We start from the raw sequence: 72,089 nt of genomic DNA on the forward strand, positions 1-72,089 counted from the left end.
AAAACGATTTGCATTCATTGAAAAGATAACGTTTTACAAAGATAACATGACATAAGACTTATTACAAAACCGTTGTTTCAAAATAACATGAGTTTACGAATACAAAACATAAGTTCCATAAATTGAGACATCTCTAGTAATGCAGCGGATAACTAAACAGCAGATCCATAACAGCAATTCAATAACAGCATGACAGCAGTCTAACAGCGGAAGCATTAAACCTCTAAGCACCTGAGAAATACACGCTTAAAAAGTCAACACGAATGTTGGTGAGCTATAGTTTAAGTTATAACAGTAATGTAAGATAGGCCACGAGATTTCAGTGCTTCAAACAAGCATTTCAAAACAGTAAATCAAATCAGTATGATAAAGTATATGTATAACCGTGGGCACGCGGTAACTAGACTTAACGTAAATATATAACCCCCTAAAAGTACACCTGGCGAGTGCATATGACCTCGAAGTATTAAACACCCGTTAAATGCTAGCGCGACTAGCCCGAGTGGGGATGTCAAACCCTATGGATCCATATCTAAGATTCGCGTCTACCGGTTCAAAAACCAATAGTTAAATGTTACCGTGCTAAGGGGAAAGTTTATGCCGTTATATAACCCACATACATACAAAGTTTAAGTACTCATGCCTATTATGTAAAACGCATAAAAAGCGCATGCATTCTCAGTCCCAAAAATAGTAAAAGTAGTAAAAAGGGATTCTATAACTCACAGTGAATAAGCAAGACAAGTTGTAACGAAAGTAGGCAAGTAGTAAGTCGGTCCGAATGGTCGTCAACCTAAGTAAAAGGTCACTAAGTCAGTAGGTTGTCTATACGAGTTCAAATAATTCATAATTAAGTTTAAGTGTCGTCGTCATCATCAATCATCATCTCATAATCTAAGTAAACTAGTCAAAGGTAGAGGTCGAAACAATAGGCTGAAATGGATCAGCTGCTACGGCCTCTACGTAAATCAAAAACACGCAAAATCAGTGGCCATAGCTCCGTATGGGAGTCCTATAGTTGCTGACCAATTCCTAGACTCAAACTCGACTTAGTTTGACCGTGGTGACGGTCGGAGTGCGAGTAGGTCCGAATTTTCAGCACGACGTTACAAAGGTGTTACCACACGGAAAAGGCCATAACTCACAAACCGTAACTCGGTTTGAGACGAGTCTGAAACGAAAATTCATCTACTCGAACTAGGCTATCTGAAAATCAAATTTTCCAGTAGCCCAGGAGCCTGATCAGACACGAAAAACAGAGGTTAAGGTGCTCCGGTGGGATTCTTAGTGCTTGATGTTCATCACGGTTCTCATCCTTGATGCTTGTAGCATCAAGTGTACAACTCGTTGATGACTTAGCATCACTTTGACTAAGGATTCACCATCAATACACAATATGTTAAGACCAAGTAAGAATACAACTCATTCATGAGTTTTAGATGAATGATGAACCAAGGTTACATCATATCCTTAGTCTTAACATCAAAACAAATCACAAAACAACTAAAGCTACAAACTTTACAACAAATAAGCAAGCATAAACATTTTCTAAATCAAATGAGGTGATAGAACCCTAAGCTAGAGAGCTTGGATCCATTTCACACAAGTAACAAGGTCACAAAGCTAGAAAGCTTGAACCTTTAAGTGTTCTTGAAGATCTTGAAGCATAAAGCTTGGATCTTGAAGATACATGAAGATTACAAACACAAGTTTGAATCTTTTCGACAAAACAACATGATCAAAGTAAAAAGAACTTAAATACAACAAAAGATATGAAGATTCAAGCTAGAAAGCTTGCATCTTAAGTGTTCTTGAAGATCTTGAAGCATAAAGCTTAGATCTTGAAGATACATGAAGATTACAAACATAAGTTTGAATCTTTTTAACAAAATAACAAGATTTAAGTAAAAGAAAGAAAGATCTAACATGTTGGTGAAGATTCAAAGCTAGGAAGCTTGAATCCTCATTGTTCTTGAAGGATTCATACTTGAACCAACAAGATATAAGTAAGATCAAAGCTATAAGGAAACTTGATCTTCCAATAATGATGATGATGACCACGAATTGGAAAGGAAAGAAAGAAAGAAAAGAAAACTTACAAGTATGGAAAAGAAAGAAAGAAAGTGTGTGAAAAACCAAAATGATCAAGTGTTGAAATGAAGGAAAGTGGCTAGTATTTATAGACTTTCAAGGATCACATGGATTGATGACATGGCAATGGTGGTGGTGCATGGTGGTGGAAGGCATAGTGGGGGGGGGGGGGGGGGAGGAAGGACAACCTTTTTTGCTTTTTGGCTAATGGTGTCTAAAGTGTGTCCTTATGCTAGAATCTAATGGGACATGTAGATAAACCTTATCCATAATGCTTCATGACTCACTAATTAATTTATTATTAATTTATTTAATTATTATGGGCCACTAGTAAATATGGTTGGGCTAATTAATTGGGTCACTAGCTAGAGTAGGGTGGGCTTGAGCCCAACAAGGCAAAAAGTCCAAAAAGGCTAACTATTGGGCTTAAGCAATTAAATAAATAAAATTAAGCACCCAAAGGCCCAAGTAATTATTATTATAAAATAATAATTAATATTTCGCTGCCCAAAAGTTCTGGTTCCGAAAAAAGTCAAACGTGCGCGCAATCCGCGGTTTAATCGTAACGGCAAATATCGCTAACGGTTATAAAGCATCCAAAGGACAAGTTAAGCATTCTAATCATACCAGGGCACGTTTTAAAGTATATATACATATATAACACGTATAAACAAGCTACCAGAGTAATAAAGTAACGCAGTACGCACAAAAACGCAGTTACGCAAAAACACAAGGCACAAAGGCAAGTCGAAAAAGCTGGGTCGTCACACTAACCACTGCCTAAGCCTAAGCCGATTAGAAAACGCACACCTAAATCAAGACTCTCTCTCTGACTATCACAGTCACTATATGTTATTCCGTAACAAGCTACTTAACTAACTAATTGATTTGAGATGTTCATCTGATTCCTTCTTAGGGTATGTTTGGTAAAACTAGCTGTTAGCTGTTAGCGATTAGCTGTTAGCGATTAGCTGAAAGATGTTAGCGATTAGCTGTTAGCGATTAGCTGTTAGATGTATATAATTGCTTGGTAAAGTAGCTGTAGCTGTTAAAAAATAAGTAAAATGACAAAAATAGACATTAGAAAAAATAGTTAAATTTCATCATTTTTAATATAAATTTTGATTTAACAAAACGTAGCCATTAACAAATAACCGAAAACATATATTGTAATACTAAATTATTTTCGACGAGCATTCCATATTAAAGTAGCAATATCGTTACGAACATGTTTCATCTCATTACTTCTTCCTTCAAATATTCCTTCGGCGGTTCTGTCACGGTTACTAACATCAATAAGCTCATCTCGTGGTATGTAATTTGGATGTTGATCGATTATTGCAAACAAAATATCTTCTTGGCTGTTAGTACGGATGTAGTTATGCAACGCAAATGTAGCCGTTATAACATCAATTTGTGTTTGCACACTAAACCTTGGCATTTCACGAAGTATGCGAAATCGTTTCTTCAAAATTCCGAATGACCTTTCAATATAGCTTCGTAGAGATGAATGTGAACGGTTGAATGCTTCTTGTACTTGAGTCCATTGAAGGCGCCACACAATTCGACCCACTAGCAACTACATCCCCAAATAACTGATCCCATTCGTCTTGTAGTTGTGCTGATGGTTGATTTCTTCTAATTGCTGCGTATTTAGAGTTTTCCTATACACAATATAATTGTGAATCATTAGTTAAATTAAATGAATTATATCAGCATAACTTTATTTGTTGTTCAAATATTAAATAACTTATATTAACTTACCGTAGTTTTAGTTTTCCACCATTCATCAGAACAATTAAGTTGCTTCGTACTTTCATTCCAACCAAGACCAGTCTCTCCGTTCTTCAGTGACTTCCAGAGGTTGTAATCCTTTCTCATACTATCATACTTGTTCTTTAAAGCAGATTTACTGTTGAATTTATGTTTTATAGCTCTTTCAAACTCTGGTTGAAGGGATACCCATTTAAATGGAGAAGTTCGACCATGCTTCGTGATATATTTATTTAAGAACTGACAAAATTCCAAAACCATCTCTTTTGTCCAGTTTTCTTTTTTTGCATTGTCAGGTTTTGAGGCCATCTAACAACATGATGAGATTCGAATGATACTTTAATACTTAATTTAAACCAAATGATTATCTTAACCTTATAAAAGCACTTTACACCTAATTCCATTACTTTTAAAGCCTACCACCATTATTCAACAATTTATCACTATTTGAAATAACAAGCAGAATTATACATAAACAAGATTAAGTAGACACTGGCGCTCATAAGAGCCCCCTAGACACCGCCGCACGGTAATGGCGGGGGTCAAGGGGGCTGCCCCCTTGCGGGGTCCAAGGGGCAGCTGAACCAAAGAGAAAGTAAGCCTCGTCGCTATTACTACAACCTTTCACTTTAAGCGGGCATAGGCCCTCTTTCTTGATTCATCTACGGGTCTTATCAGGGCAGGAGCAAGGAGTAGTTCAAATAGAACTCAACAGAACAGGGTTATTCCTTCTTGGGCTAAATGATGAGATTAACTGGTTGATCTCTATAAATGATACATACTATAAGAAGAAACACATCTTAATTATTAATTACTCCGTAGCCTTAACCGCTAAGTGCTATCCTTAGGATTTCAAGACATCCATTGAATCTTTGTATCATTCTTATAACCAACCCACTAACCTACAAATAACCAATTTACTAACTTTTTTGTACAAAATATTTTGTGCACAAGTTTTTATTTAAAGATGGCTATCATTAGAAAACTCTTTAAATTAATTAAATCATGTATATATTTACAAATTATAATTGGATTACTATTAAATCAAATTAAATGGGTTTGTTTTAGATAAGTATTGAATGAAAAATATAATATAATTGCTTCTTGAACAATTATGAGAAATTGAGAAATTGTCGGTTTTAGTTTTGTTGCCGTGTTATAGTGGTTGTTCGTGGTTGTTTGGTGTCGTTGTTTCTGCTAGCTTTAGGGGTTTTTTTATTAGTAATACAATTGCTTGCCTTTCAAAAAAAAAAAAAAAAAAAAATTGAGTTTCAAATAAATTGTACTCCGTATACCCCGTTTATTTTCTTTTCTTTTCGAAAACCGCTATAACCCACCGACTTTGGAGTCGGTTAACATAATATATATGTTTGCCTAAATCCTATTTTGGATACGCGCAAAAAATTAAAAACCCTAAAACTTTCTTTTTTTCCTGCCGCATACGAAATCAAACGTAACCCACGAATTTGGTTTTGTTGTTTAGACCGAGAATACATATATTATTTTGGATTTACTCCTTCAATAGTTATAGCCTTCGAATTCGGCTATAGTACATGGCAAATCTAGAAAATTCGTTTCTAGCAGATCTTGAGGATCTGTCCGACAATGGTAAGGAAAACTTGGACCCCATGGAAGATGATGATGATGATGTTAGTGGAGATTTGGCAAGTGATATAGAAGCTATGATCAATTACGATGATCTCGATAGTGTCTCAAAGTTACAAAAGACACAGAGATATACCGATATCATGAAGAAAATTGAGAATGCTCTTAATAAGGGGTCAGACGATACAGAGTACCAGCTGATTGCAGAATGTAATGAATTGTCGGTTTTAATAGAAAATGAGATTATTATTATCCATAATTTCATTCGTGATAAGTACCGCCCCAAGTTTCCTGAGCTTGAGTCTATTGTGCGCCACCCAATTGACTATGCGCGTGTGGTGAAGAAAATCGGTAATGAAGTCGACTTAACCCTTGTAGATCTTCAAGGGCTGTTACCTTCAGCTACTATTATGGTTATATCTGTTATAGCATCAACTACCATTGGCAAACCACTTCCTGAACATGTTCTTGAAAAGACCATTGAGGGATGTGATCGAGCTCTTACCCTCGATGAATCGAAGAAGAAGGTTTCTAATTTTTTTGAAAGTAGAATGGGGTGCATTGCACCCAATCTTTCTGCCATTGTTGGGAGTGCAGTTGTTGCAAAACTGATGGTGACAGCTGGCGGTTTATCATCTCTAGTAAACATGTCTCAGTTTCGTGTTGGTTACCTTGAGAAAACAGAGGTTATTCAGACTACGCCTCCTGGTCTAAAGAAGCGTGCCTGCCGGGTTTTGGCCGCAAAATCAACACTTGCAGCACGTGTAGATTTAGAAAGAGGTGATCCATCGGGACACACAGGAAGAAGATATCTTGAAGAAATTTGTAACAAGATTGAAAAGTGGCAAGCACCACATCCTGCAAAGCAACCCAAACCACTTCCCGTTCCTAATTCCGAACCTAAGAAGAAAAGAGGTGGTCGTCGGCTTAGGAAGATGAAGGAGAGATATGGTATGACGGACATGCGTAAACTGGTGAATAGAATGGCGTTTGGAGTACCTGAAGAAAGCTCATTGGGTGATGGAGTAGGAGTAGGATACGGTATGCTTTTTGGAAAGTTGCGTGTATCAGTTGCTCGGAACAAACTTGCTGCCAAAGTTGATAAAAAGTTCAAACGTAAGCAGAGTATAGTTAACCAAGTGATGAAATCGAATGCTTAATAAAGTTATTATTGACGATTTCTCTTTTTGTCAAGGGTCAGTTGCTCATGTTCTCATTAGCTTAATTAGCTACTGCAACTTGATAAAATATTGTTGAATTTTGAATTTACTTTTGACATGTATTAAAGATTCCAATATAGACCGAAATAACTTGTTTATGGAGTTTCTAATGCAGGACATGTTGCATGACAATATTTTGAAAAAAGCTGCCCATATTTGTCTTTCCATCCAATATGCAAAAGTCAGGTATAAACTGTATGCCAATCTGTTAATATTTGGTATGAAGTTTTAAATCCTTTTGAAATTAAGCATATTGAAACTCTTATGAGCTTGTGACAGAGTTTAGGATTGGAGCAAGCAGTTAGTGTTCTTAAACTTAGTTTATCTATCTATAATCTATACAAATATAATGAACTTCATATTTGATTACTATAATCCACTGTTGGGTAATTTTGATCATTTAGTGATTATAATAAATTGCATTGTCATAAGTCTAAGATTTAATTATTGGTTATTGCTAGTCTACTTTAATTAAATGTTTATTAGTTTTGATAACTTGAAGCAGTCTGAGTAGTTGGCCGAATATTGTGGTCAAATAGGAATAAGTCTAGAGATTATTGTGGTGCACGTTGGAGAGTGGAGGTGAATTAGTTCCTATTTTCATGTATGCAGATTTGTTCCTTTAAGGCTATAAATAGCCTAGTTACTTTGAATAACAATGACAGCAACCTTTTTGTTTTTATCTCAATTCTTTTCTAGTTTATTTATAGCATACTACTAAAATAAACACTGTATTCTCTTGTTTTGTTGTCTGGTCTGATAAGGACTTCTCCAATATCCACCGTCACTCTTCTTCCAGAATTATCACCACAAATCGCCACCAGTAGCAGCAGCGGGGCCACCGCCAACACCACCTGTCCCACAAACCCCACTGCTCGAACTGCCACCAACAACACCGCGCTTCCACTCAATTTCGTCGTTGAAAGAACGAACGAGACCACACGTACTCTATGAAGAATCAATTTTGAGCTTTCATCTGATTCATGCAGATTACTCTTTCTGCATCGCTCTTTTCTCTAACCTGTGATTAAAATCGTAATCAGGGGTTAGTTTTATAATCTTATTTTTTTTATAGTGGAAATGGTAACACGGAGGATAATATCAGTTAGGGCTTGAGAGTTGTATTTGGGGTTATTGCTTGTAATAGCAATTTTTGCATTTGTGATGAAATCTTATTTTGTTTATGGTACTTTTCTATGTTATGTTTTCCGTGGTTACTGATTTCAGGCATTGCAATGGTTTATGTCCACCGTGGCCCTTAATAACCAGTACCACCATACATTCAGGTACACTTTACTCTTTTACATAATCGAACTTTGTTAATAACCCTTTTTATTTATACATGCTGCACAGTGTGTTGCAAATGATTTAGGTGTTATATATCTGATTATATTTCTTTAGTTGGGTTTAGGTCTTTGATTTCGTCAGATATTTGTTGTTACGATTTTCAATCTGATTTTTGTTTTTACGTTGGTTCTAAATTAATTACATGAAGTTGGTTATGTTGCTGTAAGCTATGATTACTTTGTACAGTTATATGCCTCCTAAGAGAAAGTCGAGAAATTTTATAGAGGGTGCTTCACCATGTATGTCTGATGGTGGAGATATTGTTGGTTGCTCAACTAGACAACAAGTTTTATAAAAGAATCATGTTAGGAGGTCATCCGTCAGAGATGATGGTAGCGAATATGTGGGGTGTTCTGTTTCTGGTGCGCCTGTACTTTGCAAGGATAATGCTTTGCCGTTGGATGTATCTTTCAATGGTATAGGTATCTTTACATTGTTACATTGTGTTTGTTTTGTGTTTTTTTTGGAATTTATTGCTTCGTCTATTGATGATTGTAGTTGTGCGTATCTAATATGCAGATACTGTTTCGACTTTGTTCAATTTACGGGATTTGCCTCCTGCATTTACTCTACAAAGTATTTTTGTTGGTTAATTATTTAATGTGTGTAGATTTGATTATACAAGTAAATGGCTAGGGTTCCACCAATTTTCTCTTTTATCGTTTTGTTTTCTTCGATTAACAGTTTTTCATTTGGCCGGGAAGATGACGAGAGCAATGTTGTCATCACAAAGTATGGTTAGTTCTTCAACTTTCTTCACAAGCCCTATTCTTCTCTTTGAAAAGAAAAAGGTCACTTGCTTTGCTATTTTATTATCAATTTTCTTATCTTTATCTTTATAACTAGCCCCTTCGGTAGTTTCTTATGGTAGATCTAGAGTTATTTAGAGGAGCAATAAATAACTTATGGATTATATGCAGAAGAAATTATGAAGTTTTCAGTTTTTGCTATTTATCGATGAAAATATTTTGATATATGAAAGTTGTTTGTTGTGGATAATATTTTGTTTTATAAAATTATGCAATTGATGGAGACGAAAATAAAGCACATAAAGCTTCGGTGATTCTCATTTAGTAGAATACACAACATGTTTGATCTTTTTATATAACAAAAAAGTTTTGTTATTTGGTTCAATTCTGTTCTTGAATCTTGGATTCATAATTCATTGCACAAAGTATAATTGTGTAAGTGTGTTCATATGTTTTTTTTGGAGGGAAAGTAAATGAATGAGTCTTCAATAAACAAAGACATTGGGTGTTGTTTGAACATAAAATTTTGTGTGGTCAAGAGAAGTAAAGACGCCTAATTCTTATTTTCTCTTTTGGTTTTATTTGTGCTTCATATACATACATTGATTAGTTAGTATGTGACAAAACATTTGATCCCCCGGTCATCCCCTATATGTAAAAATCAAAACTCCTTATACCTTAATTAGAGAACTGATATGATTTCCCTAAGTTGCAGGGTTATGACGGATGATCCTGGCTGTCTAATTCGTACATATTTTTGTTTTTGAATGGAAGCTCCCTCAACACAAAGGCCATGTTTGTTTTTGACTTAATTGGCTTAATAGTATGAAACTTAATTTAATAAGTCATGGAGGGGTGTTTGTTTCAACTTATTAAATATCACCTGTCTTAATAAAAAAAAAAAAAAAACTGAATTAAGTGTGAATTTTCATTTAAGTTCTTAGTTTTTAATAACTGCTCTTATAACTGCTCACATATAGGGTTAATTTAGTAATTTTAATTATTCAGACAATTTTTCAACACATAAAAACAAACACTAATTATTTATTCATCACTTATTTCTCACAGACATCATATATCCGTTCAGATTCAAGACTTAATAAGAAAATAAAAAACAAACGGGCCTAAAGACGAAGACAAAGAAATCAAGCTATTTTAACGTTCTAAATATCTAGAAAACCCACCAGCTATGTCTATGTAAACAACACAACAATCGTAGCTATTTTGTGTATGTAAATATCGAACGCTACGTTACCCGCTTATGTTCAAATGGTGCAAAATCGACTATCCTCGCCGCAACGCGCGAGCCGAACTGGACCTCGTTATAGACCAAAAACCATTGCATTTCGATATTATTCATTAAAGTAGGAATTTTTAATGTAGATATTTAATTGTGACTCGTATATAATAATATAATATAGTTGAAAATGAATGACATTTAAAATTATTGTTAAATAGATAAGATAATATATAGCTAAAAATTAATGACATTTAAAATTAAGTTAAATAGTTAAGATAATAACTCAATGGAAACAACCAATAAACATTATCATTTCGGATCAAACTAACATCCAATTAACCATATTATTTAGAAAAAATAAAATAAAATTAAGTTCTATAGCATATAAGCTAGAATAACGTACATTATTGTAGAAGCACTTAGAACACCTCTATAAAGACGGTTACACACGAGATATGAACCTACAATACGGTTGGTTACACATGAGATTTGTATGAAAAAAGAGGAGAATCAAAGCTATTAGAAACTAAGGATTTTTATTCAAAAATGAACAAAATATGAACCTACAATACGGTTGGTTACACACGAGATTTGTATGAAGAAAGAGGAGAATCAAGCTATTAGAAACTAGGACCTTCATTCAAAAAATGAACAAAATATGAACATACAATACGGTTACACATGAGATTTGTATGAAAAAAGAGGAGAATCAAAGCTATATAAAGTCGATCTCCTTTGGTATTGAAACAACGATTCCCACAAAACCCTAACCACAATGGATAGTCGATCCAGCCGGAAACACAAAGATTCAGAAAGTCGATCTCCTTTGGTATTGAAACAACACCGCTCCAAATACCGAGACACCGACAGTGAATATCGCTGCCGTCGCCGTTCCCTAGATATTGATTATCTCGTGAAGCGTGAGAAGTCATACGACCGAGAAAGCAGCAAGGATCGAGAATTGAGAGAAAAGTAAGTGGAAAATAGACGACATCATCAACCCAAACTTGCCAAGGCACCTGTTCTCCGTTTAGATCATTTGGGCAGGGAGGTGGATGAACATTGGAATGTGGTGAATATACCAAAGTCAAACAATTTGAGCACCCTTAAGGTATGCTATTTCTGCATGGATTTATTTTCATTAGTGGTTGGAAATGGGAATTTCCCCCAATTTGCTTATGAAAGAGGCAATTTGTTTTTTTCATTATACTTTATTATTTTTATTACGAAAGGATTCAATTCAAAAAATTATAAGATATAAGCTAAAAGAGAATGAGTTGAAATCAGGCTGGCCTTCAGTCGAACAACCTTCTGCTTTCTTTCCACCACCGATGAAACTACTTTCCAAAATAAAAAAGTCATATAATATTCCTTCCGATCAAATATAATACATACGAAATCAGAAACTTAGTGTTCAAATATTTGCAATAATGCTCTAGTTATAAGATCAACTTGGGCTGATATTAGTTATATATATTACATTTTGGAACCTCAACAAAAATTATATACAAAACTGGTCCTGGATTTGAAACGAACTCAACTACGTGATTACGTCCCATCGGTAGGATTTTCTTTCCAAATTTAAATATATATATATATATATATATATATATATATATATATATATATATATATATATATATATATATATATATATAGGGGCAGGTTCAAACGAGAACCACTGAAAAGGTGAGAACTGCGAGAACTATTTAATTTAATAGTTTATATGCGTTTAAATGCAACAAATTACATGCAAATGTTAATTAATGCACATATCATTAACAAACATATGTTCATTAGCTCAAATTACATGTTAAATTGTTAATTATATGAATCTGTTCACATGTTCGGAAACAAATATGCACTTGTGAACGAGAAACTATATATTTAATTATATAGGTAAAATATAAGTGTTTTTCAACTATTTTATGTTCATTTATACTCTACATCAAGGTTTATATGTGATTCAATCTAGTTACATGTGAAAATCTTTATAAATCAAAAGTTCTCGCAGTTCTCGCTTTTTTTATGGTTCTCGTTTGAACTTTTGGCTATATATATATATATATATATATATATATATATATATATATATATATATATATATATATATATATATATATAGTTAATATTAAAAGTTCAAAAAGAAAATGCTTCCAAAGTCAATACATAACTACTAATATGGGACGGAGGTAGTACCCACTAAATATATTCATACGCAACATGTTCACAAAAGAAACTCATCAATGTATACTACTTCAACCCAACCCAGCACGAAACAATAATCACATCTCATCCGAAAAATTAAATGCCAAGTCCCAGTAATGAACACCACCAGCATCAGAAAATACCTTATGGGCATCAATTTCAGTCATCCACTCGTGTACCAAAAGCTATTAAAATTCGGTTTCACAACACACCCTTACCATACAAGCGTGCACTTATTCTTGGGTTTCTGATCATCATCTTAATTCAATAATACTAGTTTATATTTATATTAAAAAAAATTAACGGTAATTCTTATTAAGATGCATTAACTTAATGTATTGTACAAAACGATCAATGTTAACTATTATTCAAAATATATACAAGGTTGTTTGCCCCTTAACTCTTGTCAAGATCAAATGTAGTATGAAGCCTTTATTTTTGAGTGAAAACACGAAGATCGGACAAAATGACATTTTTCAAACACCTGATAGTTTTGCAACATCATTTTTTGATGTTTATTTTAAGTGAAAACGCGAAGATCGGACAAAAATCGTTTTATACAATACATTATAGAAGTTGTCTTTGGAATTTTTTTTAATATAAACATAAAATATGAATTACTATTATTAAATTATCATGATGATGAGAAACCCAAAGTACGTGTTCTTGTATGGTAATTGTGTGTTGGGAAAATGAGTTTTCATAGTTATTGGTGAACGGGTGCAAGTTTAAATTGCTACCTGTAAGGTGTTTTCTAATTCTGATGTTGGTCATTATTGGGTATTAGCGGTTAACTTCTTGGATGAGATATGATTGTCGTTTTAGGTTGGTTTGGGTTAGATTATCCATTTCTAATCTTCTTTTCCGTATCTCTTGCGTATGAATCTTTTTAGTGAGTACTACCTCCGTCCCATATTCGATAAAATTTATATCATTGGATTGTTTTTTGAATATATTTTGTATTGACTATTGTTTTTTCAACAACAAGGAGTTTTCATAGTGGTAATAAGTTGTCTTCTTATATGAGAGGTCAAGGGTACGACTCGTACTCGCTGCAAAATTTTCATTGTTGTTACCCGCCCACTTTCATGGGCCTCGGAGGTTGAAAAGAATTTAAGGGCAAAGTTGAAAAGAAAATGCTTCCAAAGTCAATACATAACTACTAATATGGGACGGTGGTAGTACTCACTAAATATATTCATACGCAAAATACCTTATGGGCATCAATTTCAGTCATCCACTCGTGTACCAAAAGCTATTAAAATTCGGTTTCACAACGCACCCTTGCCATACAAGCGTGCACTTATTCTTAGGTTTCTGATCATCATCTTAATTCAATAATACTAGTTTATATTTATATTAAAAAAAAATTAACGGTAATTCTTATTAAGATGCATTAACTTAATGTTTTGTACGAAACGATCAATGTTAACTATTATTCAAAATATATACAAGGTTGTTTGCCCCTTAACTCTTGGCAAGATCAAATGTAGTATGAAGCCTTTATTTTTGAGTGAAAACACGAAGATCGGACAAAATGACATTTTTCAAACACCTGATGGTTTTGCAACATCATTTTTTGATGTTTATTTTAAGTGAAAACGCGAAGATCGGACAAAAATCGTTTTATACAATACATTATAGAAGTTGTCTTTGGAAATTTTTTAATATAAACATAAAATATGAATTACTATTATTAAATTATCATGATGATGAGAAACCCAAAAGTACGTGTTCTTGTATGGCAATTGTGTGTTGGGAAAATGAGTTTTCATAGTTATTGGTGAACGAGTGCAAGTTTAAATTGCTACCTGTAAGGTGTTTTCTAATTCCAATGTTGGTCATTATTAAGTATTAGCGGTTAACTTCTTGGATGAGATATGATTGTCGTTTTAGGCTGGTTTGGGTTAGATTATCCATTTCTAATCTTCTTTTCCGTATCTCTTGCGTATGAATCTTTTTAGTGAGTACTACCTCCGTCCCATATTCGATAAAATTTATATCATTGGATTGTTTTTTGAATATTTTGTATTGACTATTGTTTTTTCAACAACAAGGAGTTTTCATTGTGGTAATAAGTTGTCTTCTTATATGAGAGGTCAAGGGTACGACTCGTACTCGCTGCAAAATTTCCATTGTTGTTACCCGCCCACTTTCATGGGCCTCGGAGGTTGAAAAGAATTTAAGGCAAAGTTGAAAAGAAAATGCTTCTAAAGTCAATACATAACTACTAATATGGGACGGTGGCAGTACTCACTAAATATATTCATACGCAACATGTTCACAAAAGAAACTCAGCAATGTATACTACTTCAACCCAACCCAGCCTGAAACAATAATCACATCTCGTCCAAAAAATTAAATGCTAAGTCCCAGTAATGAACAACATCAGCATCAGAAAATACCTTATGGGCATCAATTTCAGTCATCCACTCGTGTACCAAAAGCTATTAAAATTCGGTTTCACAACGCACCCTTGCCATACAAGCGTACACTTATTCTTGGGTTTCTGATCATCATCTTAATTCAATAATACTAGTTTATATTTATATTAAAAAAAATTAACGGTAATTCTTATTAAGATGCATTAACTTAATGTATTGTACAAAACGATTAATGTTAACTATTATTCAAAATATATACAAGGTTTTTTGCCCCTTAACTCTTGGCAAGATCAAATGTAGTATGAAGCCTTTATTTTTGAGTGAAAACACGAAGATCGGACAAAATGACATTTTTCAAACACCTGATAGTTTTGCAAAATCATTTTTTGATGTTTATTTTAAGTGAAAACGCGAAGATCGGACAAAAATCGTTTTACACAATACATTATAGAAGTTGTCTTTGGAAATTTTTTTAATATAAACATAAAATATGAATTACTATTATTAAATTATCATGATGATGAGAAACCCAAAAGTATGTGTTCTTGTATGGCAATTGTGTGTTGGGAAAATGAGTTTTCATAGTTATTGGTGAACGGGTGCAAGTTTAAATTGCTACCTGTAAGGTGTTTTCTAATTCTGATGTTGGTCATTATTAGGTATTAGCGGTTAACTTCTTGGATGAGATATGATTGTCATTTTAGGCTGGTTTGGGTTAGATTATCCATTTCTAATCTTCTTTTCTGTATCTCTTGCGTATGAATCTTTTTAGTGAGTACTACCTCCGTCCCATATTCGATAAAATTTATATCATTGGATTGTTTTTTGAATATATTTTTGTATTGAATATTGTTTTTTCAACAAGGAGTTTTCATAGTGGTAGTAAGTTGTCTTCTTATATGAGAGGTCAAGGGTACGACTCGTACTCGCTGCAAAATTTCCATTGTTGTTACCCGCCCACTTTCATGGGCCTCGGAGGTTGAAAAGAATTTAATGGCAAAGTTGAAAAGAAAATGCTTCCAAAGTCAATACATAACTACTAATATGGGACGGTAGTAGTACTCACTAAATATATTCATACGCAACATGTTCATAAAAGAAACTCAGCTATGTATACTACTTCAACCCATCCCAGCCTGAAACAATAATCACACCTCGTCCGAAAAATTAAATGCTAAGTCCCAGTAATGAACAACACCGGCATCAGAAAATACCTTATGGGCATCAATTTCTGTCATCCACTCGTGTACCAAAAGCTATTAAAATTCGGTTTCACAACAGACCCTTGCCATACAAGCGTGCACTTATTCTTGGGTTTCTGATCATCATCTTAATTCAATAATACTAGTTTATATTTATATTAAAAAAAATTAACGGTAATTCTTATTAAGATGCATTAACTTAATGTATTGTACAAAACGATCAATGTTAACTATTATTCAAAATATATACAAGGTTTTTTGCCCCTTAACTCTTGGCAAGATCAAATGTAGTATGAAGCCTTTATTTTTGAGTGAAAACACGAAGATCGGACAAAATGACATTTTTCAAACACCTGATAGTTTTGCAACATCTTTTTTTGATGTTTATTTTAAGTGAAAACGCGAAGATCGGACAAAAAGGCCTTGCCATACGGCTTGCCGTATGGGTACGGCTTACCAAAAACGTGCCACTAAGCGTGTTGCCACCCGGATACGGCTTGCCAGATACGGCTTGCCATACGGCTTGCCGTACGGCTTGCCAGCCGTATCCGGCATTTTTCCATGTCTATTTAAGGGGCTTTGGTCATTCATTTCAACACACACATCTCTTTACTCTCTCACTACAATACACTTTCTCCCACTAGAGCTTTCAAGGCCTTCTCACCTCCGAGCGGGAAATTAAGTACCCGGAGGCGAACGCCGAAGATTGTAATAGGAGCGGGCTAGAGGTTGTCAGCACTTGTAATGGTTCACATCTCGTCTGTAAACGGTGAACGCTTTCCTTAATTTAATAAAGTTATTATCTTGAGTTGCTTTCATCTTGCATGATTATCTATCTGTTACAATTGTTTATCATATGTTGAATATTTTATCTGAAACTTGTTATGTTGTTATGCTGAAACCTTGACGGTTTAGAAGTTTAATTTACGGATCACCCTTTCCGCTTATTCACGTGGCTATAACCTAGTATTAGGACCTGATCAACCCTAGGATACTTGGTAAGTAGTTATGTGTGCTTAACGTCACAATAGGGATATAGTACCTACGTACGAATAAGTATTTGTTCGTCATAGAAGAGCTGCCCATTTAGGTTGTGATTAGAGTTAGCAATAGAGAGTTCAGTGAACACTAGCTTACTCGGAAGCATGATTCGCGTCAGAAGCAGTGTTCTTGAGATGCTGTAAGATGATCCGGGGTTGAATAATTGATCGCAAAGGAGAGACTTCTATCCCAATTAGCAGTACCTTAGGATATCTAAGATTGCACATCTGTTAATGTTGAGGCATATCATAGTAATTAGTGGCAGGATATTGCTCTAGTTAGACCAACTAGGATTAAGAAAAGCTGAGACATTCCTTTATAGGGTAAACCACTTTGTTCATGTACCTAGGATTCTATCCATAAGGTCGTTAAACCTTTCAGGTTAGCGTTGGGAGTAGGGATTACCTGTCTTAGCCAGAATCTTCAAAGCCTAAACTCTTAGTGTCAAATCAGTTAGGTTCATAGCCCAGTTGATTGAGGTTTAGTGTTTATTCTAGGAAGTTGAACTCTTGCGATAATTCCCCTTCAGAATTCTATTCATCATACCTATCTTTACTTTTATTGTCTAGTTATTATTCTATCTTACTTAGTTTATCTTCATCTATCACCTTTTGTCACTAGGGTTAACTATATAGGCACTTTTGTCCCACGTTACTAAACAAACATACAAAAATACGTACCTGAGTTATATTTACCACTTACTCGTTAAAAGGAAGACAAGTAGGTGAGCTATAGCTTGGAACCCCAGCTAAATATAAATAAAAAACAACCACTACTCACCCCTGTGATAGCTGATTCTGACGCGCCGCGGCCTAACGACACCGCGAAAATAAAACCGTCCGTTTCGGCCATATCACGAGGGTAGGTAAGTTTTTGGCGCCGCTGCCGGGGACTTATTTTCTCTCTGTCAAGGTAATCGTTGATTCTATCAAGATATCTGAGATTCTTGGGTGGTGTCTAAGAAAGACAATTATACACGGACTTGGTTATTGGATTTTCCGAACAGTCTCCAATTATATTGGAACCAAAAGGATCCTGCCTCTCCGGTTGTCTGCCTGGCCACTTGTTTCAAAGATAGATTGACAAGAATCACACATGCTTAACAAGCAAAGAGTTTGTCGGTATAGGATTTAAAGTCGCCATTACAGTAAACCCTTTTAAAATTATAAAAACAAAAATATTAATTATGGTTTTTATTTCTGTAGTTTCCAGTTCAAACTTAACCGACTACGAAGAAAGTGTGAATGGCAGTTGCTCTCCCACGACTTCGGAAACCGGCGAAGTTTTTCTTTTTAAACCAAAAATAAATCTAAACCCTGATGAGTCTCATCAAGACTTAGTTCTTGATTCTTGTAGTCCAAGAAGCCGGATAATTTCATCCGACTTAGAGATTTCATTGCTTTTGGATAAGTTTTACTCAAATTCACCAGGATTCGACCCTCTCCACGATCCAAAAGGGAGGCTCAGTCTTAACGAACTCCTGATAATGGAAGATGAGATAAGGGAAGAATATCCAACTATTTTCAACTATCTAGACTTGTTCGAATTTAATCCTAAAGAGATACGAAACCCTGATAAAACAAAAGCTCGGTTTATTGGAAATCTGTTAAATCCTAGTAGAAGGTTAGACGTCTATAGAGATATCGTTAGGCACCTCTATTCCTCAGACTTCCCATTTTCAACATTTCAACTCAATTTGTTAAAAGAGCTGCGTTCTCAGACTCCTTCTCTTCACAAACTGTTAAAAGAAGGTGGGGATGACCTTTTCGTCAAGTATCGGGATGCAGAAATAGATTTCAAATTCGATTTAGAGTCATTCGTCGCTTTTCTCCCTCACTTCACCAATAAGGAGATTTCTCCAATTCACATCAACCGTTACGTCTCGGCAATGATCTCTGAATTAGAATTTTGGAGTGAAAGCAAGATACCTAACCCTGTTTCAACCTACGAAAACCGAGATTTCTTTTACTTTGATCCAACCTCATTTCTGATCAAACGATTAATTGAAGCTTTTCCGGATTTTACCGAGGAAAGAATACATCAGAATTTCTTCGCAAAAAAGAAAGGAAGTATATTCGGAACTCGTGCAAGTCCTCACTATGTCAAAATTTTCTATTTACAAACCCGCAAAGGAAGATCATTCGAGAAATATCTTCAAATTTTAAATTTACTATCGGTGATCCTGACTGCGCGGAAGATCTTTTATTCCAAGACACTGTGGCAAAACTTCCTTTTGAACTAAATTATAGAGATACTGGGCTACGGGACGGAATTTCGAATACTAAAAAAGTTAAAAGGGCTTTGGTAAAACTTATGGACGATATCGGAGATTTACATAAACGCGAGCGTAAAATGTTAAGTGATTTCGAAATATTTTCAATACACTCTGCGGATCTGCTCTGGATGGTCAAAGAAGCTTTAAACTTGTCTTTCTTTCCACGTCATTTCTGGAATTTAGTTGTAGAACCTGTGTAATTTGAAATTTTAATAATAAAATATTTTAATTTTCTTTTTACTTGTTTCAGAAAATATAAAAATGCAAAAAAAATAATATAAAAATAACCAGATTAAAATCCGATGTTTTATTTTATTTATCCTTTCTTAAAACCCTTTAAATTTTAAAATGATAAAAACTTAAAAATTGTGCAGGTCGGGTCGGGGAAATAAGTCCGCGGGTCACACGGGCCTTTTTCTTTCTCTTTTCCTTCTCCTTTCTTCTCCTTTCCCTTTCATTTTTGTGTTTTTGCTTCTTCCCCCTGCTCCCCAAACCGTCGCACACCCCATCACCACCAATCCTTCATTTCTTGGCCGTTTTTGACGAATCAAAGCTCGAATCCTACCCTCTCAGGCTTCCTAAACACGATTCTTGCATCAATTTCGAACGAAAGGTACTCTTTCTTGATGAAAATTCGAATTTTCTCTAAAAGTCAAATTTTTGACTTTTAGAAAAACTTGATTTTTGACCCAATTTTGGATTCCTTTATGCTTAGATAGATAATGTGATTGCTTTGTGTTAGTTTTTAGGCTTGATTGAGGTAATTTGGATAGTTTTTGGCTCACGACTCGTCACTTGAGGTTTTAGGGTGAAAATTGGGTGAAATTTTTGAAAATTTGATGCTTTGCTAGCTTTGTTAGGCTTAGTGATTCATTAGGATTGCTTAGAATCTGAATTTGGAACAAAATAGGCTAGTTTGCTTGATTTTGAATTTTTGGTCAAACTACACGTTATTAGGACTTCGGTTTTTCCTATAGTTAAAACGTTTTTAAAACTTAGGATTGCCTTAGAACTAGTTCAAATGATGGAATCAATGATTTGCTCGTGAAAATGTAGCCTAATCCTTGATTTTCCTTATTTTGTACGTTTTGAACAAAATGAATATTTTTCGGTCAAACGGCTCTAATCTTTGACTTTGACATGTTATAGCTCAACTTTGATGTTTGAAAATATTCAAGGTAATTAAAAATGGTCTTTAGGATCATTGTATGCTTAAATTTCATCATTTTTGGTTGAAAATTGCTTATTACGACTAAATGTCTATAATTATTATTTATTGCATTATTTATCGTAATCACGGGTACACTTTGAATTTTGCTCTAAATTAAGCCTGTAGTCCATTTCAATGTTGTTTGCGGTAATTTTGGCTATATTTGACTATAACAGGATTTTGGAAAACTCCATTTTTTAAAGTCCTCATTTCGAATTTTTTTTTTTTTTTGAAAAATATAGGCATTTTTGGAGTTTGAATCTTAATTTTTGGAACATAACCTACTTTACTTGATTGTGCAGATGACTCGTCGTCGAAACCACGTTGAATTGCCCAATTGTCTTCTTAACCAAGAAAACCCGGAGGAGCACGAACCCTTCATGCGGGTTTGGTATAATCGCGAGAAATCAGGGAATAAATACGTTAATTGGACAATACTCGAGGAGTGTGGTTGGGATCAGGATCTTAGACGAATGTTTCAATTCCAAGTCAAAGGTAGAACGCATAGGGCTTGGAAAGAGTTGTTTGAACTTAACGAAACAACTTATGATGAGCCATACGTGGAGTTTATGGCCACGTGGAGTTTTGATTCTGAGGTGAGTCCAACCGATTATCTCACTCAGGAGTGTATTCACTTTAGGCACCGGAACCGAATGTACCATCTAACTCTCGCGCGGTTTGCGAGATACCTCGAGTTATACAAAGAAAACCAACTCAACCGGCGGATATTCAGAAACGGTTTAACCTCCCCGAATCAGATTCAACATCACACTTTCTGGCGCCAACACACCACCGACGACGAAGATTGGCACTCGAGTAAAAAGGCATCTAAATTTACAAACCCTGAATTCCGAATACTCCACCACTTGATCACCAAAACCCTATATCCAAAAGCCCGATTCGGCGGCGCAGTCACCATCAGAGATATGCGCCTCATGAACGCCATCATCAACAACCAAAACATACAGGTGGCGCATCTCCTCGCTCAAGCCATTACTTCAGAGAAAGGTTCAGCGAGTACTGTTGTTCCAGTTTTGGGAGGTGTTGTTACCAAGCTGCTTAGACGGATGGGTGTTTTAGGGGATGTTGAGCGGCTTCATTATAGGATTGAGGCCGTGCCTGAGGAGATTGGGTACAAACTGTTGAGTAACTGGAAATATATTCGCGTGGAGGATGAGCGGTTGATAATCCAAGCGAATCCGGAGATACCTGATTCCGAGGAACGGATGGTACCTGGTGTGAGAGTTCAGGGATTTAGGCATGACAGCCGGACTAGGGATGGTAGTAGGAGGAGAGGTTCTCAGGAACCTATGGACGAGGATGATCCGACGGCCCATGGGCGGCCCACAGACACCCGCCGACATTCATCAGTCGGAAAGGGTGATCGTCCACGATCACGTTACCCGCCTTTCGGTTATCAGTACCATATGGGGGAAGTACCGGGACCGGAGAGTTGGTTCTCTCATCATGCGATCCTCGAGAATTTGGATCATTTGGCATATCACGCAGCGAGGTAGTTCGACATCCCGCCACCTCCTCATGAGTATCCGGTAATGCAGGCTTTTCGTGGTCCCATGGGTGCTGGCCCAAGCCATCAGTTTTCCGGACCTCCACAACCACCTACTCATCATTTTTCACAGTATACAGTGATCCCACCTCCACCTCCTCCTCCAGAGACTATAGGGGTCGAGAACTTCGTTGATCAGATATTTAGAACCGACCCCATTCTCACGTCTACTGTCGGACAGGACCCGGTGTGGGATCAGGCAGTAGAGCAGAGTACAGCTGCAGGGGTGACACAGGGTATACAGGGTATGGATGTGAACCGCCAATGGGGGCAGAACAGAGGTTCACAGGATAGTTTCAGTTGGAACTTGGGGCCGATGGTACACACGAGCACCTCATCATTGACCGGGTTGATAGCTAGATCAGGAGAGATTGAGTTTAGGATGTCCTCAGATGTTAACACGACAGAGTTGGCAGCTCAGCTTGCTACTGACGAGGAGATGACCAGTGAGGGTCAGTCTAGACTACGAAACCCGACCGGAGCTCGTACCAGAGTCATCTATTCCCCACCATACTCCGCACCCCAGCCATGACCTTGAGTACATTTTGGAACACTATATTTTCACTATCATTACATTTTATCATATTACATTATGTTGTGTACGCCCAGTTTTGGGCATTATTACTTTTATTATTAGTATGCTTGTTTCTAGAATAATGTTGCATTAATAAACGTCACAACGCAAACGACGATCGAGACCATACAAGGCGGATGTTGGAGCAGAGACGACGTGAACGAGGATGACGCCGGTACCAGAATTGAAGAATCCAGATAAAGCGCGCCATCCAATTGCACGTCCTAAAACCCTAGGGGAGTACTACGTTTTCAAACACCTTTTCAATTAGGATATACGCAATTACTATACCACTATAAAAACTAAGTGTGGGATTGGCAACCCCACCAACATAAACTTTTTAATAACACAAACGCCTCTTTTAAAAACTAAAGTGTGAGATACTCCGTATCCTTAACATTGAGGACAATGTTATTTTAAAGTGTGGGATAGCAAATGTTGCACATAACGATTCTTGTAAAATCCTCAAGTTCTTCACAAAAATTTAAAACTTTTTGAATTATAAAACGCTAAGGATGATTAAATTCTATAAAATATCAAAACGTTTTTATTACAAAATAGACAAAAAGGGTAAAACAAGGTTGAAAACTTTTTGCGAAAAATCAAAATCAATTTCCAATAAAGCATTGCATAACGAAAGGCGCAAATCGACCTGTTATAATTGTTGTGAGGCACCCCCAAATAAGGCTTTATAAGCAATCATTTTAAGTGCTTCACTATATTTCCGTTGAGCGCGCCGATGTTAACATCTCAGAATCAGAACTTGCTCTTGATCTACATTTCGAAATCACACATTTTGACGAGAATGACTAAGTTAAAACCTCAGCCGCCCATGAAGACGAAAACAACCTCCACCTTCATTTCCACTTTCACTTTCGCTCCACAAAAATCCATTTCACCTTTTCCTTATTTACTTTATCCCCTTCATAAACAAATAAATCCCGACAAATCATTATTTTTCGGGACAACCTCCAAATCACAACAGAAAATGCAAGTATCCAAGTCAAGTATCAAAGAAGATCGCCGAAAAGGAGACCTCGAAGAGAAAAGCAAAAGATGCTTTCAAAAAAAAAAAAAAAAAAACTAGAGCAAAGCCTCTATGAATAAAGGCTCTGAGAAAGGGAGCAGAACCAGCAAAGATTCGAGAACAGAACTCCTGGCGGTAAAAAGAAGGATGCTCATCAAAGAAATTCCCGACAAAAAACTGAAAGGATCGACGAAATCAGTCTTTCAAAACAAAACTCCTATCTATCAAAACCCTTCGAACTCTAGAAACTTCTAAAATTCCCCATCTCTTTAAAATTCAAGCTGGGTCAATAACCGAAAATTCTCGCAAATAAGTGATGGAGATTTGAGTCTTGATTAAGCCTATGACGAAGAATGTGAGCATGACTGGCTAAGAGTGACTTCATTTCTTAGAACTTTAGGACACCCTAAACACTTGAGTGAAATGAGTGACCCGAGTGAGATAGCCTCAGTTATGTAACCTCCTCTCATGCTTGCGGGAAAAGATTCGAGACCGGCAAAAAGGATAAAAACCGAGTTTCCGCTCTTCCGTCTTGCGGAACTAAACAGCATGATCTCTATGAATTAAAGTCCTCACTGTTTTAAGTTCAGAAGTTTGCTTGAGGACAAGCAAAGTCTAAGTGTGGGATATTTGATATCGGCTAAAAAGTCACGTTTTTACCCCCGATATTGAGTCCCAAAAGCATAAAGTTTAACGCTTTGTAAGCAAAATAATCGCTTTTTCGGTTAAACTTGTAGGCAAAGTAATTACGAAGACGATGCAAAAAGAATCAAGAGAATCGGAGCTAAAACGAAGATTCTAGAGCGAAAACGGTGAAAGTCAGGAAATCAAGTTACGATCCAAGGAATAAAGGCTGACCAGGCTTCCAATTCGCCTTGCCATACGGCTTGCCATACGGCTTGCCGTATGGGTACGGCTTACCAAAAACATGCCACCAAGCGTGTTGCCACCCGGACTCGGCTTGCCAGATACGGCTTGCCATACGGCTTGCCAGCCGTATCCGGCATTTTTCCATGTCTATTTAAGGGGCTTTGGTTATTCATTTCAACACACACATCTCTTCACTCTCTCACTACAATACACTTTCTCCCACTAGAGCTTTCAAGGCCTTGCCACCTCCGAGCGGGAAATTAAGTACCCGGAGGCGAACGCCGAAGATTGTAATAGGAGCGGGCTAGAGGTTGTCAGCACTTGTAATGGTTCAGATCTCGTCTGTAAACGGTGAGCGCTTTCCTTAATTTAATAAAGTTATTATCTTGAGTTGCTTTCATCTTGCATGATTATCTATCTGTTACAATTGTTTATCATATGTTGAATATTTTATCTGAAACTTGTTATGTTGTTATGCTGAAACCTTGACGGTTTAGAAGTTTAATTTACGGATCACCCTTTCCGCTTATTCACGTGGCTATAACCTAGTATTAGGACCTGATCAACCCTAGGATACTTGGTAAGTAGTTATGTGTGCTTAACGTCACAATAGGGATATAGTACCTACGTACGAATAAGTATTTGTTCGTCATAGAAGAGCTTCCCATTTAGGTTGTGATTAGAGTTAGCAATAGAGAGTTCAGTGAACACTAGCTTACTCGGAAGCATGATTCGCGCCAGAAGCAGTGTTCTTGAGATGCTGTAAGATGATCCGGGGTTGAATATGTGATCGCAAAGGAGATACTTCTATCCCAATTGGCAGTACCTTAGGATATCTAAGATTGCACATCTGTTAATGTTGAGGCATAGCATAGTAATTAGTGGTAGGATATTGCTCTAGTTAGACCAACTAGGATTAAGAAAAGCTGAGACATTCCTTTATAGGGTAAACCACTTTGTTCATGTACCTAGGATTCTATCCATAAAGTCGTTAAACCTTTCAGGTTAGCGTTGGGAGTAGGGTTTACCTATCTTAGCCAGAATCTTCAAAGCCTAAACTCTTAGTGACAAATCAGTTAGGTTCATAGCCCAGTTGATTGAGGTTTAGTGTTTATTCTAGGAAGTTGAACTCTTGCGATAATTCCCCTTCAGAATTCTATTCACCATACCTATCTTTACTTTTATTGTCTAGTTATTATTCTATCTTACTTAGTTTATCTTAATCTATCACCTCTTGTCACTAGGGTTAACTGTATAGGCACTTTTGTCCCACGTTACTGAACAAACATACAAAAATATGTACCTGAGTTATATTTACCACTTACTCGTTAAAAGGAAGACAAGTAGGTGAGCTATAGCTTGGAACCCCGGATAAATATAAATAAAAAACAACCACTACTCACCCCTGTGATAGCTGATTCTGACGCGCCGCGGCCTAACGACACCGCGAAAATAAAACCGTCCGTTTCGGCCATATCAGGATTCAACAACCCATTTCAAGTGTTCATGCTAGTTACTCTAAACAACAAAATCGAGCAAACCATTTACATACACAACAACCTATTGAGCCATAGACACTAACTAACACCATTTCAAGTCAAGAACATCAAGAACAAAAATCTAGAGTTTTTAGAAACCTTACCCCAAGTAGTGAAATTAGTATCAAAACGTAGAGGACGAAGACTCGAGTCCTCTTTTGGCATCCCAACAAATTTTGAAAATCGGGATTTTACGTTGTTTTAAAGTTTGGTTTCACGATTCATAATTCCAACCGGTTTTCCCCTGAAGTGAAGTTTGTCATCGATAGTAAGCTCGTCGAAAGGAATAACAAGTTCTTGTTCCGCGAGACGCTTCTTTAAGTTCGATACATGGAATGTAGTATGAATGGAGCTCAATTGAGTCGGAAGATTTAAACGGTAAGCAACGGGTCCAATACGCTCCATGATTTCAAAAGGACCAATATATCGCGGATTTAGCTTTCCACGTTCCCGAAACGGATTACACCTTTCCAAGATGCGACTTTTTAATATTACACGGTCACTCACTTGGAATTCGAGAGGTTTACGTCTAACATCGGCATAGCTCTTTTGGCGACTACGGGCCGTCTTGAGCCTTTCTTGAATTTGAACGATCTTAACAGTTATTTCATGAATGAGTTCGGGTCCGGTGGTTTGTTTGTCGCCTACTTCGGCCCAACAATTAGGAGAACGACATTTGCGGCCATATAAAGCTTCGAAAGGTGCGGCGTTAATACACGAGTGATAACTATCATTGTAAGAGGAATCGGCTAAAGGCGACAATACAAGTTTGTAATATGTTTTTCCAAGATTTGAATCGTACGTTTTCTTGGTCCGTTGGTTTGTGGATGATACGCGGTACTCATGTTTAAACGTGTTCCCAAGGCTTCTTGTAAATCTAGAAGTTAAACGAGCATCTCGATTCGAGATAATTGACAATGGCACACCGTGTTGGAATAGAATTCCTTCAATGAATAGTTGTGCAAGTTTTCCCATCTCGTCGATTTCTGAATACGTTTGATAAGATTATTCCCCCTCGTGGTGAATGCTGGTATAGTGTGTGGGGTCTCTTTCCATTGAGAGATCGGATGATAAGATTTCCTTATACGGAAGTACAAGCGTAATGATAGGAGGAGTTTTCATTTTTGATATAGTCGCATCGCGCATCTTGTGGTCAAATGTTGAGACTTGGTGGAAACGAGATAGTACACGTAGTCATATATGTTTTGGAGTTGAGTAGTAGCTGGCCATTTATCAGAAGCATAAGGACGATAAGTCAATGAAGAAAGAGGTATCCTTGGACTGTGTGTTATCTTGGGTTCCGGTAATATCAGACGGAAACAGTGAAATAACAGAGTTATGTAACAAGGTTGATCGGGCCCCATAATTAGGTATCCGCATTTCTTCAGGCAAAAATAACGAATTTCAGTTTCTTTGATTTCGAGTCGAGAGAGGAGGCCCTTCAGGTGTTCACTTAGAAATATTTTCATATTTGAGTTCCATTTTGTGTTACACGAATTTGGCTAGTATGGTTGGTGTGGATAATCACGTGTAAGGTTCGAACACGGAGAGGTTTAATTCTTTCCTTTGAGTGTTAACGAGGTTAAATGACGAGCAAATACGGGAAAAGTCAAAAATGAACCTTCGGTATAACCGGTGAGATCTAAAAATTTACGAATGTGAGTCGGAGTCGTGGGGGTTTCCCAATTACGTTGGGCTTCGATTTTTGCGAGTAATGATACGCATATCCGCAAGGTTGTGCGGATGCGCATCCAAAGCCCTAAACCGCACACAAACTGCCATATAAGGCCTATGGCACGGGTATAGACGCACTTTATGCGCCTATACCATCTGATGCGAGTTTCGTATACTTGCATAAGGATCTGGTACATTCTAGAAGAATGTACGGTATAATCAATTCAGATTCTTTTCCTTAAATAACGAAAATTAGTTGGGATAAGATCACATTTAATTAGGGAAGAGATTCTACCGAAACCCTAATTAGTGAGCGTATAAATACATAGCTCATAAACCCTAAAAAAGATACACATATACATTCGTTTACTCATACGTAAACCACAGCATACAAATCTCCATCGTACGAACAAAGCTTCTTACGATCTTAAAGACTTTCAGGTATGCCTCGAACTATAAAACCTTCATGTCTTTGGGCCACTCAACCTCGTATGCTAGGTTGTTGGTGGACTCTCAAATCGGCCACCCTGTCAGAATCGAAACGATACCGATGTGGGTTATCCACGACTAAGCGTCGGAGGTCTGAATGTTGTTAGTCCTTAAACCCTGTTATGCACTCAAGCGTAGGTTCACCTTGACCCCGTGAAAATATGCTTGATCATTTGGCGCCATCCGTGGGACCGGTTATATGAAACAAAGAAGATTGGAATTTATGTTGTGTATGATTTATTGTACGTATCTTTCTTCCGTAAAACTTTTTTGTTTAACTAATCGGTCACTTTCAGGTTTTTAATTATCATCAAGAATGGGTGGAGGAAGTAAGAGTGCAAAGAACCAAGGGCGATCGGACTCTCCAGTAAGTCCAGGGTTTCAAACACCTACGGCGACTGTTACGAACACACCGTCGACGCCACCAACACCAACCAAGGGCGCATCAAAGCCTCCATAAACACCAAGTGTTGGAACAGGGCCGGTTACATCAGAAACTGTCCTGAATGAATCATCTAAGGGATGGTGGCACACTCCCGATGGAAGTTTACTGGAAACAGGAACTAGCTTTAAACTATTCGAGGATCTGCCGCCAAAAATTCTGAGCTTCGGTTCTCTAGGTGAAACGGTTCCACCAGGCTTTAAAGTTAAAACTACCTGTGTGGGTACTATACCAATTATCACCTCGGTTGAACCCGAAACTCTGATCGAAAGGGTTACTACCAAGAAGGCTCAGGAAAGAATCAGGCAGATGGGTCTGAGAAATCCAGATGGTTCATACATCATGCTGACACCACAACAAGGGTCAACGGCGTATGCGTCTTCGCAACCAGTCCATACTGTTGCAAGCAACCAATATAGCGGGGCGCACTATGCCGCAACCCAATAAAATAGCTTCATATCTCAACTACAGCAAGTCGCGCCACCATACTTGGCACCCGCTTTTAATGAGCCAGCACGGGTACAAGAATTTATGAAAAATTGGTTCGCGGTGATGCAAGGACAAAAAGCTAAGCAAAGCCTTGAGTTAGCTCCCACAACAGAAAAGTTTGTGCCACACATTGCCAATCATCCCTTCACAGTTGCACCTGTGTTGCCTCTAACACTCGGAAGTTATGATGGGTTATCAGATCCGGATGACTTTTTGCAAAAATTTGAAGGAACGGCAAGAACACACAGCTGGGATGATGCGGTAGCATGCCATATGCTACCAATAGTGTTGCAAGGAGTGGCAAGGGAATGGTTCAATAATTTGCCAGCCCAAAGCATTACAGGTTTTGCGGATTTGCGTTCAAGATTTTTATTAAACTTTCACAATTTGTGCGCACCCAAAAGAACACATGTCGAATGTCACGACATTAAGCAGAAATCGAAAGAAAGCTTGGGAGAAATAATAGACAGATATACCAAGGAGGTGGCTAAAATACAAGACTTGCCAGAAAGCCAGAAGGTATCCGGCTTTATACATTGTATAGATACCGACAGACACCTATCTTTATGGCAACGGTTACACAGAAGAGTGCCAGAAACTTTCGCAGAAGCCGTAAAAGAAATGCATGATTACATGCGGGCACAAGAAGATATAAAGCAGAATTGCGGAAGTACCTCTTCAAATATGGACATCGACGATGATTATTATCGAGTGCAGGAAAGAGGGTCAGAATCTGGCAAGCGTTATGGTGGTAATGGGCAACCCAGAAGTGGTAACTATCATAATGACAAGTATCGCAAATTCAACAACAACAAAGGGGGAGGAAGTCAGAGGTTTAAAAGCAGCCACACCGAGAATGTTGCGTTAATAAAAGACCTCACAAAAACACCAAAGGAAATTTTGGCTACAGAGGCAGTGTGCAAAAGCTTCGACCCCCCAGTACCTTTGTCAAAGTATGGGAACAGAGACAAAAGCAAATTTTGTGATTTTCATGATGATTACGGCCATGAGACCAATGAATGTCGGCACTTAATTGAAAGGGTAGTTGTTGAACTCAAAAGAGGAAGATTGCAACACCTGAAGAAAAGTGCAAGAGCACCAACCGATAAGCCAAAGGGTGAAAAGGAATATCCGTGGCAAAAGAAGAATGAGGGAAGGAAACAGATAAAACCATAAATATGGTAACCAGCAGACGGATAAATCAGAGCGCAAGTTAGAGGTATATGAGGAATGGGAAAACACTCCCATCATGTTCCCGGCTATAGCAAAGGAACCCTCGGATGCGCCCATCACAATTAAAGGGCGTGTCAAAAGCTGCGGGTACATCATCAAGCGACTGCATGTAGACACCGGTTGCGGTGCTGATATAATGTACGAACACTGTTTCCGCTTGCTGCCAGGGGCTGTGCGAGCCAAGCTAGTGGCTCATAACACTGCGTTATCAGGATTTTCTCGGGAGTCCGCATGGCCAATCGGGATCATCCAATTAGAACTGGAGCTGGTGGACGATGATAATAAGGAGTTAGTGAGAAGCACGACAGTAGAATTTTCTATCGTAAGGTCTTACTCAAAATATAACACGCTTTTAGGGCGCACAACTTTGCAAAAATTGGCAGCTATCCCTTCCACAGTACATGGCCTTATCAAGTTCCCAACACCGTTAGGAATTGCAACGATAAGGTCAGAAAAGCAAGATGCAAGCGTTGCGGCCGTGGAACAAGCAGAACAACAGCCGAGTGAGGCAGAGCAAATTCGAAGCTGCATGATCATCGCAAACCCGCGACATCCAGAACAGAAAATTAAAATTGATGGAGGATTGTCTGATGAGACAAAGTTTAAGCTTCGTAATATATTAGCTTCTAATACGGATTTCTTCGCATGGAAAGAAGCAGACATGACGGGCGTACAAAGAGAAATTGCTGAGCACAAGCTTAACGCAAATCCTAGTCTGACGCCAGTGCGACAAAAGAAACGCGGTATGGCTCCTAAAAGAAGCGAATGGTTGAAGGCAGAAGTTGATAAGTTGGTCAAAGCAAACATCTTACGAGAAGTAAGGTACCAAACGTGGGTAGCAAACCCAGTGCTGGTAAAAAAGCCCGATGGGTCTTGGCGCATGTGTGTTGACTTCACTGATATTAATAAAGCTTACCCCAAGGACTGGAAAGTTGAATCGTTAGATGGCTTCCGATACAAATGTTTTTTGGATGCATACAAAGGATACCATCTAATACAGATGGCAGCGGACGATGAGGATAAGACTGCTTTTCACACAAGCTAGGGCATATACTGCTATACCAAGATGCCATTTGGTTTAAAAAAAAGTGTTGGAGAAACATACTAACGGGTAATAGACGAAGCTTTCAAAGGTCAGATTGGGAGAAATTAAGAAGCATACGTTGATGACCTAGTTATAAAAAGCACAACAGAACAAGGTCTGTTGGAAGACATATTAGAAACGTTCGCATCGTTAAGAAAGATTAATATGAAGCTCAACCCGTCGAAGTGCAGTTTTGGAGAGGAAGAAGGAAAGTTTCTTGGTCATATAATAACTAAGCGCGGGGTACGTGCAAACCCAAAGAAAATAGAGGCAATTGAGAATATGTCGTCACCAAGAAATAAAAAAGAAGTGCAAAGTTTAACGGGTAAGTTGGCAGCACTAACGAGGTTCTTATCAAAATCCGCAGAGCGATCACTCCCCTTTTTCGGGACATTGAAGAATTGCTTAAAGAAAGTGGATTTCAAGTGGACGGAGGAAGCAGAAGTGGCGTTTCAAGAAATGAAAAAGTTGCTGAAAGAGCTGCCAACAATGACTGCACCGATTGCGGGAGAAACGTTGATACTGTACTTAGCAGCATCGAAAGAAACAATAAGTTCAGTGTTAATAGCGGACAGAGGACAGGTACGCACTATAAAATTTAAAATAGCTAATTTTCAATCAATAGACATTTAAAATTATATAATTATGCTGTGCGAACAGGTACAAATGCATGTATATTTTGTTAGCAAAACTTTGACAGGAAGCGAATTAAACTATCCTGCAATCGAAAAACTGGTTTATGCACTCGTGCATACGTCTAGACGCTTACGGAGATATTTCCAAGCGCACCCAATAAGGGTCCTAACAGATCAGCCGATAAAGCAGGTATGACAAATAACAATTTGTTGTCAACAAACATAAAATTGCTTGATAAATTCTAGCAAATTTACATTCGCTGATACTTGTGGAGCAGGTGCTATATAAACCAGAAAATTCTGGTCGCATGGCCAAATGGGATATTGAATTGGGAGAGCATGAAATAAGCTTCTCACCACGAAGTGCGGTAAAAGGGCAAGTACTAGCGGATTATCTGGCTGAAACAGCTGGAGATATTGAAGTCTCGCACGAATCAAAAGAAATACCACCTCCGCCCGAACAGCTGTAGGAAATGCACACAGATGCGGCTTGTGGTCCAGAAGGCGCAGGGGCAGGAATAGTTCTAAAAAGTCCAGAAGGAGAAGAATATACCTTTGCACTGCGATTCGGTTTCCCTGTCACAAATAATGAAGTATCTGGGATACGGGTAGCAAAATACCTGGAGGTTAAAGAACTGTCAGTATATGTTGATTCGCAATTAGTTGCAAATAAATTTAACGGAATATTCAAAGCACATGATGAATCGATGCAAAAATACCTAAAGCTTGTGCAAGAACTGGCAGTGGACTTCGATTTATTCCAAATAACTTAGGTTTCAAGGACGCTGAATAAAAAGGCGGATGCGCTTAGTAAGTTAGCCGCATTAACATTCAGTCATTTTAAGAAAGAAATTTGGGTTGAGGAAGTTAAAGTAAAATCTATTGAAGAAGACAGTGTTTCGGCTGCAGTTGAAGAAGAGGAGCAGAGTTGGATGACACCAATAATAGAATTTCTAACCAAAGGTACATTGCCAATAGACTCAAGTGAAGCAAGAAAGATTAAGATAAAAGCACCAATGTATCTGTCAGACAAGGGAATTCTATACAGAAAGTCTTTTCTGGGACCTCATTTGCGGTGTCTTAATCCAACTCAAGTGGAGTCAATCATACAGGAAGTGCACGAGGGGATGTGCGCTCTGCACTCAGAACACAAAACAGTTGCGTCCAAAATAATGCGGCTCGGATATTACTGGCCATCAATGTATAGAGATGCCGCAGAAGTAATACGCAAATGTCAACCGTGTCAGCTTTATCCACCGGTAAGCAAGGCTTTGCGACATCCAATGATACCGGTTGCGTCTCCATGACCATTCTTCAAATGGGCAATTGATATAGTAGGGCCATTCCCCGCAGGACTTGGGGGTGTAAAGTTTCTGGTAGTGGCCATTGATTATTTTACGAAATGGGTAGAAGCCAAACAACTGAAAACAATTTCGGGCAAGCAAATCCGAAATTTCGTATGGGAAAACATCGTCTGTCGATTTGGAATACCAAATGAAATAGTAAGCTACAATGGTACACAGTTTGAAGGTAATCCATTTAGTGACTGGTGCCAAGAATATAAAGCAAACATTTACATCAGTCGCACACCCTCAGGCGAATGGTCAGTGTGAGGTTACAAATCGGGATATCGTTTTAGGAATCAAAGCAAGGCTGGGATTGTGTCGAAGGGATTGGATAGACGAACTGCCTAACGTATTGTGGGCACACCGCACAACTCCAAAGGGCGCAACTAATGAAACACCTTTTAGTTTGATGTACAGGTCCGAGGTTGTAATACCCGCGGAAATAAATGTGCCAACTATGCGCATAGCTTCCTTCGATGAAAATAGCAATAGCGAAGAACTCCGTGAAAATCTAAACTTAGTTGAAGAACGCAGAGAAATGGCGGCCATAAAAGAAGCAATCAACAAACAAAGAATCGCAAGCTACTATAATAAGCGCGTACAACCATTATCTTTCCAACTGGATGACTTGGTGTGGCAAAAAAACGAAGCAAGTAGGGCAGAGGATACGGGTAAGCTTGGACCTAAATGGGAAGGACCTTACAAGGTTATTGGCGTGAGCGATACAGGGGCGTATCGGCCAGCAAGTTTAGATGGAAAAGCAATAAAGCGCACCTGGCATGCGCAGACACTGAAATGGTGCTACATATGAAAAAACTACAGAGGGACTGATCACCCCAGACAACTGTTTAAAGTTTTTATTATGTAAATTTTTATTTTCCATTGTAAACATGACAGCTAAGTGCTGGTCAAAGATACGTTTGAAATAAATTGAATTATGCAATTTAAGCCAATAACTTGTGAATTTTTTCTTTCATCTGTTGATTGCATGCCCCTTAAGCTGCACATGGACACACTCCGAGTCTCAAGTGACATAGTTTAGTTTGGTTACTAATACTATTTTTAATGGTGACAGTAGTAAAACATTGGTTTGTTTCAAACGCTTGTACACCGCGCAAGACGGAGACTTTCACAGTCTAGACTATAAAATACAAGTTTGGTTTACTTGTTTAAATAACCCGGACATTGGCGTGGCCGGAAGACTCTTGAGTATAGACATTGGTTTGTCTATAGTACGGGTAATTTACATTGGATTGTATACGCGTACATACTTATAAATTTTTTTATAAAAGTCTTGAGTATAAACTTATAAGCATTGGTTTGCTTACTGTTGCGTATAACATTGGATTCTTGGCGCAAGAATAAAAAGATCATGAAACGATTGAAGGGTCGCTTCCGTCATGAAGTCATGGAATTTATTCTACATAAGAGTTATTGAATGCATAATGTTGTGACAAATCATTATAACCGCCGTAGTGATTTCTTTAAAACACAATAAATGCACTTTAACCAAAAAAGTTGTCGAATTATATTCAATCAAAAGCTAACAAATTACAGTTAGAGAATATAAAGTCAATCGCTTAGCATAAAAGCGTGACATATACAAAATTTGACCTAATATACGCTAATATAAGCTAATAAAAAAAGGGGTGGCAATTGGCGGGAACGTTTGCCCTACATTAAGGAGAGTATGCCATCATCGCCCGCAGCGATCAAACGCATACTCCGCTGTAAACAGAAAAAGAAAATATAATATAGGGATGCGAAACCTCCAAGACTGCAAGACCCATCCCTCGCTGGCAAAAAACAAGCCACCAAGGATGGATGAAAGTATCCACCCAAGGTAGCTTAACAAACTCAGTCGAGTTTGTCAGAAATTATCTCCTGTGCGGAGATGGTAGGATCGTTAACAAGAAATTGAAGACGGGGGATCGAGATTTGTTGGAGTTGGGAACAAGCTTCATCACATTTTTCTTTAGCTCCATCAACGAGCAACTCAACAATATTGGGGGGAATCACGGGGGGTACGCACATCTCCCGGCAAATGACGTTCCAGAACAGGGTACGCTCATAGGAGCGAGCATCAACCATCGCTGCACCAAAACGCTGCTCGACCGCTTTACAGTCAAGTGCGTGTTGGACTATTGTTGGAATGCCCTGATGAAGAATGTCATATTGTGCCTTTATAACACCATGCTTGGCACCCCAGGATTCCTGCGCTAAAATCCAGTCGCTAAAACTCTCGTTCAAAAACACAACATGGCCTTCTGCCTCCTTGAGTTGTGCAGAAAGAGCCGCAATCTCGGACTCCATGAACGCCTTTTCCTCCATATGCTGATCTTCCTCTTGTTGCCTCTTAAACATCATCACATTGATTCACTCTTCTGCTTGCTTGTGTGCGGTTACTGCAACCGCAAGCTGAGCAGTAAGTTTAGTATTTTCCTGTTGCAAAGAAGTCTTTGTGGATGACGGCGGTGGTGGATGAGCGAGCTAAGTTGATTTGAGCTGCAAACGGTTGAGGTCCTTGACAAAGTTGAACAACGTAGATTGTGTGTCCATATACAGTTCCTCGGTAGGTGAAAGTGCGGAAAGCTTCTGAATCAATTGTTGGGGGGCGCAGGATTGTAGAAAAGAAAATTGTTGGGCGAATACTGGAAGAGAAACCTTCATGAGTTCATTGACATTTGGAATCAATAGAGACAAATCTTCTGGATTTGGGCACACACGCTTGGAAGGATGAACTGTACCGCTTGGACTTGCAAAAGCAATAAACATGGCGTATAAGTATCTTAACGTCAAAAATTAAACTAAAAGGTCGTCGGATGAAAGTCATACCTTCGTCGTGTAACCTTTTTTGGTTGCCTAGCCCTCTCGTACCGGGAGTTTGGTACAATGAAGGTAATGAATATGAACGACTGGCTGGGGAACTTGACTGGTGATATCGGCTAAAAAGTCACGTTTTTACCCCCGATATTGAGTCCCAAAAGCATAAAGTTCAACACTTTGTCGGCAAAATAATCGCTTTTTCGGTTAAACTTGTAGGCAAAGTAATTACGAAGACGATGCAAAAAGAATCAAGAGAAACGGAGCTAAAACGAAGATTCTAGAGCGAAAACGGTGAAAGACAAGAAATCAAGTTACGATCCAGGAAATTCAAGTTGACCAGGAGCCAAAAACGGCCTGCCAAACGGCCTGCCATATGGAAACGGCCTGCCATATACGTGCCACCACACGTGTTGCCAAACGGCCTGCCACAAAAACGGCCTGCTAAATACGGCCTGCCAAATGGCCTGCCAGCCGTATTTGGCTATTTTTCAAGTCTATTTAAAGGGTCTTTGTCATTCATTCCAACACACACCTCTCTTCACTCTCTCACTACAATACACTTTCTCCCACTAGAGCTTTCAAGGCCTTCTCACCTCCGAGCGAGAAATTAAGTACCCGGAGGCGAACGCCGAAGATTGTAATAGGAGCGGGCTAGAGGTTGTCAGCACTTGTAATGGTTCAGATCTCGTCTGTAAACGGTGAACGCTTTCCTTAATTTAATAAAACTATTATCTTGAGTTGCTTTCATCTTGCATGATTATCTATCTGTTACAATTGTTTATCATATGTTGAATATTTTATCTGAAACTTGTTATGTTGTTATGCTGAAACCTTGACGGTTTAGAAGTTTAATTTACGGATCACCCTTTCCGCTTATTCACGTGGCTATAACCTAGTATTAGGACCTGATCAACCCTAGGATACATGGTAAGTAGTTATGTGTGCTTAACCTCACAATTGGGATATAGTACCTACGTACGAATAAGTATTTGTTCGTCATAGAAGAGCTGCCCATTTAGGTTGTGATTAGAGTTAGCAATAGAGAGTTCAGTGAACACTAGCTTACTCAGAAGCATGATTCGCGTCAGAAGCAATGTTCTTGAGATGTTGTAAGATGATCCGGGGTTGAATAAGTGATCGCAAAGGAGAGACTTCTATCCCAATTAGCAGTACCTTAGGATATCTAAGATTGCACATCTGTTGATGTTGAGGCATAACATAGTGATTTAGTGGTAGGATATTGCTTTAGTTAGACCAACTAGGATTAAGAAAAGCCGAGACGTTCCTTTATTGGGTAAACCACTTTGTTCATGTACCTAAAATCCTATCCATAAGGTCGTTTAAACCTTTCAGGTTAGTGTTGGGAGTAGGGATTACTTGTCTTAGCCAGAATCTTCAAAGCCTAAACTCTTAGTGACAAATCAGTTAGGTTCACAGCCCAGTTGATTGAGGTTTAGTGTTTATCCTAGGAAGTTGAACTCTTGCGATAATTCCCCTTCAGAATTCTATTCATCATACATATCTTTACTTTCATTGTCTAATTACTATTTTATCTAGTTAATCTTAATGTATCACCTCTTGTCACTAGGGTTAACTATATATGCACTTTTGTCCCACGTTACTAAACAAACATACAAAAATACGTACCTGAGTTATATTTACCACTTACTCGTTTAAAAGGAAGACAAGTAGGTGAACTATAGCTTGGAACCCCAGCTAAATATAAATAAAAAACAACCACTACTCGCCCTCGTGGTAGCTGACTCTGACGTGCCGCGGCCTAACGACACCGTGAAAATAAAACCGTCCGTTTCGGCCATATCACGGGGGAGGTAAGTTTTTGGCGCCGCTGCCGGGGACTTATTTTCTGTCTGTTAAGGTAATCGTTGATTCTATCGAGGTACCTTAGATTCTTGGGTGGTGTCTAAGAAAGACAATTATACACGGACTTGGTTATTGGATTTTCCGAACAGTCTCCAATTATATTGGAACCAAAAGGATCGTGCCTCTCCGGTTGTCTGACTGGCCACTTGTTTCAAAGATAAATTGACAAGAATCACACATGCTTAACAAGCAGAGAGTTTGTCGGTATAGGATTTAAAGTCGCCATTATAGTAAACCCTTTTCAATTATAAAAAAACAAAAATATTAATTATGGTTTTAATTTCTGTAGTTTCCAGTTCAAACTTAACCGACTACGAAGAAAGTGCGAATGGCAGTTGCTCTCCCACGACTTCGGAAACCGGCTAAGTTTTTCTTTTTAAACCTAAAACAAATCTAAACCCTGATGAGTCTCATCAAGACTTGGTTCTTGATTCTTGTAGTCCAAGAAGTCGGATAATTTCATCTGACTTGGAGATTTCATTGCTTTTGGATAAGTTTTACTCAAATTCACCAGGATTCGACCCTCTTCACGATCCAAAAGGGAGGCTCAGTCTTAACGAACTCCTGATAATGGAAGATGAGATTAGGGAAGAATATCCAACTATTTTCAACTATCCAGACTTGTTCGAATTTAATCCTAAAGAGATACGAAACCCTGATAAAACAAAAGCTCCATTTATTGGAAATCTGTTAAATCCTAGTAGAAGGTTAGACATCTATAGAGAATCGTTAGGCACCTCTATTCCTCAGACTTCCCATTTTCAACATTTCAACTCAATCTGTTAAAAGAGTTGCGTTCTCAGACTCGTTCTCTTCACAAACTGTTAAAAGAATGTGGGGATTACCTTTTCGTCAAGTTCTCAGACTCCCTCACTTCACCAATAAGGAAGTTTCTCCAATTCACATAAACCGTTATGTCTCGGCAATGATCTCTGAATCAGAATTTTGGATTGAAAGCAAGACACCTAACCCTATTTCAACCTACGGAAACCGAGATTTCTTTTACTTTGATCCAGCCTCATTTCTCATCAAAAGATAAATTGAAGCTTTTCCAGATTCTACCGAGGAAAGAATACATCAGAATTTCTTCGCGAAAAGAAAGGAAGTATATTCGGAACTCGTGAAAATCCTCACTATGTCAAAATTTCCATTTACAAACCCGCAAAGGAAGATCATTCGAGAAATATCTTCAAACTTTAAATTTACTATCGGTGATCCTGACTGCGCGGAAGATCTTTTATTCCAAGACACAGTGGCAAAACTTCTTTTTGAATTAAATTATAGAGATACTGGGCCAAGGGACGAAATTTCGAATAGTAAAAAACTAAAAAGGGCTTTGGTTAAACTTATGGACGATATCGGAGATTTACAGAAACGCGAGCGTAAAATGTTAAGTGATTTCGAGATATTTTCAATACACTCTGCGGATCTGCTCTGGATGGTCATAGAAGCTTTAAACTTGTCTTTCTTTCCGCGTCATTTCTGGAATTTAGTTGTGGAACCTGTGTAATTTGTATTTTTAATGAGAATAAAATATTTTAATTTTTAGTTGTCTTCTTTTATTTTTATTAGTAACTTGTCTTAGAAAATATAAAAATACAAAATAATAATATAAAAATAACCGGATTAAAATCCGCGGTTTTATTTCATTTATCTTTTCTTAAAACCCTTTAAATTTTAAAATGATAAAAATTTAAAAATTGTGCAAAGTCGGGTCAGGGAAATAAGCCCGCGAGCCTCTTTTTCTTTCTCTTTTCCTTCTCCTTTCCTCTTTCTTTTCCCTTTTCTTTTGTGTGTTCTCCTCTTCTCCCTGCTCTCTCGTCCGACGCACCACAACACCACCTCAAAACCCTCAAAAATCAACCATTTTCGACGAATCAAAGCGTGAAACCTATTCTCTCGAGCCTCCTAAACACGATTCTACTATCAATTTCGAACAATAGGTACTCTTTCTTGATGAAAATTCGAATTTTCTTCTAGGAGTCAAATTTTTGACTTTTTAGAAAAACTTGATTTTTGACTCAATTTTGGATTCCTTTATGCTTAGATAGATAATGTGATTGCTTTGTGTTAGTTTTTAGGCTTGATTGAGGTAATTTGGATAGTTTTTGGCTCTCGACTAGTCACTTGAAGTTTTAGGGTAAAAATTTGGTGAAATTCTTGGAAATTTGATGTTTTGCTAGCTTTGTTAGGCTTAGTGATTCATTAGGAATGCTTAGAAACTGAATTTGGAACAAAGTAGGCTTGTTTGCTTGATTTTGGTATTTTGGTCAAACTACACGTAATTAGGACTTCGGTTTTTCCTTTAATTAAAACGTTTTTAAAACTTAGGATTGCCTTAGAACTAGTTCAAATGATGGAATCATTGATTTGCTCGTGAAAATGTAGCCTAATCCTTGATTTTCCTTATTTTGTACGTTTTGAACAAAATGAATATTTTTCGGTCAAACGGCTCTAATCTTTGACTTTAACATGTTATAGCTCAAGTTTGATGTTTAAAAATATTTAAGGTAATTAAAAATGGTCTTCAGGATCATTGTATGCTTAAAAATCATCATCTTTGGTTGAAAAATTACTTATTACGACTAAATGACTATAATTATTATTTATTGCATTATTTATCGTAATCACGGGTACACTTTGAATTTTGCTCAAAAGTAAGATTATAGTTCATTTGAATGTTGTTTGTGGTAATTATGACCATATTTGACTATAACAGGATTTTGGAAAACTCCATTTTTAAAGCCCTCATTTCGAATTTTTTTCGAAAAATATAGGCATTTTTGGAATCTAAATCTTAATTTTTGGAAAATAACCTATTTTACTTGATTGTTGCAGATGGCCAATCGTCGAAACCATGTCGAGTTACCCCATTGCCTTCGTGGATAGGAAAACCCGGAGGAACACGAGCCTTTCATGCGAGTTTGGGTTAACCGAGAGAAATCGGGTAATAAGTACATTAATTGGACGATACTTGAACAATGTGGTTGGGATCAAGATCTTAAAAGGATGTTTAGTTTCCAAGCCGAAGGAAGAACGCACAGGGCCTGGAAAGTGTTGTTCGAATTAAACGAAACAACGTATAATGAGCCCACCGCGGAGTTTATGGCTACATGGAGTTTTGATTCAACAGTTGATTCAGCCGATTACAATAATCATGAATGTATCCACTTTCGGCATCGAAACCAGATGTATCATTTAACTCCCGCACAGTTTGCGAGACACCTTGAGTTGTACAAACAAAATCAACTCAACCGGCGGATATTCAGGGATGGTTTGACCACCCCGAATCACATGGATCATCAGACCTTTTGGCAAGATCACACCACAGACCACGAGGCTTGGCATTCAAGTAAAAAGGCATCGAAATTCACCAATCCCGAACTCCGAATACTCCACCACCTAATCACCAGAACCCTTCATCCAAAAGCCAGATTTGGCGGTGCTGTCACCATCAGAGACATGCGCCTAATGCACGCCATCATGAACAACCAGAATATACAGGTGGCGCATCTCCTCGCTCAGGCCATCACCACCGAGAAGAGTTCAGCAAGCATGGTTATACCGGTTTTAGGAGGTGTTGTGACTAAGTTGCTCAGAAGAATGGGTGTTTTAGGGGATGTTGAACGGCTTAATTATACGGCTGGGGCCGTATTCGAGGAGATTAGGTATAAGTTGTTAAGTTATTGGAGGTATATTGGCGTGGAGGGTGAACAGTTGATCATCCAAGCGAACCCGGAGATACCCGATTCCGAGGAACGGACGGTGCCAGGGGTGAGAGTTCGAGGATTTAGGCATGACAATCGGACACGGGACGGAAGTAGGAGGCGAGGTTCTCAGGAACCTATGGATGAGGATGATCCGACGGCCCATGGGCGGCCCACCGACACCCGCCGGCATTCATCAGTCGGAGAGGGTGATCGTCCACGATCACGATACCCACCGTACGGCTATCAGTACCACATGGGGGATGTACCGGGACAAGAAAGTTGGTTCTCCCATCATGCGATCCTTGAAAATTTGGATCATTTTGCGCATTACGCAGGGAGACAGTTTGACATCCCACCATTTTCACATGAGTATCCGGTGATGCAAGCCTACCGTGATCCTATGGGTGCTGGCCCGAGCCATCAGTTTTCAGGACCTCCACAGCCACCGACTCACCATTATTCGCAGCGTACAGTGATCACGCCTACACCTCCACCACCACCTCCAGAGACTACAGGGGCCGAGAACTTCATTAATCAGATATTCAGCACCGACCCCATTCTCACATCTACTGTTGGTCAGGACCCGGTGTGGGATCAGGCATTGGAGCAGCGTACGACTGCAGGGGTTACGCAGGGTATAGAGGGTATAAATGTGAACCAACAGTGGGGACAAAATAGAGGTTCACAGGATAGTATGAGTTGGAACTTAGGGCCGATGGTATTTACGAGCACGTCATCGTTGACCGGGTTGATAGCTAGATCAGATGAGATTGAGTTTAGGATATCCTCGGGTGTTAACACAGTAGAGTTGGCAGATCAGTTTGCCACGGATGAGGAGCTGACCAGTGAGGGTCAATCTAGACTGTGGAACCCGACCAGAGCCCGTACCAGCGTTATCTACTCTCCACCATACTCAGCCCCCCAACTGTGATCTTGAGTATCTATTGGAACATTCTACTTTCATTATTGCTACATTACATTTTATTACATTACATTATGTTTCTGTACGCCCGGTTTGGGCATAATTACTTTTATTTTTAGCATGTATGGTTGTCTTTAGAATAAATGTTGCATGAATAAACGTCACAAAGCAAACGACGATCGAGACCATACGAGGCGGACATTGGAGCAAAGACGACTTGAACAGGATGACGCCAGCACCAGAATTGAAGAATCCATATACAGCGCACCATCCAATTGCACGTCTTGAAACCCTAGGGGAGTACTACGTCTTCAACACCTTTTCAATTAGAATATACGCAATTACTATACCACTATAAAAACTAAGTGTGGGATTGGCAACCCCACCAACATAAACTTTTAATAACACAAATACCTCTTTTAAAAACTAAAGTGTGGGATACTCCGTATCCTTAACATTGAGGACAATGTTATTTTAAAGTGTGGGATAGCAAATGTTGCACATAACGATTCTTGTAAAATCCTCAAGTTTTTCACAAAATTTAAAACTTTTCGAATTATAAAACGCTAAGGATGATTAAATTCTATAAAAGATCAAAAAGTTTTTACTACAAAATAGACAAAAAGGGTAAAACAAGGTTGAAAACTTTTTGCGAAAAATCAAAATCAATTTTCCCAATAGAGCATTGCATAACAAAAGGCGCAATTCGACCTGATATAATTGTTGTGAGGCACCCCCAAATAAGGCCTTATAAGCACTCATTTTTAGTGCTTCACTATATTTCCGTTGAGCGCGTCGATGTTAACATCTCGGAATCAGAACTTGCTCTTGATCTACATTTCGGAATCACACATTTTGACGAGAATGACTAAGTTAAAACCTCAGCTATTCATGAAGACAAAAACAACCTTCGCTACACACTTCCGTTTCCACTTTCGCTCCACAAAATCCATTTCACTTTTTCTTATCCGCTTCATAAATAAATAAATCCCGACTAAATCTTTCTTTTTCGGGGAAAACCTCCAAAATCGCAATAGAAAAATGCGAGCATCCAAGTCAAGTATCAAAGAAGATCGCCCAAAAGGAGACCTCGAAGAGAAAAGCAAAAGATGCTTTAAAAAAAAAAGAAAGAAACTAGAGCAAAGTCTCTATGAATAAAGGCTCTGAGAAAGGGAGCAGAACCAGCAAAGATTCGAGAAAAGAACTCCTGGCAGTCAAAGAGAAGGATGCTCGTCAAAGAAATTCCTGACAAAAAGCTGAAAGGATCAATGAAATCAGTCTTTTAAAAAGAAAACTCCTATCTATCAAAACCCTTCGTACTCTAGAAACTTCCAAACCCCCATTTCTTCATAATTCAAGCTGAGACGATAACCAAAAAATTCTCGCAAATAAGTGATGGAGATTTGAGTCTTGATCAAGCCTATGACGAAGAATGTAAACATGACTAGCTAAGAGTGACTTCATTTCTTAGAACTTTAGGATACCCTAAGAGATAGCCTCAGTTATGTAACCTCCTCTCATGCTTGCGGGAAAAGATTTGAGACTAGCAAAAAGAATAAAGACCGAGTTTCCGCTCTTCCGTCTTGCGGAACGAAACAGCTTGATCTCTACAAATTAAAGTCCTCACTGGTTTTAAGTTCAGAAGTTTGCTTGAGGACAAGCAAAGTCTAAGTGTGGGATATTTGATATCGGCTAAAAAGTCACGTTTTTACCCCCGATATTGAGTCCCAAAAGCATAAAGTTCAACACTTTGTCGGCAAAGTAATCGCTTTTCGGTTAAACTTGTAGGCAAAGTAATTACGAAGACGATGCAAAAAGAATCAAGAGAAACGGAGCTAAAACGAAGATTCTAGAGCGAAAACGGTGAAAGACAAGAAATCAAGTTATGATCCAGGAAATTCAAGTTGACCAGGAGCCAAAAACGGCCTGCCATACGGCCTGCCGTATGGAAACGGCCTGCCATATACGTGCCACCACACGTGTTGCCAAACGGCCTACCACAAAAACGGCCTGCCAAATACGGCCTGCCAAACGGCCAGCCAGCCGTATTTGGCTATTTTCCAAGTCTATTTAAAGGGTCTTTGTCATTCATTCCAACACACACCTCTCTTCACTCTCTCACTACAATACACTTTCTCCCACTAGAGCTTTCAAGGCCTTCTCACCTCCGAGCGGGAAATTAAGTACCCGGAGGCGAACGCCGAAGATTGTAATAGGAGCGGGCTAGAGGTTGTCAGCACTTGTAATGGTTCAGATCTCGTCTGTAAACGGTGAACGCTTTCCTTAATTTAATAAAGCTATTATCTTGAGTTGCTTTCATCTTGCATGATTATCTATCTGTTACAATTGTTTATCATATGTTGAATATTTTATCTGAAACTTGTTATGTTGTTATGCTGAAACCTTGACGGTTTAGAAGTTTAATTTACGGAGCACCCTTTCCGCTTATTCACGTGGCTATAACCTAGTATTAGGACATGATCAACCCTAGGATACTTGGTATGTAGTTATGTGTGCTTAACCTCACAATAGGGATATAGTACCTACGTACGAATAAGTATTTTTTCGTCATAGAAGAGCTGCCCATTTAGGTTGTGATTAGAGTTAGCAATAGAGAGTTCAGTGATCACTAGCTTACTCAGAAGCATGATTCGCGTCAGAAGCAATGTTCTTGAGATGTTGTAAGATGATCCGGGGTTGAATAAGTGATCGCAAAGGAGAGACTTCTATCCCAATTAGCAGTACCTTAGGATATCTAAGATTGCACATCTGTTAATGTTGAGGCATAGCATGTTTAGTGGTAGGATATTGCTTTAGTTAGACCAACTAGGATTAAGAAAAGCCGAGACGTTCCTTTATTGGGTAAACCACTTTGTTCATGTACCTAGGATCCTATCCATAAGGTCGTTTAAACCTTTCAGGTTAGCATTGGGAGTAGAGATTACCTGTCTTAGCCAGAATCTTCAAAGTCTAAACTCTTAGTGACAAATCAGTTAGGTTCACAGCCCAGTTGATTGAGGTTTAATGTTTATCCTAGGAAGTTGAACTCTTGCGATAATTCGCCTTTAGAATTCTATTCATCATACCTATCTTTACTTTCATTGTCTAATTACTATTTTATCTAGTTAATCTTAATCTATCACCTCTTGTCACTAGGGTTAACTATATAGGCAATTTTGTCCCACGTTACTGAACAAACATACAAAAATACGTATCTGAGTTATATTTACCACTTACTCGTTTAAAAGGAAGACAAGTAGGTGAACTATAGCTTGGAACCCCAGCTAAATATAAATAAAAAACAACCACTACTCGCCCTCGTGGTAGCTGGCTCGGACGTGCCGCGACCTAACGACACCGCGAAAAATAAAACCGTCCGTTTCGGCCATATCAACTGGTTACTGGAATCGATGGTCGGATTGGGTGCGTAAGATTCCAACTTCATCTACAAAGACAATAATCAAAACAACAAATTAGTGAAAAATAAATTTGTAACTAGGGTTACATTATGTAAATGCAAAGCATAAGAGTATGAGATATACCTTTTTCAAGTTTTTGGCAGCGAAGATGAAAAGGGAAGACCGGTTTTAAAAGGAAAAAGATTGTGAGATACGAAAAAGCCAAAAGGCTATTTATAGAGAAAATATGGGAGTCAAAAGGTAACGCGGGTATAATGATGACAGTACACGTGTATCAAACTCAAGCTAAATACCTTGTTAAGAGGTCCGGTGCACGTTAGCATCAACAGGCAGTTGCATAATTACAATCATTACCTTTTCGGTAAACAGTGACAGTTGTCACCTCGGGTGCAGGAAATGCAGCCGAAAAGACAGTTTGATGACTGCACACATACATTGCATTTAATGCTAATACAGTATCCGGTTACGCATATATATTTAAATAACCTCACAAACTGTCCGGTTACATTTGAAATCCAACTAGGATTTATATTGGCACTATTAAGCTTGCTAATATGGTTTAAAGGTGTTGTTAAGGTTCATTTTGTATACATGTTTCTTACTAGTTCGACGTCATACACTATATTTCATTGTATATAACATCGAACTAGGGGGACTTAATGATACGCATATCCGCAAGGTTGTGCGGATGTGCATCCAAAGCCCTAAACCGCACACAAACTACCATATAAGGCCTATGGAATGGGTATAGACGCACCTTATGCGCCTATACCATCTGATGCAAGTTTCTTATACTTGCATAAGGATCCGGTACATTCTAGAAGAATGTACGGTATAATCAATTCAGATTCTTTTTCTTAAATAACGAAAGTTAGTTGGGATAAGATCACATTTAATTAGGGAAGAGATTCTACCGAAACCCTAATTCTTGAGCCTATAAATACATAGCTCATAAACCCTAAAAGAGATACACATATACATTCGTTTACTTATACGTAAACCACAACATACAAATCTCCATCGTACGAACAAAGCTTCTTACGATCTTAAAGACTTTCAGGTATGTCTCGAACTATAAAACCTTCATGTCTTTGGGCCACTCAACCTCGTATGCTAGGTTGTTGGTGGACTCTTAAATCGGTCACCCTGTCGGAATCGAAACGATATCGATGTGGGTTATCCACGACTAAGCGTCGGAGGTCCGAATGTTGTTAGTCCCTAAACCCCGTTATGCACTCAAGCGTAGGTTCACCTTGACCCCGTGAAAATATGCTTGATCAGCGAGATCGACTTTAATACCTTGACCACTAACAACATGGCCTAGGAATTGGACTTCGTTTAACCAAAATTCACACTTGGAGAATTTGGCATAGAGTTGCTCTTTTCTCAAGAGTTCGAGTGTAAGACGAGGATGTTGTTCGTTTTCTTCTTCGCTTTTTGAATAGATGAAGACATCATCTACGAATACGATAACGGATTTGTCTAGATAAGCTTGCATACGCGATTCATAAGATCCATGAATACGGCCGGAGCATTAGTTGAAGTGAACAGCACTAAAAGAAATTCATAACTACCGTAGCGAGTTCGGAAAATGGTTTTTGGAGAAATCTTCTCCCTTAACCCTCAATTGATGATAAGCGGAATGGAGGTCGATTTTGGAATACCCACGAGATCCTGGTAATTGATCAAGAGGTTATCGATGCGGGGAAGAGGATATCGGTTCTCAACCAGTAATTTATTTAGTTCACGATAATTAATACAAATTTGTAGGGATCCATTTTATTCTTAACGAATAGGATTGGAGCGCCCTAGTTCTATAGGTATCAAGTCAATTTCAAACTCTTTACCCAATAAGTTTAATGTACACCCCCGATAAAATTTGTCGGCACGCAATAGTTTCCTGTTGGCCACTTAAATGGTATAAGTAGTATCTAGGGGAAGTGGTGGAGCGCAAAAAGCATGAGTCAAAGTCTTGGATACGAAACTTTTATCAGCACCTGAATCGAAAAACAAGAAACATAAGAGTTGTTGAGGAGAAACGTACCTGTGACTAGTTTATTGTCATTTCGGGCATCCTTGGCGTTAATGTTGAAAGTTCGACCTCGTGCATCGGAGTTAGCTTTATTCTTTGGGCATGTATTTTTATAATGACCCGGTTCGCCACATTTGTAACAAACAATCGTCTTTGGTGCGTTGGGCCCCTTTTGAGCGACGAGAGTGGTATTTCTACAATCGTTGGCCACATGGCCACCTCTTTGACACTTGTTGCAAAATGGCTTGCCACATTAACCATAATGATGTTTGTGGCACTTGTTGCAAACAGGTTGATTTCCGGCATAACCTTTCTTGCCGTCGGAAGTGAAAAACTTCTTGGTAAATTTGTTGTTGTTGTTGTTGTAGTTTCTTGATTGGGAGGCTTCCCACTTTCTTTTGTTGCCACCCGATTTATCCTCGGCCCTTGGTGTCGGCACTTCAATTTCATCCACTGTTTCTATAAATTGGCGGGCCATCTTTAAAGCCTCTTGTAGGTTAGCGGGTTTGGATGACATTATCCCGTGTTTAATGCTCTTAGGGAGGTCACCCATGTAAAGTTCAACCCTTAGGGACTCGGGAGTCACGAGGTTTGGACACATTAAGGCTAGTTCGGCAAATCGTTGATTATAAGCTTCGAGGTCATTCCGGACCGCTTTTAAATTTCTTAGCCCGTGTTCTAGCCTTCGAGTCTTTTCATGCGGGAAGTATTCGGTGATCTTCTTTTCTCTTAATTCGGTCCAAGAGAGTGCGTGGGCTTCATCGGTACCCACCGATTGCACATACGTGTTCTACCATGTTAGAGCGATACCGGCGAAAGTGTGGGTGGAATACTTGACCTTGTCTTGGTCCTGACAACCGCTTATGCTAAAAACGGCTTCCGTTTGCTCAAACCATCAGGTGAGAGCAACCGGTCCCCCGGTTCCATCGAAAGTGTGGGGTTTTCACCCCATGAAATTCTTGTAGGAACATCCCTCGTTTGAATTATTGGCTCCATGGTTGTTGTTGTTGTTGGAGGAGTGACCGGCCATGGCCGCATCTATGGTGGTGGCTATCATTCGTTGAAGAGCTTGTTCGAGTGTTTCGGGAGGAGTATTGCGTTGACCTCGGCGAGCCATTGTTCCTTGAAAATGCAATAATATCGTTGATTAGTATTCTCAATAATACTAATCGTGATATGGAATAAAGATAGAGAGACAATTTTCCTTTACCCGCCCTCGATTCTCTATGTTATAATGTCGGAATGTCCACATGAGTCACCGTAATATAATCCCGGGAATTATATTACCCTAATTCACATGTGCATTCAACATTACCTCATAAGGTCAAGATGGCGTGTCAATCAAATTAAACAACATGAGATTTAGATGGAATTGAAGTTAGATATGAATAGAAGAGTTCAAGTATAAATGCATAAGTAGTCAAGCAAGTCCTACTTCAAGTCTATATGCTGGTTGTAGTCTAGACTCACTAATGCACCCTATGACACGGGGTTGACACAAATGAACTCTAAATCTCTACAACCAACGCTCTGATACCACATGTGACGACCCGACAAAATCGTCATTGACGGCGCCGTCAACTTAGGTCCCGTTACGTGGTCATAAGTCTTTAAAATAAAGTTTGACCAAAATATGTCTCATTCATTTCAAATGTAAGGATGTTTCAAGGTTTACAAAAGTAGTTTAACAACTAGTTACGTTACAACGTTTAAAGTAAAAATGAAACCTATGCGACACCATTTAAAGTAAAGTCAAAACACGCTCCATGTATGCATGTATACTCGACATCCAAGCAAGTATCAAAATAGAGTGCGGAAGCATGTATCACTTAGCATTCAAGGACCTGAGAAAAAGCATAGAAAAATCTGTCAACGAAAACGTTGGTGAAATCATAGGTTTAGTAAGTAAGTTGTATTGAACCACAAGATTTAGTATAAGTTGATTATCCAAATCATTTGCATTCCAAAGGTGTTGTTTGTATCACGAGCACCCAATTATCAAGGGTTTACTGAATGGTACCTCTGCATCATAGTGTTAGAACCTACACTATACACGAAAATACGTTTCATCCGCTAACGGTAGCGAACTGTCCGAATGAGGGTTCGTCATGTAACATCCCGCGTTTTTCCGTTAAATTTAATTTTAACACCGTCTCTTTTTTTTTAAAACGTAATCTTTCGTATTTAAATTAATAGTTTTCGTGAGTAACGTTCATTATATTCCCGCTATTTAATTATAACATCACTCGTCTACTCGAGCGTTTTTAAAATATTCGTTTGGTTAATTCCCGCACCCGCTTTGAAACTTGAGGGACTAAACTTGCCAAGAGGGCAAAGAGATGACTAGGTCAACTAGTCAACCTTCACCCTCCTCCATTCAATCACCTCCACCTCTCTCTCTTTCTCTCTATCAAGAACACACACACAAACACCCAAATTCAATCATTCATCATCTAAATTCAATCTTGGAAGCTCACAACAAATCCGATTACATTTTCGTGATCCTCTCTTCATCCTCTACATTTTGATACAAACTTCATCTCGTTTGGGTAACATTTCTAAAACTCTAGATTTCTTTAAATTCGTGTTTTTGACTTGAAATGGTGTTAGTTAGTGTCTATGGCTCGTGTATAACATGAATATATGTTTTGTTTGCTCGATTCGTTGTTTTGAGTAACTAGTTTGAACATTTGAAATGGGTGTGCTAAATCTTTGATTTTGGATGAGTTAATGTTGTTAAATTGTTAAAGTTCATGTTTTAATTGTGTTACTAGTATCACTAGCTTCGTTTTGATGCGTAGGTTGATTAAGGAAACTTCAAAAACATGAATATTGATTTTTGCGGATTGTGGTTAGGGTTTGATAGACTTAAAACGAGCTTTTAATGTTTCGAATGCCATGAAATGTTATTAGTAAGTGTTTAGTTGTAATGTATGCTTCATTACCTTCAAAACGGCATATCGTATGTGTAAATTGGATTCCCGAATCATAAAATACGTTTTACGAACTTGAAACTTTGAAAATAAACCCTTCTTGATCAATTGACGAGTTTTCGGTTATAGTAATTGATGTTTGTGCTTGTGAAAGGTAGTTAATTGTATTCCTTGTCAAAAGAGCTTTCCAATGATATAAGATGCGTATTCTAAGTGTTTACGGTTTGCGTTTTGTGCTAAATTGAATTTTGGATCAAGACTTGAACTTTTGAAACTGACCAGGCACCAGACCACGTTATTTGTCGCGCCGCGGAGCAATTTGTCGCGCCGTGGCCCAAAGGGTGATTTTAGAACATGTTTTTCAGGCTTTCTGACCTTCAACATAGGCATTTGTCGCGCCGCGGAGCAATTTGTCGCGCCGTGACAATTGCCTGTTTCATCCGAACTTCAGCAAACTTGTTTTGGCCATAACTTTTTGACCGTAACTCCGTTTTCGATGAATCAAATATCGTTGGAAACGTAATAAGATTTCCTTTCTAATGGTAAGGTTTTGAAATGTCAACTCAAACTTTATTACAATCGTTCTAACATGCTTTTATACTTGATTCTTGCATGAAACTTGACAACGTGATTCACATGCTATACTATTCGAGTCGTAACGAGCCATAGGACTAATTGAACACATTTCACCCGACCTTGTGTCGTAACCGGTTAATTGATACAACTTACTTGTTTAGGTCAAGGCTAAGCAACATTCATGCACACGTTTACTTTGTGAAGTACATTTATACTCGTGCACTCGAGGTGAGATCATAGTCCCACCTTTGCAAATACTTTTATACTTTTAAATCGTGGGCTGAGAAACATATACTTTATATACATTTATACGGTTTATACTTTCATACTTTGGATACAAATGCGAATACAAGAGCAAAGATACAGACGAGTTAGAACAAAAGTCCTCAATCCAATTATCATTAGTTCTACTTGCAGGGTGTAAGTGTAAGCGAGTGATTATGTTGTGTGGCCATACGGGTTTAACGAACCCTCATTCAGACGGTTCGCTACCGTTAGTGGATGAAATATAATTTCAACGTGCATAGTGTATGTTCTAACACTATATTCAAAATTCAGAGGGAAGATTCAGTTAAGCTTTGGTAATTGGGTGCTCGTAATACAAACTACATTCTTCGGAATAAATACGATTTGGATAATCATCTATACAAACTATTGTGGTTCAAAGTATACTTTTACAAATACATTTATGATCTCACCAACGTTTTTCGTTGACAGTTTTCTATATGTTTTCTCAGGTTCATACTTGGCTATTTGATACATGCTTCCGCGTACACTCATACTTGCTTGGGGTCATGCATACATGCATACACTCTGATTATTTGCTTGGAGTCAAGATACATACATACGCTAGTGATAGCACCTTTGGATTCAAACTTTTGTTTACATACTTACGCTATTTATAGCAACTGTGTTTTTCAACTTATATTATGTCGCAAGTTATTTCATTTATACTTTATGACTTTTGTAAACTTAGACTTGTTGTCGAACGGTTTTGTAAACTAAACTTGCAAGTCTTGTACCTTTCAAATGAATGCGACATAATTTTGGTCAAACGAGTCTCATATAGGGACTATAACCACGCAACGGGACCTAAGTAGCGGCGCCGTCAATAACGGTTTTGGTCGGGTCGCTACACGTCAAACCCGTATGGCCACACAACATAAGTTCTCGCTTACACCCCACAAGTGTAACTAATGATAATTGGACTTGAGGATTTTTGTTCTAACTCGCACGTAGAATGTTTTGTTTTCGTACTTGTGTTCACTTTGTAAAAGGAAACGTTTATGTTTTCTCATCCCAAGTATAAGTATAAAAGAGTAAAAGTGGGACTATGATCTCACCGTAGTTGTACGCCAAAGTATTTGAAATTAAACGTTGTGCAAATGAAAGTTGCTTAGCCTTGACCTAAACAAATAAGTTGTATCAATTACCGGTTACGACTCGATTAATATAGCATGTGAATCAAGTTGTCAAGTTTCATGTAAGATATAAGTATAAAAACACGTTAGAACGATTGCATAAGTTTTTGGTCAAGTTTGACTAAAAGTCAAACTAGTCAAAGTCTTCGGGTTCGGGTCGGGTATCGACAAATTTTCTTCAACTAGTAATTATATATAAACATGTTGGCCAAGTTTCATGTTAATCGGAGTTGCGAGTAAGCGGGGGTGAAACTGTGAAAACACAAAGTAAATTTGGACAGCCCATTTTCTCTCATTCAGCTCACTGCTCCGCGATCGCGGAGGCCCTAGTTTCCAGTGCTGTTGCTAAATTTTTCATATGCACGAATGAAACTTCAATCAACCACAATTTATCAACCGTAAACATTCAAAACACGTATCTTATATCGTTGGAAAAGTATTTTAACGAGGAATACAACTAAACACATATCATCAAGCGAATCCAACAATTAAAATGACTAAATCCTCGTCGAATGATCATTATTTAGCGTTTCAAGCTCATAAATGCAAATGGTGATTCGGGAACTTAACCCACACATATAATACGCCGTTTCGTAGGTAATTACGCATACAATACAACTAAACACTCACCAATAACATCTCATAGTATTCAATGCATCAAAATTTCATTTTAAAAGCTATCAAACCCTAACCAAAAATCACAAAATCAATAATCATGTTAGTGAAGTTTTTCAAGTCAACCTACACATCAAATTGAAGCTAATGATGCTAGTAACACATTTAATACATGAACTTTAACATTTAATCAACATTTGATCAATCAAAAATCAAGGATTCAACAACCCATTTCGAGTGTTCATGCTAGTTACTCAAAACAACAAAATCGAGCAAACCATTTACATACACAACAACCTAGTGAGCCATAGACACTAACTAACACCATTTCAAGTCAAGAACATCAAGAACAAAAATCTAGAGTTTTTAGAAACCTTACCCCAAGTAGTGAAATTAGTATCAAAACGTAGAGGACGAAGAGATGATTCCAAAAGTACAATTTGTTTTGATGTTTGCTTCCTTGAAATCATTTAGATGATGATTTAGTGAATTGGGTGGAAGTGGGTGGTCTCGAACTAGAGAGAAAAAGGGAGGTGGAAGGTGAAGTGAATGAGTGGAGGAGGTGAGGTGGTTGACTAATTGACCTAGTCACCACTTTCGCCACTTGACACGATTAGTTCCTCAAGTTTAAAAGCGGGTGCGTGAATTAACCGAACGAATTATTTTGAATACGCTAGAGTAAACGAGAGATGTTTTAATTAAATAACGGGAATATTGAAACGCTAATTAACGGAAGATACGAATTTAGATAATGAAAGATATTCTCTAAAAAAGATGGGCGTTAAAATAATTTAACGGAAAAAGGCGGGTTATTTTAAGTGAAAACTCGAAGATCGGACAAAATGACATTTTTCAAACACGTGATAGTTTTGCAACATCATTTTTTGATGTTTATTTTAAGTGAAAACGCGAAGATCGGACAAAAATCGTTTTATACAATACATTATAGAAGTTGTCTTTGGAATTTTTTTTAATATAAACATAAAATATGAATTACTATTATTAAATTATCATGATGATGAGAAACCCAAAAATATGTGTTCTTGTATGGCAAGTGAGTGTTGGGAAAATGAGTTTTCATAGTTATTGGTGCATGAGTGCAAGTTTAAATTGCTACCTGTAAGGTGTTGTCTAATTCTGATGTTGGTCATTATTGGGTATTAGCGGTTAACTTCTTGGATGAGATATGATTGTCGTTTTAGTCTGGTTTGGGTTAGATTATCCATGGGAAGCTTATAGATGAAAAGACAGTTGCATCCATAGGTCCAAATGTTGAGGTAGATAATGAGGATCATGCTAAAAAAAGATGAACTTGTAAATTTAGAGAATTGGCCCATTCGAGGTTAATAAAGTTGAAAGCTCTGTGATAGAATATGCTCGGGTTATCTGCAAAGCAAAAAATTTATACGAAGTACTACTTATAATGACACTAATTGATCTTGGTTGGGTTGGTTTAGCTCTATATAAGTAAAATTATGATATTATTTTTATTTAAACTAATTTTACGTGTGAAAAACTGTGTATTATGGAACTTTATTGGAATTCAAGGAATCATTGAAACACATGTAAAATTGATGTAATCAAACCAGCTCGTCGATCATTTGTTGTTTATCTGTGCGTATAACGTACAAATATGAGCTATTTCTATAAAGTGGCCCCAGTCTATCTTTATAATGATGATAGAACCCTACAAGTTATAAAGATTTCGACTTCTTTATCATTTTGTACATTAGTGGGTTTATTATTTGTTAGGGGTACACTTTGTAATGTCCTTTTGAACCGTCTTGTTTGATTATGTGTTCTTTAAGTTGTTAAGAGATAATGAGTTTATTTAGGCTATACTTTATCACTGATGAGTCAGTTGTAAAAGGTAATTACAGAATGCTAAGATGTGGGTTGATAGGAAAGTTACCCGAAATGTTTTCAAAATTAAAGCAAGCTATTTCATTGTTTTTGTTTTAATTGTTAAACTATCGTTATAAGCAATAAGCAGTGTTATATGAATTCATTTATAACATTAATTAAATATCCATGAACTTCTAGAAAACATAAGACAGAAAAGTATTAATGGGTAGAGAGAAAAAAATGTGATTTGTTTATTAGTGGGTAGAGTGCCCACAGAGATTTCATATTATGCAAATGATGGAATCGTCAATCGCAAAAGGTACTCAAAGTTGTGTGTCAATGCGGAACACATTTTGTCACAGGTCAAATGGGTGTAAGCTCAAAGTCGTCCATTGTTTATTCTCATCTTCACTTATTATGCATTGGTTTGCTATCAGGTGAGTGACATACGGTCTCTCCTTCTGTTGCAGTTCGGCATACAGTGTCTAGCGAAGAATGCACATGTTTGTTGTTATGCTTATAGTAACTATTTTGATTTTAAATTTTTGAAAGCACTTATCCATCTATCGCATAAAGTTTATTAGTTAAAACTATGTTAGAGGGCTATCTTTGAAAGATCTATTATGTTTCAGATCATGAATCATGTAGACTGGAAATACATGTCAAGCCAAGTGGAACCAATTAATCAAACTTGTCATTCTGTGGGCAGAAGTGCCATGAGGTATTTTTAACTCTTATTTATTTATTTATTTTTTTTTTTGATATTTTCGTGGTTAATCATATTGTTGTAGTAATTCTGATTAATGGCTGGTGATCATAGTTACCTCTTAAAATTTCAGGTATACATTAATTTGCAGAAGCTCTTTGGAGTGAAGCATGAACAGTCGATAGTCGATTCTGTTATATCAATAATCGATTCTTCCGTTAAATATTCTTAACGTGTGCAATAAATTCTATGTTGGCTTTTGCCATGTCAGTCATGGATGAATGCTTTTTACCTTTCACTGATAGGAGAAGTGGGGCCAGTTTAATCAGTAATGTAGTCTTCAATTGTTTGTAAGTTGTGGGCCCATATTGGTAAGAAATTTAACTTATGTGCAAAATTTTGACTTTTAAAGCTAATTTTACAATAATTAGAATAATATTGCTGTTATTTGTTATTGATTTGATTATACATTATAAGATACGATGGGCCACATTATTAAATTTGTTATTTATGTTTCATTTTAATCTATTTGACTATAAACTTATATTTCATAACTCTCATGTAGATCAAATGTTAGCCGGTTAAATTATAGTAACTTCTTTACTGCTATCTTGGAGAAAGGAGATGAGGTATTTTGTGCTGCATCTATCATGTAAGCTGATTTATATGATCTGTCCTGTTATGCGTAGATAGTGGAAGCTACTGGTTTTTGTTGGGAAAATAAATCTAATTCATATCATCTGTTTAGGATCCATGGTATCCAGCTAGCTGAGATGCCATTTATTGGGACTTGTCATCGATACAGATGCCAAAGAAACTGTCTCATGCTATTATTAGCTATTGAATGGGTGAGTTGATTGTGTGTAGGTTCTTACCTTTTTTATTATTAGCTGTGGCAATATTTGATCCACTGACTTATGAATGGGTTTATGGGCTATTTTGATCTCTAATTTGTCAAACTACTATTTAATTATTACATATAGGTTTTGCAGTCGTACTTTACATGCTACTTAATAATAAAACTAAATATCATCTAAATTCTTTTTGGGTCAACCCAAACAAATTTTACATATTTAGACTTGTGAGTCGTGACTATATATGTCATCCGTTAGATACCACAATTTATAGATTTTTTTCCTCTTATGTAAATATAGTGCATGTGTGTCACTCTTTAATGATTGTCATTTGGTAATAAGTATTCGTAAGTTTGCTATACTAGAGTACTATTCTGTTCAAGTAGATGGGATTTCATCTTCTGAGTAGGTTTTAATTTGGGTATGCCTATTTGAGTTTCAAATTGCTATCTTCTGAATGTAGAAAGATAATATAAATATTTTATTATGTATATTCATGAGTTTGTACAACCAATGTGTAGCTATTGTGTGGTTGTGCATATCTTCATTGGATACTTAATAATAAAAAACTTGCCTTTTATGAAAATATACAGAGCCAGACTTTAAGTTTGCTACTAGGAGGGTATAATGATAATTCTTTATTGTTGATTGAGTCATTCCTTAAATAGGTACTCAAGGTGCAGATGTATATGGGGTTAAAAACCTGAAAAATTGAGTGGCTTTCATACAAAGAGCGTTGCGAGTTTTCAAACCATTGTTGGCATTATGGACACAATGTGGTAGAGTGCATCATATGGTGTGGATATTTGCAATTTTGTATAACGTTAGTGTTATGTTCATTTACATTTTAATTAAAACCATATTTAAGGGCTATCTTTGAACTCTATTATTCTATTTTGTAGTGCACACTTTTAAACCGTGTTATGATCTATGAAATATGTTTATCAGTATGTCAAATGTTATATTGATGCTAAAGAAACTTAATTTAGTAATTTGATTGATTTATGTTATGTAATTTTTTTTTTTTTTTTTTTTTTAAGATTGTTGTTCATACATGTTTATGCTTTATATTACTTTGCTAATCTGTTTATAGCCCCCAAAGAAATTTGACAAAAAATCATTTGATTCTTTGCTATAACAATCGAAAACCAAGTTATAAAAACTCCGTTTCTACTTTACTATATTTTTTTTTAAAGAATCCCGTAAATTTGCGGGTCTTTAACTAGTACTCAATTAAAACAATCAAGTAGAACCAACTTTTAATAACATAGCATAGATAAGTTTTTAGTTCAGTCTTCCGGCTATAACAAATTCAGCCCTATGCAAATAAAAAAGAAAAACTACAACTCGGGTCATGATTTAGAGAAAATGCACGGTCTTCAAATTAGACATTTTTCAACAAAGTTATGTGTATACAACACACAAGTATAGTTGCACTTGAAGCCACTAACCATTAAAAAAGAAAACAAAAGGAGGTAAAACACCTGACACGATACACTGCATAATATGCTCTTGTACATAATCAACAACCACATTTAGCACTCCTCAGATGGTAGACTCGGTTTTATAAAGTTAAACTCAGCGGTTCTCTCCTCAACTTTTAACCATGTTTCTAAATCTTTCGAATAAAAAATGGCCATATGAGATACCGTCACTATCAAAGATCTCGAATGAGATAGGTCTATCTATCTATCCCAATGTATAGAATAGATAATATATTATATAATATATGATCCATGGTAATAGTTTCAAAGATAGACGTGTCACATAATCACACAAATAAGAAAATAAAGTGAGTGAAGGAGGAGTGACTATCAGGGATAAGCACGACGGAACAGACTCAAATGCTTAAGTATACTTTAGGGGGCGTTTGGTTCGTGGGATTTCGTGGGATTTGGAGGGATTTGCATTTCAAATCCCATGAAATCCCATGTTTGGTTGAAGAATTTGGTTCGTGGGATTTGCATTTCAAATCCCTTGACATCCCATAGATGAAGGATTTGAAAATCCTTTGTATATATGAGGGATTTCGGGGTCACGTTTCGGGATAACGTTTCGGGTTCGCATTTCGGGTACGGGTTCGCGTATCACGATCGCATTCTCGTTTTGGATTCACGTTTCGATTTCGGGTTTTTATTTAGCGATCGCGTTCACGTTCGGGTTCGCATTACAAATTTGAGATTTGAAAACCTCGAACCAAACAGAAGATAGGATTTCAAATCCCAGAATTTCAAATCCCAGGATTTCAAATCTCAGGATTTCAAATCCTGTGGGATTTCAAATCCTGGGAATTGAAATCCACGAACCAAACGCCCCCTAGGAGTTCCTATGGAAAGAAAATAAGGCGTCAATAGTGCCGTCTAGCACCTTTTAGGTTTAGTCACGTCTTCCCATATAAGGAAGCAAAACCATAACACAAGAGAGAAGGCGTTCCTTCGTCATTTTATTAAGTATCTGTCAATAGAACAACATTCGTCCAGCATGAATTCGGGGTGTCACTCATTGATTGTTGATTGTAATGGAACTGGTAGATGTAAGTTGATTCATTCATTGTTACAATTATTGGTGGGACTTGGTCCATGTTGTCGGTACCCCATTTCATTTGTGAGTTGTAAAAAACAATCTTGATTGAGTATTCTGTCTGCTATCGATGAGAAAACATTGAAGTTTGCTAGTGTTGTTCCGTCCCTAAGTAACTGTTTATTTTTAATAGTTATTAACTAGTTAAAGACTCACGATTTCGTAATTTTTATTGAATAATGATATTTAAAGACAATTTTCAACCATGATAACACAAATAAACAATATAACATTCCAAAATTTCAAATGTACAAAAAGATAAATACAAAATCTCGTTCAAAATAAAGTAACAGACTTAAATTCAAAAGTAGTAGTAATCAACTGTTCGTATTTGATAATAGGTTCGACCTATAAAGTTGCAGGCGGTAATAATGCAACTTTTTTTTTTTTTTGTCTATAAGTCTTTTGTGTAGTTTCCCACATACTCATGCCATTAATCTTTTGAGATGGTCATGGATTATAAATAATGTCATAGTTCGTTGTCTTGTGGTGAGAATCCTTTATATCTCTGACAAAGTCTTTCCACGTAATTGGCCAGCCTGTGATCACTATTTTATATTTTGTTACAAATGTGTATATTTTAAAAAAAAAAAAATATTAAAAGCTTAAAAAAAATAAACTGACAACACATGTTAGTTGATCATAAAAAGGAAAAGGGTCACACCCTCAATTTAATGAATTAAAGCGAATATATTCTGCCTTTTTACCTTGTAACAATCTGGGTTCCAACATAATATTTCGCCATTCTAGTCTTCCTCTACCATATCCATCTTACCACATCAACATCCTGGAAAAACAAAAACCAAGATCGGTAGTAAGACAACATAAGCTAACACAAACACCCATTTATAATTTTAACATAGGTGAATATGTTGATATCTCATTATTTATAAAAATTTTATTAATCAATTCTAGAGATATCAATTACTTTTGAGCTATGTTTCCATCAAACAGCTCCAAGTAATAAATGTAACAAAAAATGTAGTAAACTACAGTTGGGGATTCACAAATGTACCACTGTATGCTTCGCTAACTATGCTACAACTTACAAGTAAAAGGGTGAATTTGGCCCACTTCCAGAATGACCAAACTAACATTACAGCGATGAGGTTTCTACCCATTTTGCAGCTACATTCATAAACTTGTAAGCCATATGTTAACTGATGAATAGTATAGTCCAGTATTTAAAAGTGTGATACAAGTTAGCAAATTACCTGAATATAGGTCATTGTCCATATGGATTCCTTAAGCAACTTACACCATATTTAATGTCTTTAGAGTTGGTATAATTAGCAAAGCCAAATGTTCCTAAAGCGTACGCTATTCGTCTCTTCAACACACTATTTTCCCCGATGGTCTTGGCTTCCTTTAAATGAGAAGTAAAAACTTCTTTATCGATCAGTATTTGTTTCCAATTTAGTAGGGAGTAATTATATAGTATGTTACTCATGTGTTGACGAAAACTAAAATCAAAAACAAAAAAATTATTCAGCGTGTGTTACGTAAGTACAACTGAAACATGTAGTGAAACTATAACACTTATAAACTTATCTGCATCTATACTTTCACCCATCTCCACTTCTGAATATTTTATCTTTTCCTCTCATATCATTTACACTGATCTTAAGTAAAACCCTATAGACTCTTTTGCAAAAATCTAAGTTTTTTACACACACCAAAACAACACCATTGAATAAGTCTAGGACACTGGAAACATACACACGTTTACAAAGTATAATTAAGATCATTACTACCCATCTCCTCTTTATATGTTCGAATCCAACCCAAAGTACCCATATAAACTGATATATGACACTCAAAAGTCATAGATTTAAGTAAAACCCTATAGACTCTATCGATTCCATTTACAAATAGCTCGTTTCTGTTTGGATATGATATTGTAATTTTTTGCAATGTTGAACCCGAAAATCATATGCTTTAAATAATGACGACTAATTTATGGAGGAGATGGATTAAGGATTTTTAAGAAGAAGAAGAAGAAAGAATAGTTGCAAAAGGATTGAGGACAAACTTATCAGAAGGACGGTGTGCATAGCTATTAGATCTGAATTCAAAATAGAACGATTAAATTATGGTCTGAAAACTGCAAAACTTATCAGTAGGGCGGTTTGCATGGCTAATCGTTACACGATGCTTCGTCCCGTGTAATTTAATTATGGGGCATTTCGGGAAATTAATAACAAAAAAGTTTATTTATTGGTGAATACGAGTATGGGATTAATATTGACCATTAGATTAGATGAAGGGGCTTGTGATGGTCATTTCATGATCTAAAGGCGGCTTTAAAGAAGGTTTTAGAAACATTTATTCACTAATTAGTATTATTGTCTTTTAAGGTATAGAGGGGATTGTGATATGTGCGTGTTAGAATAATATACTTGCTTAACATGCTCTGTAGTTTTGTTGATCTTCATGTGTGGAGCATTCCATCGTATCAAATACTGTATGTAATATCAAATTGATTACTTGCTTAATTGTATGTAATATCAAATTGCTTAATATGCTCTGTAGTTTTGTTGCTCTGTAGTTTTGTAATACTGTATGCAGCATGATCATTCCATAGGGCCAAAGATATTATGCTGCCGCTATATGGTTAGACGTGTCCACAGTAATAATGTTGATGTTGGGTGTTATACTATTGTGTTTTATTTATTTATTTATTTATTATTATTATTATTATTATTATTATTATTATTATTATTATTATTATTATTATTATTATTATTATTATTTATTTATTTATTTATTTATTTATTTATTTATTTATTTTATTTTTTGTTTTGAACAGCAAGTGTGATATTACAAGTATGCAAATCGTCTTTTGTGTTTTATCCGTTGCTATCTATATTAATGAAAACCTTAAATATGATTAAGTATAGTCTTATATCTAATGTTGTGCAAGTTCTAGGTATGAGATTTTAAGGTAAATCCAAACGTTGATGATTATATGTTTTGTTTACTCTTATAGTTGCACATACAATATATGGTAGGGACTATGAGCGCAAATTCTAGTACTATGTACTGATTACGTATACATGTTAAGCAGTTTAAAAAGTAGCTTTTCGGTAACATGTTCTTACTTGAGCTGAGGTTTATGAGGTCGATCGCCATTTTCGTTTTGTTTGCTTTGCCGACTTGGCCAGATGGAGCTAATGCTTTGTATGCACCCGATATAGTCTGTTGATAGTAGTACTGTTAGTGTTACTGATTATATAATGATTCTATTAATAATTATCTGGTTACACAAGTAATTACCCGAACTTTAAGGTAAAACAGCAATTAACAAAGTTTGTATACAACCCGACTGGCCTGATATGTTGCTAACCAGCGCTTTTGAAACTCAATTGTATACAAAACTGCAATTAACAAAAATAAGCAACCATTAAAACCACACATACTGCTAACAATAATGAAAATATCCAATATATATGTTAAAAAAAGACAATATCTAAATTTCAATGACACAAGATACTCTTATTGCTGATAATATTTAACATATATTAAAGTAAATGTACTAATAAAAATCAAGTATAAATCACGTAATCAATTCATGTTGGAATACACGGGCAACAATATCAGCTAGTTCAGCGGGAGTCAAATAACTATATCCAGCGATGAAACACATTACGGGCAGAGCATCAGGAAACACCTTACTTTCAAAATTGTGTATTAACCGCCAGGTCCCAATAATGACCGACCCCGGCATCAGAAAGCACCTTACGGGCAGTAATTTCAGTCCTGCACTCGTGGACGGAAAACCTATGAAAACTTGGTTTTGCAACATTCCCTTGCCAAACAAGGGCACACTCATTATTGGGTTTTTCATCATCATCATCATGATCTTCATATTCATTCTCTTCTTTCACAGCAGCAGCTGCCACCCAATTTATACGTTTTAACATCAACTTCTGATAACGTTTTATGGACTTGTTACCGCCTTCCACCACCACCACACAAACACCCTGAGACATAACCGCACAGCCAGAGAGCCGGTTTTCTTGGGCATTAACATCAACTTTATACCTTGTTTGAGGATGAGAAAGGTCATTATTAACTTTGTACACGGAAACTATTGTCTCGGGAGTATTATTATTATTCTTTTCATCAAAAAGTTTCCTTTCTTTCTTTTCACGTCTTTCAGCGGGTGTTAGCTTCCGTGCAATGTTTCTGTCAACATGGGCTTGTTCGCGTTCAGACGCAGCACTTCTTATCTCCATTTCAAGGCGAGTAGGGTCTTGGGTCGCTTCTGAACCAACAACTCTCATTAAATTGTTCATTTTGACTTTCGGTTTGGATGGTTCTAGAAGGCCTTGTCTGATCATTTCTTGACGGGTTTTCTCGGTAGCTAAGCGTCTTTGAGTGCGGAGTTTTTTGCGTTCTTTTTGGGTAAGCTTTAAGGGTTGAGGTGGTGGTGGAGTAGGTTCGGCTGGTGGCTGGATAGGACGGGGGTGTTCGACATATAATGTGACTTTTTCTTTCTTTACTTCTGTCATGTTTCCGTAGCTATCGAATTCTATAAGTGGTACGTCCCACCACTCATAATCAGGAATAGGATCCTTTGGCTTTTCTTTGATAATAATTCTATCTGAAACCTCTATCAGATTTGGATTGATATCAGGTTCCGCCTCCGCCAAATGAGCTTGTTTTGCTCTAAACTCTCGTGCTTGTGCTTCTCCAAATTGACTCTTTAGCTTAATCATCTCAGCCTCCTTAGTCCATTTACCTTCTTCTACGAACTGAAAAGTCATCTTTTTAGGCCTTAAAAGTTTGACTTTATCTATTCCCATTTGAGGATCAAAGTGAGGATTTTTATGTGGGTCGACTTCCAATTCAGGTTTCAATATTTTGAAAGCATCTTTTTTCTGCTTGTTAATGTTAACCTTAAGGGTGGTCAAATTGTTTAACTTTGGTATATTCACCTGCACGTTCCCATGTTCATCCACTTCCCTTCCCAAATGATCCAAACAGAGGATGGGAGCCTTGGCAGGCTTGGGTTGTTGAAGAGTTGGCGGGAACATGTTAACAAGTATAATTCTTTTATTAACTCGTTCAACTATAGACATCTGACCAATTCTATCAGTGCTGGAGTTAATACCTTTGTTCAACATAGGGGTTTTCTTCATCTTCGCTGCAAGCTTCAGTAATGTGGCTTTCGCCTTAGAAATAGCATCTCGAGAGATACCACCACTCTTGCCAGCATCTGCACAAGTCCCGTTACTATTAACTCCTTCATTTTCATGTTTGCTAGAAAGGGGAGATACCTTAGAAGGAGGGTGGCGGCTGTTTGCACCACCACCATTGACCTTGGAACCACCAAACAATTCATCTTTAACTTCACTCTTCAATTTATCACCATTCAATTTCTCTTGCTTAATTCCATCATTGTCTAAATCAATTCCTTCTTTCTTATCTTCAAATCTCCTCCTCTTCTCTTCTCTATCAGCAGCAACTTTATCTTCAAATCGCTTCCGCTTTTTGCGTTCATCCAAAACCCTAATTCGTTTCTCCCGAGCCTCATAATACCTATCTTCATCATCAATATCATCATTCCTATCTTTCCGTTTATGATGATGTCGATCTTTGCTGGTTTCTCGGCCGTATGACTTCTCACGCTTCAATCGATCATTGATATCTTCCATTCTCTCGCCTTCGGAACGGCGACGGCAGCGATATTTACTGTCGGTGTCTCGGTATTTGGAGCGGTGTTGTTTCAATACCAAAGGAGATCGACTTTCTGAATCTTTGTGTTTCCGGCTGGATCGACTATCCATTGTGGTTAGGGTTTTGTGGGAATCGTTGTTTCAATACCAAAGGAAATCGGACTTTATATAGCTTTTAATTTTCCTCTCTTTTTTTCATATAAAAACGTAATCAGCAAGAAATAAAGATAAAATAAAACAAAGGAAGATTATTTTGTAGATGCGGAATTTTTTTTTAATTTTAAATAGTGAGAGAATAAAATAAAATAAAGCCATGTAAAATAGGAAACAAATATGAAAAAGATACTACTATTCTTTTTTTCTTTTCCCTTGATAGAAATAGAAAAAAATCTAGATGAAAAGAAAGGAAATAAATAAATAAGAAAGAGAGAGAAATTAAAATTTTAGAATTTGGAGATGATTTTTGCTCTTGGAAATGCATCACACGAAGTAGATTTATCTTCCTTTTTTTTTTTTTTACTTCGTCACTAATAATATCAGTAAAGCTCTACTTCATCTTCCTTTTTTTAGTTTTTTTAGTTTCATCACTAATAATAATAATAATAATATTCGTAAAGCTAAGCAGATATTTCAAGAGAAACAACGGATAAACATAAGTCAAAGTCAAATACGATCAAGTAGACCACAACGGTGGTGCCAATCTACTACACACTAGAGGAATAAAAAAATCAAATATCAAGAGATTAAGAAGTATAGAACGATCCTTTTTTGAGTCGCAACTAGGTTGTTAGAAAAAGAAAATTAAATGAGGGTGGATTCGCGGACGTGGAACATGAATAGAAAGAAAGCTACTTGGTGGTGAAAGACTGTTACTTAATGGAAGCGGCACGTCAAACCAGTTTTTGAAGGAAGCGGCACACCGTTTCGGTGGCGGCAAAGAAAGAAAAAAAGTGATAAGATCATGTAGAATACTCGTAGGTGTAACATATTATCATGGCTGCAAATGACGTCTGTTGCGATGGTTGTTGCGGCGTTTTGGTGAGTATCTCTCTCGGCGTCTAATATGTTCGTCAACGGTCAAAAGTCGGGCCAACGGCTGGAAAGGTCGGGTCAACGCCGGTCAAAAGTTGAAAATTATATTAAATTCAGTCAAAAGTAAGTCAAATCGATCAAAATTTACGTAGTTTAGTGTTACCTTTTTTTAATTATATCAACGGTAATAGCAATTGTAGGTACAAATTGGTCAAATCCCCCCAATTTGATGTATTTATTTTGTAAATATGAAGTCATTAAACTAATATAAAGTGCCGATTAACTATTGATCCCAAATCTGCCATGGTTTATGTTCAACAGTTACCAGATGATGAGTTAATGGCCCTACTGGAGCAGCTTGATAAACCTGGGAATGAAGCTCTGTAACATCCCGTTTTTTCTTGTGCACACTCAAAGGTACAAATTTCCCTATTAACATGCTTGTAATTGTCGTTGTATGACTAACGAACTAAGTGTTAGTTTTGTGAATGTGTATAAGTATGTGTATATATGCATATGTGCTTTCGATTAAGGGTATATACGTGTTGTGGATGTTTCGTGAGAACTTTTGATCGCACTAGACAAAAGGACAAGTTTAGATGTGCCTAGGATTGGATACATGTGACGAATTAGCCGTCCGAGCCTTGAACTAGTGATAAACAAACGAAGGGTTCTGACCCAGTTAATCGTCGCGCCGCGACAAAGGGGTCCGCGACGCGACCCAGCAAACAATTTGAGATCAGAAGTGGACTTATCAAGAGTTGTCTTTTCATGTGCATCGTCGCGCCGCGACACATAGGGCCGCGCCGCGGCACCTCTGGCATTTTGAACCCGAATTTGACTTGTTTTAGGTAAGGTTTAGGGGTATAATGGTCTTTTCACACATAGATCTGGAGGATGAGGCTTAATATCAGCCACTTATCCATTTATCCCATTTCATTTTCATTTTTCCTTCATCAAATACTCTCAAACACAAAAACCCACTTGATTCAATCTTGACTTTTGTTGGGGAAGCTTTGTGAATCATCCTTTGGTGCTAATATTAAAGTTGTTCCTCGTGATTCTAGCTACGCACTCATAGTTTCGGTAAGTCTTAACTCTAAGTTTTGAGTTTTATGATGTTTGAGTTAGGGTTTGGTTCATGTAGGGTTTTGTGTGACCCATTGAGGGTTAAATGGGTGGATTTGGGTTGAATTGTTGAAAAGAAACTCATGATAGTTGATATATTTATAGAGTTGAACTTGTGGCTTGAAGGTGTAAGCATTAAATGAGATTATGAGTCTTTAATGCCCAAATTTAAAAGTTGTAAGAGCTTTAATGAGTTAAGTTGGTTGGTTTTGGGTCAAAGCATTTAAATGGGTCAAAATTGTGTGATGATAACCTAGTTGAGCATGATGGGTTTTAAAAGACCCTAATTGGTGCTAGTTGGTGTGTTTTGACTTAAGTCACTAACTTTTGGTTCTAAATGACGGTCTTGACCCGTTGAGGACGGTTTTGGGATGGTTGGAACATTTAATGCATTTAAGCCATTAAATGCACTAGGGTTATGAAGTTGTGTTAGCCCTTTAGTTGTGTGTTGATGGGTACTTATGTTATTAGGTACCTTGCATTGAAGTTTGAGGAAGTTCAAACCGTCACCGGATTGTTAAGGTGAGTGGGATAATTATATGTATATGTATATAATTTGCCTACTTGTGGGGGTGTGGGTTTAAAGTTCGTTGTTGACGATACCATACCCTAGTGTATATCATGTTGTGGTGAGGGTTTAAAGTTCGTTGTTGACGATACCTCACGTATGGAATTAAAGTTCGATGTTGACGATGCCATACGACTATTGTAGTGACTTGATGAGGGTTTAAAGTTCGATGTTGACGATACCTCATATGTGGGTTTAAAGTTCGGTGTTGACGATACCACATTAATGTAGGCGAATGGGGTTTAAGTTCGATGTTGACGATACCATTCGTTGGGCTAGCCTTGAGACTTTGAGCACTATGGATGTTGTGAACATTCCCGTTATACTTGTGTTGTAGCATAGTGTGTTATTGTGTTATATGTTATTGTTGTACTAGCTTTGTTATCGTGGTGCGGCTTATACTTGTGCAAGGTATGCTTGTTGTGTAGCTAGTATGTATGCGGGTTTGGTGTAAGTGTTTGCATGTATGTAAGTTATATATATATATATATATGTAATTATTGCACTCACTAAGCATTAGCTTACCCCTCGCGTTGTTTATCTTTTTAGATGCAGGTTTGGACCGAGGCAAGGGGGTTGTTGGGCATTAAGAGCCCTTGTTGATGATAGGTGGAGCTTTTTTGGAAGTTGGCCTAGTTTTGGGTAGTTTAGACCCAAACCATGCTCGGGATATCGTTTGGTTAATAAACTACCGTTTGTATGGGTCAAACTTGTATTAAAACTTTATTCGTGGCCCTTGAGCCTTTTGTAAACATTTAACTATTACATGTTGGAATTGGGTTACCGGTTCTATTGGCGCAATGTTGTGTTGTACAAAAAAAAAAATTTGTCGTGTGATTAAGGGTTGGGTTGTTACAAGTGGTATCAGAGCATGGTCTAAGGGATTTAGGCGACTTGAGATAGGTGCCTAGACTTAGACTTTTATGTGTATGCGCTTTTATGCGGGACTTGAAGGGTTTCGGGTCGAACCGGGTGTGGTTAGTGCTAGGGTTATGTGATTTAACCTTGTGTTAATTATTTCGTGTTGTGTATAGCAATCATCAAGTGAGATGGACGTTGTACTAGCGAGCTAATGCGACGTGCCCGCGTAGTAATGACTAGCTACCCTTACTACGGGTGCAAATCGTGTCAAGCAAGCGATGTACGACGGTCATTAAGCGAGATGGGATAGTGTGGGTTTTGTGTGTGCTTTTGTGTCATGCGTTTGGTTTCGTTGTTTAACTTTTTCCGTTTTATAGAATGAAGATGCGAAACGGACACGACACCGAACATGATAACGGAGGTACTAGTGAGGACGCCGAGTTTTCGGCTAAGGTTGAGGCCGTTTTTAAGAAATTGAAATCGGACTTTCTTACGGATGTCCGAAGGGTCTTCCAAGAGTCGGTCGATGGGCAAGTGACCGAAATGATAAATGAACGATTGAAGGCCACTATTGAAGAGGCCCTTGATGCTAGAAACGTTTATCCTCGCGGTGAAGGGGGTGACGGAAGGAGAGACTTCCACTACAAAAATTTTAAGGATACTCAACCTCCGACGTTTAATGGGGTGAGGGATCCGTTGAAAAGTACTTGTTGGATTTCGGACATCGAGGGGGCCTTCCGTACCGCGGAGTGTCCTCCCGAGAAGAAGACGAGGTTTGGGTCTAGCATGTTACGTGAAGAGGGCAAGTTGTGGTGGGATGATAAAATCAATTTGTATGGCGAGGAGCAATGCATGGACTTGACATGGGAGGAGTTCAAGAAAGAGTTTTTCAAAGAATACCGAACTTCCGCCGATCTCGATCGAATCCGGGACGAGTTGCATCATTTGCAACAAGGCTCCATGGATTTGGTTACTCTAAAATCTACATTCTTGGCAAAGACTCGTTTTTGCCCGGAATACGTTGGTGATGATCATAAACTTATGAAAGATTTTTATCGTACTTTGAATGCCGACTACAAGAGCAAGATTAGCCGGGGTATGGCTAAGACTTTTGATGAATTGTTTGAGTTGGCTCGGGGTTTTGAGCCGGAGGTGCCTAGGAAGAGTGATTTCACTTTTTCGAAAAGGAAGTTTGAAGGTTCGAGCCATTCGAACTTTTCAAACAAGAAGTCTAGGAAGGGCGCCGAGAGCGTTAATAGCGCGAAGAAAGGTGGTTTTGGGAACTTCGTCCCTACTTGCTACAATTGTGGGGTACGAGGACACATGTCTAGAGATTGTCCGAAGCCAACCTCAACAAACAAGCTCACTTGTTTTAATTGCAACAAAGAAGGACACCGAAAGTCGGAGTGTCCCGATTTGAATAACGAAAATGCTAAGCGGTTAGAGAGAGTGGCGGGGACGGCGAGAGGTCGCAATTACTTGATGACAAATGAAGAAGCCAAGCAATCCAACGAAGTCGTTTCAGGTACTTTCATGGTTAACTCTAATCCGGCGCGGATTCTTTTTGATAGTGGTGCTAATTTATCTTTCGTGTCTCCGAGATTTGTGCCTAAGTTAAATAAACCGCTAGTAAAGTTAAGTCGTCCGGTAGAAGTTGAAATAGCGGATGGCAAGACGGCGCTAGTGGTAGATGTGTGTAAAAATTGTGATGTTGTTTTTGGTTCCGAAAGCTTTAAAATTGACCTTATCCCGATGACCTTGGGTGATTTTGATGTCGTTGTTGGTGTGGATTGGCTCGATCGTTATAGAGCCGATATTGCATGCCATGATAAGTTTATTCGTGTAAAAACCCCAAGTGGGGGAGAGATGATTATTCATGGCGACAAACGTCGAAGACCGGTGCCGATATGCACTTTTGCACGGGCACGTCGTTCCGTTGTTACCGGTGGCATGGCTTTCCTTGCTCATGTTGTTGATACTCGTAATGAGCCACCACCCATTCGTGAAATCCCGGTGGTTAATGAGTTTGAAGATGTTTTTCCGGATGAGTTACCGGGTGTTCCGGCGGAAAGACAAGTCGAATTTCGTATCGAGTTGGTTCCGGGGGCTACCCCCATTGCTAAAACTCCTTATCGTTTAGCACCAACGGAGATGCAAGAGTTGTTGAATCAAATTCAAGAGTTGCTAGAGAAGGGTTTTATTCGACCGAGTGCTTCGCCATGGGGCGCTCCGGTTTTATTTGTGAAGAAGAAGGATGGTAGTATGCGTATGTGCATCGATTACCGTGAGTTGAATAAAGTGACGATCAAGAATCGTTATCCGTTACCTAGGATTGACGATTTGTTTGATCAACTTCAAGGGGCGACGTATTTCTCTAAGATCGACCTACGGTCCGGCTATCACCAAATGCGGGTCCGTGAGGAGGACATTGAGAAAACGGCTTTCCGAACGCGTTATGGGCATTATGAGTTTGTGGTGATGCCTTTTGGCCTTACGAATGCACCGGCGGCATTCATGGATCTTATGAACCGGGTGTGCCAACCTATGTTGGACAAGTCGGTTATTGTGTTCATTGACGACATACTAGTCTACTCGAAAAGTATGCACGAACATGAACGTCACTTGCGTGAAGTTTTGAAGACGCTAAGAAAAGAGAAGTTGTATGCAAAGTTCTCTAAATGTGAATTTTGGCTAAGGGAGGTTCAATTCCTTGGTCACATCGTGAACGAAAGCGGTATTCAAGTGGATCCGGGGAAGATTGAGACGGTGAAGAGTTGGGGACGACCGACTACGCCTACGGAAATCCGAAGTTTTCTCGGATTGGCCGGTTATTATCGTCGGTTCATCCAAGACTTTTCCAAGATTGCTTCTCCATTAACGAAGTTGACGAGAAAGAATGCAAAGTTTAATTGGGAGAATGAGCAAGAAATTGCTTTCCAATTGTTAAAAGAGAAATTGTGTCAAGCTCCGGTATTAGTGTTGCCGGAAGGTGTTGAAGACATGGTGGTTTATTGTGATGCTTCCTTGAATGGGCTCGGGTGTGTTCTTATGCAAAGGGGTAAAGTCATTGCTTATTCCTCTCGACAATTAAAGGAACATGAAACGAGGTACCCGACTCATGATTTAGAGATGGCAGCGGTTGTGCATGCGTTGAAAATTTGGCGCCATTACTTGTATGGTGTC

At 37.8% G+C, this 72,089-nt stretch overlaps 7 protein-coding genes across 12 annotated transcripts; 6 read left to right on the forward strand and 1 right to left on the reverse strand.

Moving 5' to 3' along the window:
• The first annotated feature begins 5,417 nt into the window (after window positions 1-5,417).
• On the forward strand, window positions 5,418-8,412 carry LOC139847987 (U4/U6 small nuclear ribonucleoprotein Prp31 homolog). The gene is made up of 2 exons (XM_071837725.1): window positions 5,418-6,107; window positions 8,221-8,412. Exons 1-2 carry the CDS (start codon window positions 5,418-5,420, stop codon window positions 8,329-8,331), a joined length of 801 nt encoding a protein of 266 aa, XP_071693826.1. The 3' UTR covers window positions 8,332-8,412.
• Window positions 6,117-6,840, forward strand: LOC139847231 (U4/U6 small nuclear ribonucleoprotein Prp31 homolog). The gene is made up of 2 exons (XM_071836883.1): window positions 6,117-6,585; window positions 6,805-6,840. Exons 1-2 carry the CDS (start codon window positions 6,117-6,119, stop codon window positions 6,816-6,818), a joined length of 483 nt encoding a protein of 160 aa, XP_071692984.1. The 3' UTR covers window positions 6,819-6,840.
• Window positions 8,413-29,078: 20,666 nt separating the features above from the next.
• Window positions 29,079-30,191, forward strand: LOC139849560 (uncharacterized). Its single transcript, XM_071839199.1, has one exon. The coding sequence runs from the start codon at window positions 29,079-29,081 to the stop codon at window positions 30,189-30,191; it is 1,113 nt and encodes a 370-aa protein (XP_071695300.1).
• Window positions 30,192-30,264: 73 nt separating this feature from the next.
• Window positions 30,265-31,293, forward strand: LOC139849561 (uncharacterized). Its single transcript, XM_071839200.1, has one exon. It carries the CDS (start codon window positions 30,265-30,267, stop codon window positions 31,291-31,293), a length of 1,029 nt encoding a protein of 342 aa, XP_071695301.1.
• A 1,147-nt stretch (window positions 31,294-32,440) lies between these two features.
• LOC139849562 (uncharacterized) lies at window positions 32,441-33,274 on the forward strand. Its single transcript, XM_071839201.1, has 2 exons — window positions 32,441-32,695; window positions 32,741-33,274. Exons 1-2 carry the CDS (start codon window positions 32,441-32,443, stop codon window positions 33,272-33,274), a joined length of 789 nt encoding a protein of 262 aa, XP_071695302.1.
• A 205-nt stretch (window positions 33,275-33,479) lies between these two features.
• On the forward strand, window positions 33,480-34,124 carry LOC139849563 (uncharacterized). The gene is made up of 2 exons (XM_071839202.1): window positions 33,480-33,816; window positions 33,964-34,124. The coding sequence occupies exons 1-2, from the start codon at window positions 33,480-33,482 to the stop codon at window positions 34,122-34,124; spliced, it is 498 nt and encodes a 165-aa protein (XP_071695303.1).
• Window positions 34,125-59,875: 25,751 nt separating this feature from the next.
• Window positions 59,876-65,267, reverse strand: LOC139846744 (protein RDM16-like). 6 transcript variants are annotated; one of them, XR_011759158.1, is made up of 8 exons: window positions 64,919-65,267; window positions 64,753-64,857; window positions 62,913-63,013; window positions 62,738-62,834; window positions 60,851-61,002; window positions 60,686-60,764; window positions 60,344-60,423; window positions 59,876-60,175 (listed from the first exon to the last, which is right to left on the reverse strand). XR_011759158.1 is itself a non-coding variant. In XM_071836238.1 (3 exons), the coding sequence occupies exon 3, from the start codon at window positions 64,355-64,357 to the stop codon at window positions 63,314-63,316; it is 1,044 nt and encodes a 347-aa protein (XP_071692339.1). In that variant the 5' UTR covers window positions 64,358-64,393; window positions 64,753-64,857; window positions 64,919-65,267; the 3' UTR covers window positions 63,039-63,313. The 6 variants fall into 6 exon arrangements, 1 of the variants encoding a protein (XP_071692339.1); XR_011759156.1 differs by having other exon boundaries at window positions 59,876-60,184; window positions 60,686-60,777; XR_011759157.1 differs by having other exon boundaries at window positions 59,876-60,184; window positions 60,851-61,099.
• Window positions 65,268-72,089: the final 6,822 nt, after the last annotated feature.

This window comes from Rutidosis leptorrhynchoides, chromosome 5 (assembly GCF_046630445.1).
Source record: "Rutidosis leptorrhynchoides isolate AG116_Rl617_1_P2 chromosome 5, CSIRO_AGI_Rlap_v1, whole genome shotgun sequence".
Taxonomy (NCBI): domain Eukaryota; kingdom Viridiplantae; phylum Streptophyta; class Magnoliopsida; order Asterales; family Asteraceae; genus Rutidosis; species Rutidosis leptorrhynchoides.

What these genes read in the sequence shown, in the direction of transcription:
- LOC139847987 (XM_071837725.1), top strand. Translation starts at nt 5,418, where the DNA reads ATGGCAAATCTAGAAAATTCGTTTCTAGCAGATCTTGAGGATCTGTCC. An exon ending in CAGCTGGCGGTTTATCATCT is followed by an intron (nt 6,108 to 8,220) that starts CTAGTAAACATG and finishes ATTACTTTGTAC; the next exon opens with AGTTATATGCCTCCTAAGAG.
- LOC139847231 (XM_071836883.1), top strand. Translation starts at nt 6,117, where the DNA reads ATGTCTCAGTTTCGTGTTGGTTACCTTGAGAAAACAGAGGTTATTCAG.
- LOC139849560 (XM_071839199.1), top strand. Translation starts at nt 29,079, where the DNA reads ATGCAAGGACAAAAAGCTAAGCAAAGCCTTGAGTTAGCTCCCACAACA.
- LOC139849561 (XM_071839200.1), top strand. Translation starts at nt 30,265, where the DNA reads ATGTTCCCGGCTATAGCAAAGGAACCCTCGGATGCGCCCATCACAATT.
- LOC139849562 (XM_071839201.1), top strand. Translation starts at nt 32,441, where the DNA reads ATGCACACAGATGCGGCTTGTGGTCCAGAAGGCGCAGGGGCAGGAATA. An exon ending in TGCAAAAATACCTAAAGCTT is followed by an intron (nt 32,696 to 32,740) that starts GTGCAAGAACTG and finishes CAAATAACTTAG; the next exon opens with GTTTCAAGGACGCTGAATAA.
- LOC139849563 (XM_071839202.1), top strand. Translation starts at nt 33,480, where the DNA reads ATGGTACACAGTTTGAAGGTAATCCATTTAGTGACTGGTGCCAAGAAT. An exon ending in TAGCAATAGCGAAGAACTCC is followed by an intron (nt 33,817 to 33,963) that starts GTGAAAATCTAA and finishes AAAAAAACGAAG; the next exon opens with CAAGTAGGGCAGAGGATACG.
- LOC139846744 (XM_071836238.1), bottom strand. Translation starts at nt 64,357, where the DNA reads ATGATTAAGCTAAAGAGTCAATTTGGAGAAGCACAAGCACGAGAGTTT.